The 55,000-nt window shown below is 42.6% G+C and overlaps 3 protein-coding genes across 5 annotated transcripts in view; all 3 read right to left on the reverse strand.

Moving 5' to 3' along the window:
• Positions 1–24,870: 24,870 nt before the first annotated feature.
• On the reverse strand, positions 24,871–26,726 carry snapc3 (small nuclear RNA activating complex, polypeptide 3). The gene has a single exon (XM_063188641.1). It carries the CDS (start codon positions 26,544–26,546, stop codon positions 25,401–25,403), a length of 1,146 nt encoding a protein of 381 aa, XP_063044711.1. The 5' UTR covers positions 26,547–26,726; the 3' UTR covers positions 24,871–25,400.
• A 3,255-nt stretch (positions 26,727–29,981) lies between these two features.
• On the reverse strand, positions 29,982–41,661 carry LOC134439196 (ras and EF-hand domain-containing protein-like). Of its 2 annotated transcripts, XM_063189082.1 has the most exons (14): positions 41,262–41,661; positions 40,870–40,966; positions 39,412–39,506; positions 38,618–38,693; positions 37,899–37,960; positions 37,694–37,793; positions 36,240–36,301; positions 36,011–36,110; positions 35,226–35,370; positions 34,141–34,222; positions 33,364–33,478; positions 32,253–32,366; positions 31,946–32,022; positions 29,982–30,665 (listed from the first exon to the last, which is right to left on the reverse strand). In XM_063189082.1, exons 1-14 carry the CDS (start codon positions 41,411–41,413, stop codon positions 30,572–30,574), a joined length of 1,371 nt encoding a protein of 456 aa, XP_063045152.1. In that variant the 5' UTR covers positions 41,414–41,661; the 3' UTR covers positions 29,982–30,571. The 2 variants fall into 2 exon arrangements, 1 of the variants encoding a protein (XP_063045152.1); XR_010032722.1 differs by lacking the exon at positions 29,982–30,665 and having other exon boundaries at positions 35,230–35,370.
• Positions 41,662–43,865: 2,204 nt separating this feature from the next.
• Positions 43,866–55,000, reverse strand: part of LOC134439107 (semaphorin-4B-like) — a 13,772-nt gene continuing 2,637 nt past the window's right edge. For both annotated transcript variants that reach the window (XM_063188954.1, XM_063188953.1), the window contains exons 2-15: positions 52,154–52,572; positions 51,739–51,899; positions 51,546–51,608; positions 51,070–51,168; positions 50,360–50,471; positions 50,035–50,151; positions 49,389–49,525; positions 48,620–48,795; positions 47,913–48,063; positions 47,267–47,477; positions 46,662–46,777; positions 46,258–46,415; positions 45,721–45,809; positions 43,866–45,545 (exon numbers count right to left, since the gene is read on the reverse strand). In XM_063188954.1, the coding sequence (XP_063045024.1) occupies positions 44,785–45,545; positions 45,721–45,809; positions 46,258–46,415; positions 46,662–46,777; positions 47,267–47,477; positions 47,913–48,063; positions 48,620–48,795; positions 49,389–49,525; positions 50,035–50,151; positions 50,360–50,471; positions 51,070–51,168; positions 51,546–51,608; positions 51,739–51,899; positions 52,154–52,289 (2,487 nt within the window). In that variant the 5' untranslated portion in view covers positions 52,290–52,572 and the 3' untranslated portion in view covers positions 43,866–44,784. The remainder of the gene's footprint in view (positions 45,546–45,720; positions 45,810–46,257; positions 46,416–46,661; positions 46,778–47,266; positions 47,478–47,912; positions 48,064–48,619; positions 48,796–49,388; positions 49,526–50,034; positions 50,152–50,359; positions 50,472–51,069; positions 51,169–51,545; positions 51,609–51,738; positions 51,900–52,153; positions 52,573–55,000) is intronic.

Here is a 55,000-nt window from a genome sequence, read left to right on the forward strand (position 1 = left end):
TTAGCCAACTTAAAATACCATGTGTGTCATTTAGTATATCCCCAAAACGCGGAGCTACAACACTTTCAAGATGGCTGAATCAAAGATGGCTGAATTGTTTGGCCCATAACTTCTGACTAGGTGGATGGATTTTTCCAACATTTCTTTTAGCTTTGTTTTCTCAATAGTAGTTTGTTTTTAATTTAGGGATAGAGATATCAAAAATAAAACTGCTCATCTCTGCCCCAAAAGGCAAGCCCGCTTCCAGCATTTTCTGTGAGAATGCAATCTAGTTATTATTATTATTATTATATAATTATAAGGGGGGGCTCCTGACCAGTTGTACTTAGGGCCTCCAAAACCTGAGAAGCGGCCCTGTTATCACCTGCATGACAAGCGTGTAACTCAATGGTACCGCGTCCTGGTATAAGAAAGGTTAAATAAAAATAAAATGATATGAAATAAAGATATTACCCTAGTAACAGAGAGTGTTAAGAGAACGTTTGACTTTTGGTTCTCTAAAGGTTAGGTTTATAACCAAACCAAAATCTACCGCTTAGAAACGTTCCCTTTGGTTAAAGTAAAAACCAAACAGCCATTGGTTCCGGTTCGGTTCTAGGTACGTTCTGGGCACCTACATTTTTGGTTCTGTTTCTGTTCTCACTTGGTTGGCAGGGAAGTTTAATTTCTGTTCCCAGAACGGGATATGTGTGGTTCCCATTTCGTTCTCTTGCCGTTCTCTCATCGTGCCTTTATTGCTTATAATGTTTCTTTCCTCACTGTTCCCATATGGTTCCTATAACCGTGATGGTTACATTATATGTCTGATCATGTCTGGTTCCCTAGACGTACTCCTTAAGTTCCCCCAACCTGCATGCATGGCAACTATTTACTTCAGAGCTATGATGAATGTCCACCCGATTAAATCACATACCATCACATATCAATAACAGTATTTCCTCCAAATTTAATTGTGTACATTTAACATCAAACATCATTCATTAAACTTAACTTGGTTGATCTAAGGTTTGGCTGTGCACACAACATCACAATGAATGATGATGAAGTGGTGAGTGTTTGAAACATTTTGAGAAAATGTTACACCTTAGCTGCTCACAAGCAGTCCCATCATAACTAATCTGTCTATCAGCGCCTAGCCACACCTATTTAGTAAGGGCTGGTATGCAATGATGCAAATATTGCTTGCACCTGCTAAATTCCTAATCAATCTGGTCACATGGTACTCTTGAGCCTGTATATAAACCTGGACTGTCACAGTGCTTTAGTTGTTTGCCTGCCTGCCTGCCTGCCTGTTGGCTGGTTAGCATGGCACAGCATAGCACTTGCTAGTCTACTTTGCAAATATGCTTTGAGCCAGCTAATAGCACTTTAGGCTATGGCATTTATTAGCTTGTTAGCTACATCTTGTGCCTTGCTTTGTGAGCTAGCCAGTAAAAGCACTATAGCTGCTCCCAACTTTATCTAACTGGTTGATGAAAGTGCAACGCTCCGACTGATGGTTCCAAACGTTTTATTACAAGATTTTCCGTCGTACAAACGCCCAAGACCACCGTGAACACTGCAATAGAATACACGGTGGCAAATACTTATCAGTAAAACCGTCATGTTCCTATTCATGAATTGTTCAACTGAAACTTATTACATAAAATATAAATGCTCTCAAAAACAATATTCACACACATACAAACACAAGAATATTTCTCTCAATTGTCCATACCGTATGCCCCTCCAACCAGAAGGTTAGGAGTTGCTAGAAGTCCATTTCTTCATATTTCAGTCCTTTGTCTTCCTATTACCGCTTGCACACGCCGACTGAGTATGCAATGAAATCCAGAACTTTCTATCGAAGGCATCACATGACCAAGTGATGACCTAATTGCTGACGTGTCCATCTGACGTTATTAATTGAACAATATTTCCCAAAGTATGTACATATTAATCAAAAATATACAACATTTGAAACGGATATGAAAGGTAAAATATAATCATATTCACAAAATAAAATAAATTCACATAGAAAAAAATGCTTATGTCACAGCGTTCGCTACACTGCCACCAAAATTACAAAAGGTTTACTTTCACCATATACAAAGAAATAAAACTTGTAATTTTCCAATGACTTCAAACTTAACCTTTACCCATATTCTCATCAATACCTCTTATATAAGTTGACCGACTCTTTCATTTTCATGTCAATGCTGAGCTATTTTGAATAATATTCAACTAACACAACTATTTTTTGGACTGGACGCTCAAGAAATGAGGGTTGTGTTAAGCGCTCACCTTTTGGTCCTAACTTATTTTGGCCTATTTGTATTTTCACCTTTCGCACGAGACCATCATCATCTTCCTGTGCCTCAACTACTCTAGCTAGTGGCCACTCATTTCTGGGAGTGTTTTCATCCTTAACAATGACTACGTCTCCAACCTGCACGTTTCGTCTGGTTGCGTGCCACTGCTGACGAAGGTTGATGTTGGTTAAGTATTCTCGGCGCCACCTGCACCAGAACTGTTCTGAGAGATACTGCACTTTGCGCCATCTTTTTCTTGCATACAGATCTTCTTGAACAAACTTTCCTGGAGGTGGAAGGGGTGTTGTAGGCTTCATAGTAAGCAAGTGATTGGGTGTCAAGGGTTCATCACTTTTGGGATCAGTGAGGGTGTTTGTTGTCAGTGGTCGACTATTGACTATGGACATGGCCTCGTAGAAGAATGTTCTTAGTGAGGAGTCATCCAGTCTTCCTTTAGCCTGAGCTAGGACAGAGCTCATCACGCTCCTGGTCGTCCGAATCTGACGCTCCCATATGCCTCCCATGTGACTGGCTTCGGGAACATTCATGAGGAAGTCACATTCTTTTCTTGCAAGATAGGTCGCGATTCTTTCCTTGTCAAGTTCCAACAAGCACTTTCCCAACTCATTCTTTGCTCCTACGAAATTCGTACCTTGGTCCAATCTGATTTGTCTGACTGTTCCTCTTATTGCAATGAAGCATCTCAACGCATTTAGAAATGCATCGGTTGTCAGGTCCTCAAGCATCTCGATATGAATGGCTCTAGAGCTTAGGCATGTTAACAGCAGCCCATATCTTTTGTACTCTTTCCTACCCTGCTTTGTGTAGAAAGGGCCAAAACAGTCGATGCCTGTATATGAGAAAGGAGGAGATGGCTCTATTCGATCAACAGGCAAGTCAGCCATGCGCTGTTCTTCAGTTCGTCCTCGCACCCTCCTACATGTCACGCAATTCCTGATGTGCTTGGCCACAACTTTACTGGCACCCATTATCCAGTAGCCATTGGCTCTGAGATCGTTCAGTGTTTGCCCTCGGCCTTGGTGCTGTGTTCTTTTATGGCAATGGTCAAGTATCAGGTGCGTTACAATGCCTTCTTTCGGGAGTATTACGGGATGTTTGAACTCTAGCGACGCTGATGACCTTCTTAACCTGCCACCAACTCGGAGCACTCCATCCTCAAGAAATGGGTCGAGCTCATACATTTTGTGAGTTCTCCTGACTTTTTGTGATTGGCTGAGCAGTTTCAGCTCTTCTCCAAATGCTTCTTGTTGTGCCGCCTTGATCAGCACGAGAGCTGCTTTCTTTCGCTCCTCTACAGTAACAGGCCCAGATATGTCCCTATGAGCCAGCCTCTGAATGCGAGCAATGACGTTAAGGCATGTGACCCAGTCTGAAAACCTTGCCAACCTCTTCAGAAGGTCATCTTCTTGCACAACATCAGTTTTCAGGACTTTGACCTCTGGGTCACCTATGAGAAGCTCTGGGGTTGTTGGGTTAGTCACAATTTCCTGTTCCCACAGGAACTTGGGTCCTCTTAGCCAATCTGAGGCCATTAGATCTGCCACCTTGAGTCCTCTAGATGCATGATCTGCCGGGTTTTGACTAGTTTCAATGTAAAACCATTGATTGGGGTCAGTAGCGTCTCTGATTTTCTGGATCCGATTCGCAACAAAAACGTGAAAACGCCGGGCATCGTTCTTGATGTATCCCAGTACCACTTGTGAATCTGTCCAAAAGTACTCAGCATCAATTTTCAAGTCTAGCTCTTCTTTGAGGAGCTTGCTTACGGCTGCAGAGATTGTGGCAGCGGTGAGCTCTAGACGTGGGATACTGACAATCTTCATGGGTGCTACCCTAGCCTTGGCCATAACTAAAGTACAATGTACTTGTTCTTCAGCCACGATCCTGATATACGAGCACTGCCCGTAGCCATCGTTACTGGCATCCGAAAAGTGATGCAGCTCAATCTTCTGGATCGTGCCAAGATTGTTGGGAACAAAGCACCTTGGTATTTGAGTGGTTTGAAGATTGTTCAAGTCATTGAGCCATGTCTCCCACTTTGGCCTTAGTTCTGGCGGGACAGGCTCATCCCAGCCTACACCTCGCTTGCACATTTCTTGCAAGATTCTTTTCCCAGTCAAGATGTAGGGGGCCAGAAATCCTAGCGGATCATATATGCTGGCGACTGTGGATAAGATGCCTCGTCGAGTGGCTGTTCTTTCTTGTTGGACCACATTGAATGAGAAGACATCCATTTCGATGTTCCACTTCACTCCTAGCACTCTCTGAGCTGGTAGCTCTGTGTAGTTCAAGTCCACGTCCTTGACTTTTGGAGCACGCTCACTCTCTGGAATGCTCTCCAAGACAGCTTTGTTATTGCATACAAACTTGTGCAGTCGCAGCTGTCCCTTCTGACAGACTTCTCTGGCTTCATGGACAAGTTGCTTGGCCTTTTCAACGGTATCCAGACTGACAAGACCATCATCCACATAAAAGTTTCTTCGGATGAAGCTTGCTGCCATGGGGTACTCATGCTCATACTTGGTGGAGAGGTATTTCATGCCGTAATTCGCGCATCCTGGCGAAGATGCCGCTCCAAATATGTGCACCCTCATGCGGTATTCCTTGGGCTCACTCGTTGTGTTCCCATTCTCCCACCACAGGAACCTCATGAAATCCCGATCTTCTGGAGTGACATGGAAGCGGTGAAACATTTTCTCCACGTCGCAGTTGATCGCAATTGGATACTGTCGGAACCGACACAGCACTCCAGTCAAGGCATTGGTTAAATCAGGTCCCGTGAGGAGGTGGTCATTCAACGCGGTGCCTTCGTATTTGGCAGAGCAGTCGAAGACAACTCTGATCTTCTCTGGCTTTCGCGGGTGGTACACCCCATGGTGTGGTATGTACCAGGTGTCCCCGTCTTTTGGTGTTGCATGGACTTCCTCTGCATCACCATCTTTGAAAACATTGACCATGAACTGTAAATAGTCCTCCTTGTATTTGGGATGTTTGTCCATCTTCCCTTTCAGATGTTTTAGCCTCACTGTGGCTAGATGCTTGTTGTTAGGCAGCTGGGGGCGCTCTCTAAAAGGAAGAGGCATCTCCAGATGGCCGTTGTCATTGTGATGAATTCCCTCTTTCAGAATTTGTAGGAACTGAATATCTTCTTGGGAGATCATTCCATCTGTAGGATTGGTATCCTGAAAATCTCTCTCAAGAGCCTTAATTGCACATGCAGGTGTAATAGGTGGAATTTCCTTCACAGAGATGCGATAGCAGATTCCAGCATTTGTTCCTCGACCAGTAGAAGGCATTTTAGCACCAACCACGCTCCACCCGAGGTCTGTTTTCACTGCAAATGGCTCATGCTCGGCTCCGGATATGACTTCTTTCGGTTTTAGAGCTCTGACGCAATCGTAGCCTATTAGCAGTCCAGCAGGACAGTCTAGCAAGACTGGCATCTCGTCAGCTATGCTAAGCAAGTGTGTCCATCCTTTGGCTGTTTCCCGAGTTGGAATGCTGGTCTTCTCCAACGGAATATCTTCTCGAGTGTAAGCTGGTGGTAGTTCAATGCATTCTTTGGAACTGTATCCTCTGACCTTTAACCCACTGGCTCTGTGACAATTCACTATTGACCTGTCAGTCATTGTTGACAACTTGAGTTTAACTGGCTCAGTGTGCACTTCCAGTTTTTCGCACACATCTTCAGTGACAAATGTATTGCTACTTTGTGTATCTAACAGAGCATACACTAAGATCTCTGGGCTACTTTTGACAGTACTAGACAGCCACACTGGGACTATCATTGAAGTGCGGTCTGCATTGGTCATGTTCATACTACACGAAGCAGTAGAGGTACTGTCTCTCTGTTGGCTTACTTCAGGCTTTATCTCTTGAGCCGGTTCATCATGAAGCGGAGTTGGATGGCTCTTTTTACAAACATTGCATGTAGCCTTTTTCCGACAATCTTTTGCAACATGGCCAACTCTCAAGCAGGCGAAGCACATATTGTTGGTTTTCACAAACGCTTTCCTCTCTTCAAGAGTCAGAGCAGCAAATTTTTCGCATTTGTAAATGAAGTGGTTCTCTTGACAGCATATGCATTTTATTTGCTTCTTTGTTTGAGCAGCAGATGAATTAACTGTCGAGCCTACTGATTCGCCTGAATCCTTAGCTGGGTGACCTTTTCCGTGAGCAACCTTTGTTGTTGTCACTAGGGTTCTGGCTTTGATGCGTTTCACTTCCGTACCTGGTTTCTCGTCTGTCTTCTTCAAAGCATGAAGCGAGGAAACCGGGTTGCAGGCTATGCGTGCCTCCTCGGCTAAGTAGTTTGAGAACGCTTCAAAACTTGGGTATGGCTTACCATCATCTAATTCCTTGGTGACAAGTCGATTCCATCGAGCTGTTGCCCAGTCAGGCAGCTTCTGGAGTAGCTTTTGATTCTCCTCACAATCGTCGAGAACTTTAAGACCTGATATGTGAGGCATTGCATTTTTGCATGACACAAGAAAATCACTGAACTCTCTTAATTTTAGTGGCTCTTTTGGTCCTATCTTGGGCCAGCTACTAAGTTTACCTCGAAAGGCTCTTTGCACTATGAATGGGTGGCCATAGCGCTTGTTCAGTGCATCCCAGGCTTGCGTATATGCTTCTTCATCGCTTCGGTAAAAAGTTCCTTCCAGCACAGACAGCGCATCTCCACTTATGTATTTTCTGAGATAAAACAGTCTATGTGCTGGGCTTGTACAGGTACTCTCTATCAAGGCTTTAAAGCTGGTTCGCCATTCAGTGAACTTAAGCGGATCCCCACTAAACACAGATGGCTCAGGTGCCGGGAGTCTTGTCATCATAAGAGATTCTTTGAAAGCTTGCACTAGTGTCGCGTCATTCAGCTTTTGCTCTGACTGTTTTTCAGAACGAGGAGGGACTGGTGTGTCATGGAGAGTCTGAGCATATGGAGCTGTGTTATGCTGAGTTTGGAACTGACTTGGAGACAGAGTTACGTTTTTCTTTTCTGCTTGGGGCTGACTTGGAGGCAGAGTTATTTCTTGCTTTTCTCCTATTTCAGTGTTCATTTTCATTTCCTCCTCTTCATACACATCATATTCAGCTTGCATAGCTTCCAGATCTCTTTGATGTTCCAGCATTTTCAATTTCTCCTGCTGAGCAGACACTTCTTTTCTTTGTGCAGCTATTTCACTTTCTCTGTTTATTTCGGCACGTTTTGATGCTAAGCGTGCTGCTACTTCTGTTTTCTTAGCAGACACTTGACTTCCTGCTACGCTATGTGCGCCAGCTCTTGATACAGTGGACCCATATATTGATTTCGCATCATCTCTCTGAAGTAATTTAGCGAGTGATTCCTTTACTGCTGCAGCATCAAACTCTTTGTCTACCTCTGTGCAGCGCATTTTCAACAGAGCAACTACTTCATTGGTTACTGAGGTGCAGCTATCCATACGCCGTCTTATGTCTTGGCTTGGTGTGGTCAATGCACGTAAGCTTTCATACTCCTGCTTTAAGTGTGACTCATATTCTTCCAAAGTAGCTGTCATACTTTCAAGAAGCTCCTTGTCACATTCTTCTTTGAGTTTGCTCCTGACATACTGAACATCACCTTTGAAGCTTGCATACGTCAGCATAAACTTTCTCTCCTTTTTTGCACTCTCTTCTTTTGCATAGTCAAGCCACTTTTCAGTTGGTTTTCTCTCTCTTTCTGATCGCCTAGGTTGTTCAGGTTCAGAAGTTGGTTCCTGGCTCTCTACGCTTTGTGCTTGCAGACTGTTATCAATTTCAGCAATGCGTTCTGTCATTTGTTCTATTCATTTTTCATCTGTTTCAGTTTCTAAGTCTAATTTTTCTTCTTCAAGAGCCTGAATTACTCCCTCAAGTACAAGAGCACTCTCTTCGCCTTTATCCATTTTCAGAATTATTTTGAAACAACACTAATAAGTAGTAATCAAAATCCTAAACCTTAGCAGAAGTTATGCTATAAGTAATCCTCAGTATTAATTTCGAATGTCAAACATACACATGTTAAACCAAACAAAATATCCAAAGTAGGAATGTCAACTTACTTACTTAACACAGGCCAGAAATATTCACACAAATATGCACAAAATGGCCTTTCACACTTAAATTCAAATATTTACAAGATACAGTGTCCTTTTCTTATCAAATGGAAAAAACCTGAAATCCAAGGGCTGGTGTTACCACTCACGACCACGGCGCGCTGCTGCTCTCTTGTGGTGCCTTGTGGAAACGCACAGTCTCAATCCTTGTCCTCGTTGCAATCCGACGCCATGTTTTGCAAGTCACTGTAGTCGCAACGGTCCTCGCAGATTGTCGAGGCTGAAAGACGAGCGGTAGTTTTCTTCAAGCTGCAGGCGAGTTGAAGTCTTCATGCGGCCGACGAGCTGTCCTCTCGAGCTGCCGTCGAGTTGTTCTCTTCAAGCCGCGACGGTCTTTTCTCGCTCTCCCCCGTCCCTCTCGGCATGGCTGGCGAGACGTTCACAGCTTGCATTCACCGCGCAGCATCCCTCGATGTTCTCCGGCTTGGGCTGAGCTGCACACGGTGCACGTGTTCACTATAGCTGCTCCCAACTTTTTCTAACTGGTTGATGAAAGTGCAACGCTCCGACTGATGGTTCCAAACGTTTTATTACAAGATTTTCCGTCGTACAAACGCCCAAGACCACCGTGAACACTGCAATAGAATACACGGTGGCAAATACTTATCAGTAAAACCGTCATGTTCCTATTCATGAATTGTTCAACTGAAACTTATCACACAAAATATTAATGATCTCAAAAACAATATTCACACACATACAAACACAAGAATATTTCCCTAAATTGTCCATACCGTATGCCCCTCCAACCAGAAGGTTAGGAGTTGCTAGAAGTCCATTTCTTCATATTTCAGTCCTTTGTCTTCCTATTACCGCTTGCACACGCCGACTGAGTATGCAATGAAATCCAGAACTTTCTATCGAAGGCATCACGTGACCAAGTGATGACCTAATTGCTGACGTGTCCATGTGATGTTATTAATCAAACAATATTTCCCAAAGTATGTACATATTAATCAAAAAATATACAAAATATGAAACGGATATGAAAAGTAAAATATAATCATATTCACAAAATAAATAAATTCACATAGAAAAAATGCTTATGTTACAGCGTTCGCTACAAGCACTTGTTGCCTTGATTGCTCCATTGTGCACTTGATGTAGATGAGTTTCTTTAAAATCCTCATTGAAAAAGCAATTGGATATTAATCCTCACTAAAATGTATATTCACACGAGCCCAGCAGACATTATCTTTCATTGAGGTATGATACTGCACAGACCAATATATTCAAATTAAGCCTCATGTATAGAGAGCTCTAAACAGTACCTCAACAGAGCAGTATGGCAGAGTGCTGCCATGCTAAGGGTGTTTCGGTCATGGTGGAGGATAGGAGGTGGTACAGTGGTACATGATCAGTGTACCTCAATTATGGAGAAGGATAGGGGGGCAGGACCAAAGCACATTATAAACAAGGTTGGGGGAACATCGGGAGCATGTCTAGGGAACCAAATATGTAACCAACAAGGGTAAGGGAACAACATGGGAATGCCAAAGAAACAAACATGATATCAACAGGAATAAAGGGTCGGTGAGAGAACGATGAGGGAACGGAATGGGAACCACACATGTAACATTCTGGGAACCAAAATTAAACTTTCCTGCCAACCAAGTGGGAATGGAAATATAACCAAAAATGCTTTCTGGGAACATAACCAGAACTAAACCGGAACCAACGCCTTATGTTCCAGGAACCTTCTTGGAACTAAAAAATGTTAGAAGGGTATTATTATTACCTGCATGACCAGCTTGGTGGAGTAGAAGAAGAGCAGCAGTGAGGTCGTCCACAGCACGCAGAAGCGCAGAACCAACACCGCCACCACCAGCACGGAGTAGGTAACGCCCAGAAGACAACGGGGATCTAACGCAGTCAAACCCAGCCACAGCGCCAACACACACTGCTGTAGTAAACTCTCAACTATAGCACACACACACACACACACACACACACACAAGACTATTAGCTGTGTGCATTGCTGTTATCACTGGGTGTGTGTGTGTGTGTGTGTGTGTGTGTGTGTGTGTGTGTGTGTGTGTGTGTGTGTGTGTGTGTGTGTGTGTGTGTGTGTGTGTCTGCTCGTACCTGCTAATGCCTCTATGATGGTCTCGCTTGCCGCTCTCCTGTGGCCGGCTTTGGCGCGGCGTTCACTCAACACGAGCAGCAGCGTGTGGTAGAAGATGGTGAACACTCCCAACACATTCGCCAACCACCACACAGCCACACGATGCGCCATAGACAGCTCCATCACACACACAAACACACACACACACACACACACACACACACACACACACACACACACACACACACACACACACACACACTAGCACGCACACTCACACACCCAACACACTCGCCAACCACGACACACACATATCAGGCAGCTCCATCAGACACACACACACACCCAGTCACACACTCTCACAATCTCAACACATTCGCTAGCTAGCACACACACACGCACTCTCTCTCGCATACACACACACACACTCAGGGAAGGACAGAAAAGGGTGTCTCACTGGTCCCAAACTCTCCACTCCACCATCCATCAACCCTTCAAAGGCAAAAACGCATCAGTTGGCATAAGCTAGCATCTCCATAGACACACATCAGTTAGCATCTCCACAAACACAGCAGTTGGCATCTCCACAGTTAGCATCTATAATGTCTGTATGTTAATTCATCTAGAAGTCATCTACCTGTTGTTAGCATAGTTATAGCACAAGCTCGAATCTCTACAAAAGCAATTAATATGCAATTTCCCTATATCCCTAAGTAGGCCTATTATTTATGTATTTATTTTGAACACCTGGGCAATTGGAATTATGTATATTACAGTTTTTGCCTACTGCTTGCACACAATCTGCAAAATTTCGCTCATAGAGTCAAAACTCTACACACAAGCCAATTACTCTCAACACTTGGAGATAAACCCTTCACATATATGCCAGCATGAAACTCTGCTATCAAAACCTAAACATTGCCATAAAAACTCAACAACCTTTTGTCACAACCTCACTTTCATGTCAAAAGACACACATCAGCACAAAATGAGAAAACAAATTAGATCAATGTGAAAACAGTTATGTACTTTATACAAAACACAGCCGTCTTTCTTTTTTTACAGTCTTTTTAAACTCACAGAATGTACATCTTCACAAGACCCCAACATTCAATACCGTTCATTACATAACTGCACCTTACAGTACAGGGCATTCAACTGAAGCAAAATATATCTTAAACAGTACATCACTCTCAACACAACAGTGTGTAGGTGAGCTTATGGACCATTTGTTTGTGTATTGAGTATATTCACAAATTTTCAAACATCTAAATATGATATAAATATGTGGTTGACGTCAACATGCTGTAATGAAAAACATAGTCAATATACTTTGTTTGTTTGGGTATGAGGTATTCTTACTGTAACAAAGTACAATATATTTCCAGACACAATATGCAGCTGACATCTACATGACGTCATCAAAATTATATCCTGTTCAGTCAGTTTGCTCAAGTGCTTGCTTGGTTGTCTTCTGAAAATTACACTATCATGTGTATTTCTACAAACTATCATGTTCTACCTAACATGTCATGATGAAGTCAAACGGCTACTCCTGGCATCAGGCTAGGTTTTACAGAACGTAAGTCAATCAATGCCATACTCCATATTCTACTCTTTTAGTACCGTTGTGGTATTTGTTGTTTTGTTTGAGTGTAGGAAGGTGTGAATTTAGCAAAGAAGCAATCAAAGTAAAACAAATAAATGCAAAATAAAATAAGTGCAATATAATATAAAGAATGCAACTTTGTAACTGGCAGAATAGTGGTTAATTTTGATAGCATGTGTTTTATTGTTGGTGCCTAAATCTTGTCATATATCCAGTGTGCTTTGTTTTTTAACGGATGTGTTTTCCCAATGATATGATGGGTGTTCATTTTCTAATGGAGTGTCTTATGAAGGAAAAAGTGTGCAGTGACCATGAGTAAGTGTGTAGCATAAAGCAAAATGTGTGTTGCTGAATTGCTACTACAGTGTTAAGCAGAACTTTAGTTTAAGGTACGGACACACTGTGTTTAAGTTATGTTACCAACAACTTAACAATATGCTATTTTGGTCTAAGCATCAGCCTATAGTGTTCAAGCAGTAGACAAATACTGTAATGTGATCTTGTATCTCTCTTTTTCAAATTCAAACAAACTAACAAATAAAATAAATAAATAAACCAGGCCTTCGCAAGTCACAATAAAAACACAATCTGGAATATTTTTTTTGTTTCAAAACTGATCATTTTGATAAAGAGTTCTTAATTTAATACATCTAGAGAGATCATCTGGCATCTATCCATAGCATATTCATTGTCCTTTTACAAGAGCCATCCACATAGCTTATGATTCAATTTATTTCCCCAATCATCTAGAACAACCATTTGTCTGGACATCACCAAGTCTTTGAAATTTCAAATTCATAGAGAGGATTGGGGAAACCCTTTTCATGGCACAAGATGCTTCGCAGGTGAAGAACATGTACACTATATACAGAACAAACAGGGATAGACTAAGACTAAATTCACGATGCAGTGTATACGAAAACGATAGCGAGTCAAAACCACAAAATATTTTAGCAAAAGGAAAAAGTAACCACGCCCTGACGAAGGCCAGACGGCTGAAACCGGTTTGCGATTTTTTTCCTTCTGTATACCAGATAAAGGTTTTCTTAAAAAAATATAACTACAACCTTGACTTGGAGGAGAGTGCTTTATATATAGGCCTAGTCACTCAATCATTCTACGAGGACAAAATTGTCGGAAATGTCTTTCGTTAACACGGCAACCGCTCCATCAGGGTCTGAAAACACAAAAGCCTCCTTCTATTCCAGATTGGGGTTGTTTTGAAAATGAGCCGGGTTGCCTCTCCATCTAAACGGCTTCACACTTCTTAAGATGCTCAGATTGTCATTTTCACAATCATCCTTCAAAAATCAGATGACGAGACGCCAGTTTTGCCTCTTCTGCTTTGATCGTCACCATATAAACGTAGCCCAAGACTAAATCCATCGGTTTATTGAGTTCCAGAGGTCTAGAGTAACTTTTCAATGTCCAATAAACTAAAGAATTGAAATGTTCTTCAAAATGTTTTAGATTGAAATGGAAAATTAAAATAGACTCTTTGTGATGAGATATTTACCTTGATGTAAATGACAGATATGAATGCCTCCAGAAGCATCAGTGAAATCGGCAAAACAGTCTATCTGGCCATCATACTTATACCCACTTACACCTGCACAGGTGTGTGTGTGTGTGTGTGTGTGTGTGTGTGTGTGTGTGTGTGTGTGTGTGTGTGTGTGTGTGTGCGTGTGCGTGCGTGTGCGTGTGTGTCTGTGTGTGTGTCTGTGCGTGCGTGTGTGTGTGTGCGTGTGGGTGTGTGTCTGTGTGTGTGCGTGCGTGTGTGTGTGTGTGTGCGTGCGTGTTTGTGTGTGTGTGTGTGTGTGTGTGTGTGTGTGTGTGTGTGTGTGTGTGTGTGTGTGTGTGTGTGTGTGTGGATTACCACACGATGCCCAGCACAGACCCATCTGATAATCCAGTGGCCTTCCTGTGGGCGAGACACACACACATTTCCATGTGGTTTTGCAGCTAAATGAATCTGACCACAGAAGCTTCCTTCTCAGGTGTGCTGGAAGTGTGTGTGTGTGTGTGTGTGTGTGTGTGTGTGTGTGTGTGTGTGTGTGTGTGTGTGTGTGTGTGTGTGTGTGTGTGTGTGTGTGTGTGTGTGTGTGTGTGTGTGTGTGTGTGTGTGTGTGTGTGTGTGCGTGTGCACATGTGCATGCATAGCAATATGTGTGCCAGACAGTGTGTGTATGTGGGTGAGTGATTTCATAGAAGCATACTGTGTGTTCAACATGGTATCATACAAATAAAATATGGCGACTTGAACCATCTATCACTGCATTTGTGCATGACGACTGCAAGTTAACTCATGCTCCACGATGCCCAGTGACAGGTTAGGTTTAGGCATGATTTTGGGAAGGGCACTATTTCTTCATTTCCTTTGCTTATTTAGCTGTTCTTGGCAAAAGTAAAACAGCAGAAACGTTGTTTCACTGACAGGTTAGGGTTAGGCATGGTCTTGGTCAGGGTACAGCAGAGCATTTTGCGTTTAGCAACAGAACTTTGCTGACACAATATGCCCCCCATATAGCCTGCCTGCAGCCTGCCACACTGCCCTCTATATTCTTCTCCTTTCTCTTTTTCTCCTCTCATTCCCGTTTGTTGAAGAATCTCCCTCTCTCCAATTCTCCTCTTGTCAGGGGCGTTGCCATACATATTTTACAGGGGCACGTGCTTGGGTATTATTGATCTGCTGGAATTTAGATAATTTAGCAGACAGAGTAATGTACAGAATACGTACAAAAAAGCACACATGCACTACTTGCACTACTTACTACTTAGGCTACTTAAATCTCTATGCCCTGCCATAACAATGCAGTTCTGATATACTAGTGAGGCTAAGTCCTTTCAGCAAAGAGTGAATGGGCCCTGCAGGGCGCAAAGAGGCAACAACAGTAATTACTGTAAGTAAGGAAGAATTAAGCTACTTATTGAGGCAAGCTAGTGAAGATACATTGCTTAAAACCTTCATTTTCCCTATCCTACTGAAATAAAAACAATGAAAAGTTTATAGTTCACATGGTTATTCAAAGATCCAGAAAATAACCCAATCTGATTGTATATTTTGGGTATAGTTTACTTTAGTTTGTATGTAATGAATAACCACAAAACATTTTGCTTGTGCGCTTTGCACTCTCGCATTAGCTTTCGGTGCCCTACTATGCCCCTGTATAGCATTAGGTCAGCTGGCGCCCATCATTCTCTCTCTCTTGCCTCTCTATCCCTCCTGTCCTCTCCTCTCCTCTCCATCAGCTCCTAAAATCTCTCCATCCTGCTGCACTTTGGCTGCTGTGGTCTTGTGGTCTGTGAGGCCAGAACCACAATGGGGTGGTGTGCTCCTCCCACTCTCCTCTTCCCCCCCCCCACTCCCCTCCTCTTCTCCTCTCCTGTCTTCCTCTCTCCTCCTCCCCTCTCACATGCTCTCGCCTCCTCTATTCCCCTATCCTTTCCTCCGCCCTCATCTCCTCCACCCTCCTCTGTGCTCCTCCCATCTCCTCCTCTTCTCATCCTGTCCTCTCCTCATTGTGTGTGTGTGTGNGTGCGTGCGTGCGTGCGTGGTAGTAGTACTAGTAGTAGTAGTAGTAGGCCCTATATAGTATAGCGTAAAATAGTAGTATGGACTGAGCCTGTTACCTTTCAGTGACCAGACCTTCATCAGGCAGAGCGTATCACTGCCAAAGTTAAATAAACAAAAATGGTACTGGCATGAAGGTTATGTAATTGACAACATGTTAAGCAATGGTAAATTGTTTCATAACTATGTTTTTGTATTTTTCTGGCCCTTGTGTGCTGACTGACTGTTGGTGTTACACTGTATGCAGTGTCTATTGGCTGAAGAAGTGAAAAGTGAAGTGAAAGTGAAAGCCCATTGAGAAACTCCAACTCCCATTGTCATTGTGACACAGCACTCCACAGCACACAAGTGAACACTGCACACAACGAAATTGCATTTATGCCTCACCCGTGCAAGGGGGCAGCCCTCAGTGGCGCCCCATGGGGAGCAGTGCGGTGGGACGGTACCATGTTCAGGGTACCTCAGTCATGGAGGAGGATGGGGGAGAGCACTGGTTGATTACTCCCCCCACCAACCTGGCGGGTCGGGAGTCGAACCGGCAACCTCTGGGATGCAAGTCTGACGCCCTAACCGCTCACCCATGACTGCCCAGAAAGAAAGAGTAGCCGATGCTTTTTGTTACATATGCTAAATATTTTGGCACCATTACAGCCAACACACTGACCTCATTGAAATCTCCTAAGCAGGGAATGTGGTGCTTGGCGCCTCTCGCGTATTGAGTAACCCCTGACTTCCGACCACCGAGGGTTAGGCCGTTTGAAAGTGTGAAAGGTACAGTAGAACACACCGGCCAAAACTAAGCAGAAAAAGACCTCATCCGTCTCGCTCCCATTCCGTTCAGCCAGTGTGTCTAACGCCTTAAACCCACACACTCACTCACTACCCATCAAGCATTTTGATGCTATGAACAGAAAAAGAAGAACAGAAAAGTGTGAAACCACATATACACAATTCAGCAACCAATGAGTGAATGAAGATCTTTTAATGTTGTCAGGAATGGACATGCAACAAAAGCTAAATACAAAATGCAGCTGCTGTGATGGCAGCAGCCCAATGCAGGTTAGTCTTGGTGTCACCAGAGGGCGCTGTGTCTCCACAGAGAATGGGCAGAGTTTGGGAGCCACAGGACAATGTGAAACAGACTTTTTGACCAGCACGAATGACAGGATGACGAGTGACAATTGAACAAGAACTTTTGAGAATTTCAACTGTAAAATGTTGTTCATGACTTGTTAACGGATATAGTCATTCTTTCATTAAGTCATTTGTAAAAAACATTAAAGGGACACTGTGCAGGAAATGGTCAAAAAAGGTAGGCCTACTGCAACTATGCTGATCATTGAAAATGGGTTGGCTATCGCCAAATTTGATATTAACATGAAAGTAATAAACAAATATTTTCTAGTATGGTCCAAGTAGAGTCATTATTGCAGCTAAAAATGGCTATTTTTGGAAACTTCAAGATGGCCGACCATGGACAAGATCCCCCTTTTCATGAATGAAAAGTGCAATTTTTCCAGTCTTTTATGGTAGTGATAAGTATTCATGAAAAAGGTAACATTAGTGAATGGGCAGCATGAATTCTGGAAATAAACAATTAAAAACCAGTGTCCCTTTAACAAAAAAAAACATAGATATGAAAGAACTGGTGTGCACATTCAGAACATGTAACACTGATGTTTCAGTAGGGTCTGTGCATTTCTACACTCCCCTAGAACTTGAGTTGACTTATTTTTGGACACCCACCACACCTCATTTCTTCTTACAGTACAAACAGAGAGGAAACACAGAAGTCGATAGACTATAAATGTGTTTATTGTTACAGATCAGTTATAGGCCTACAGTAGGCCTATACACTTTATTTACAGTTAGTCATTCTTTCATTATGTCATTTGTAAAAAATATATATATATATTGACAAACACGTAGATATTAAAGAAGTAGTGTGCACACTTTAGAATATGCAACACTGATGTTTCAGTAGTGTCTGTACGTTTCTACACTCAGAACTTGTGTTGATTTATTTTTTGACATACCTCATTTCATGATCCACACCTAATTTCTTCTTACAGTACATACAGAGAGGAAACACAGATAGACTATTAATGTAAAAAATGATTGGCAGTTTAGTTATACAGTAGGCCTATTCATTAGGTTATATAGGCCTACAGTTTACTGTATAATGAAGACACACCCGGAAGAAGGAAGAGCTTCAAATCTGCATTTTCAGCAATTAATTGACTGTATGAGACTTGGTCACATAGCCCGATTTAATCTGAGTCTTGTTAAAATGTTTCCCTGTGACTCCTCTGGCTCGAAATGACCAAGTGTATAAAAGGGGGTTGACACAGCTATTTAGCATGTAGAGAGTCCTCACAACACCATGACCTGAATCCCAAATACTCTTAAGTTGTTTTGATATTAAGGGGTTGCTTGATCTCTGAGCAAGTCCAACAATCCTCACCAGGTTCAGCGCATGATAAGGGACCCACAATATGAAAATAGTGACAAGGATGGCAATCACCAATCTGGTCAGTTTAGGGCTGCTGAAGAGGGGGTCTCCTTGACCTTCTTGTGGAGGCAGAAGTAAAATATTACCATGATGGAGAAGGGAAGTACAAAGCCTATTAGAGTCTGAAAGAGAAGACTGCCCACGGTGTCTTCATCCGTGGTTCGTCTACAGACCTTGTTTTCACCCTTGGTGAGTTCTGCCTTTACTTTAATGGAGAAAATCAGAGCGAGTGTCCAGAGGGAGACTAGCAGAAGCTTTTCTCCTTTGCTGCCCACCTTGGCCCACAGGCTCCGGTGCAGAACCACCACATACCTCTGGACACTCATCAGTGTCACAATCAGCACGCTGGTGTACGCACTGGTGGAGCTGAGGAGATAGATGACCTTGCAAAATCCAGGACCTAATGCCCAGGCAAAGTTCATGTTGTATATCCACAGCGGTGCACAGACCAAATACAAAATGTCTGAGACCGCAAGGTTCAGCAAGAGATGAAGGGTGAAGTTGTCTTTCTTGAGTTGTCGACAGAGGAAGACCACAACAGCAACATTAGCAGAGACACCCAGCAGGAAACAAAGTGCCAACCCAGTGCCAACCTTGTCCTTCAGAGATATGCCGGAGCTGTTTGAGCTGGAATGGTTCAAATGCTCCATATTCACACTGTGTGACTTTACCTGAACTGTGAACCAGTGTTTAACACACTGAATCAAGCATTGCAAGGACTTTTTAACACAGTGGTCATCACACGTCACTGCATATCATACCATTTCCCTATTACTAAGAAACACTACAGTCATGCTGTACGGTCAACAATAAATCTCTACTTTCCAGGAATTCATTTCTCAGTATATTTTCATAATTTAATCAATCTGTACATGTACAAGTCGGTTAAATTTTCCCCACTTTACTATGGACAGTGTTTGGAGACAACCCTTGAAGTTACAGATATTAGAGACTTCAATCTTTAATTTTTTTTTTCAAGCGTTTGAGTTTCTTTGCCAACAAAGTTAAGCACCCAGAATTAAGCAAATAAGCATGCTTATTTAAAGAAAACAAAAAAGAAGTAGCCTACACAAAGACATAAAGACTTAAGACACAGAATTCAGCATTATAGAAAAGTATTTTATGTAGTATCTGATGGTAACAGGGCAAAACTCTGCTGGTATTTTTTTTCACAGAAGTAATTTGTCTTGCTGTTTTGAAGTGTTTTTGTCTTGCATAAAATTCCCCAGTAATCGTTCTTCTCATCTTTCTCTCCTACCCCTGAGAAAAGTAGTTCAATTTAGTATAATAGAAACACAACTGAAGTGTACATGTTAAAAGTGCACTCATATTTTTTGTGATAGGAAAAAATATTTAAAGTGTACTTAAAATTAGATTAATTAAGTTGCTCTCAAAGACAGTAAACTTAGCCAACCGTACTTAAAGTGGAATTGGAAGATGTTTGGCTAAAGTGTATTTAGAAGAATATAATAGTGTTCTAATAGTGAATTTACTGGAAGTCTATTTTCTGTAATAACATATTGTGATTATAGTGCACAATGATAATCCTTCACCCAAATGCCTTCAAAGTGTGCTTTTATAAATTGAGCTTTAAAGTAAATCACTTAACATATTGCCATTATACTTTTTCTATGTGCACCATAATTATACTTGACCCAAATATCTTCAAAGTGTGCTTGCACAAAGTGCATTTAACCATCACCATCATGCATGTCCCATCATGCAATGCACTTCTTGGACCTACATTTCTCAAACAGAAAATCATTTATCTCGAAGGAATATTTTGGTTTGCATGAAAAGAAACATTAGTCATTGTTAGATTCTGCGTGTATTGTAGGTTTTTTTTTCTTCCAATTTAAGATGGGACACAAAAAATTTCCACCATCAGGACGACCATCATGTATAATGTTCTGGTATATAGGCCTATGCCTATACGCATACATATCTAACAGTTTGCAATAGTGTTGTCAATTGTCATCACTTGTCACAACTTACAGCAAACTATCATGTCATACTCAGTGATTACATGAAGAGCTGCTACTCCACCCATTCCTTGACAGTGGCAGTTTGCAATCAAGGCCCATTTTGAAATGGTTTCCAGAATGCAGACGTAAATACCTGAACAATGTCAGTTTTTCTCAACAAAGTTATGTAGCAGCGTATCAACTAAAGAGAAGAGCCCTGTCCATTAACAAGTATTTTAAGAGACAAACTGTACTCTATCATAACAACTGTGTCATATAACAACTCTGCCAACTGTCACAGCTGATGTGTGACACAGTTGACGATAACACATGGCATTTCTGCCATTTTTAGAGTACTGTGCTCACTGCAGACCTCAGAGCTTTCATCATAAGACCTTCATTCGGCTTTATCTGTATGCTTATAAATATAATTTCTAAATCGGGTTCTTAGGAATATGTTGAAAACAGTTGAGGGTCACTTCTCCCTCTCAAAGACCATCAATGGATCAAAATAAATACCAAAAGTTCTTCACATTACCATCCAGAGAGGTACCCTAATGACATTTTATGATGTTGTTATAATCCGTTGTTGACTTATGGAGGGGATTCAGTTTGTGATAGGGTTAACACAGTTTTCTGGGACGCACACATAATACCCAGTATAATATGGAAAATAATGGATGTTAAAAGTTAATGGAATTGACAAATAAAGTCCATGGACTTAAAATGTTACTCTAATTATAGAATGAACCACACACACACACAGCATAAGAGGCAGAAACGTGCGTGCGCGCGCGCACACACACACACACACACACACACACACACACACACACACACACACACACACACACACACTTGAAAGATGTCTGTAGGCCTACGTGAACAGACGCATGCAAGAGTGATTGTAGGTGAGAAAGAGATAAGAATATTACTGGGGAATATTACGACAGCCCATTCAAAGTAAATGTAAGCTCTCACATCATTCTAGAAATCCGTAATCCTGGAGCATAATTAAAATAGCATACAAATAACATTATTAAGCTGTGCTGTTTTCATCTTCTTTAGCATCATGGAGTTGGGCATGCTTGCGATGAGGTTATGGGGGCGTTGGTATGCTTATGATGAGGTCATTTCTAAGGCATTTCTCAAGCATTTCTAAAAAAAAAAAAAGTTGAGAACCACTTAATTAGAACATAGGCTACTGAAAAAAGTTTGCTCATTTTTTTCTGTGATTGTAGTGAAGAGTAGAGAACTCAACACAGTCTGACCCGCACTGCACTGAAGGTAGTGGGGGTGAGGGACTACCCCACCCTCCAAGCAATATATGAAGAGTCTGTAGTTAGGCATGCTAGAAAAATAACTGAGGATCCATCACATGTTCTGTACCCAGAATATGAGCTGCTACCCTCTGGCAGGCGATTCAGAGTACCAGTTAAAAACAAGAAAAGGTTTATGAATAGGTACAGGTTTTCTTTTGTCCTTGTTTCTGTTAACCTACTGAACGCAGGTCATTAACAACTACCATCCTGTAATGCCATGTATGTATGCGGGTGGTGGGCTGTCGGGGAAAAGCACTTGAGTATTTCTATGTATGTGTGTGTTTATTGTTGTTTTTGTTTTTTGGCGTCATGTGTATGTTGTGTGTATGTGGCAGCTATGTATGTCCAAGACAAATTTCCTTCGGGACTATTAAAAAGAATCTTGAATCTTGAGTACGCATCAGTACACTGCTTACAGTAGCCTACTAGTATATCTAATTGAATAAGTAATAAATACAGTCATGTAATTCATTGTGTGTAACTTTCATGGAAGGGAAAGATTGTTGTGCATGAAAAGGATGTTATGTAGCCATAGAGGAGATAACATCACTGTGAGAGCCTCTATTTTTAACTCAGCTTTCAAATACTATAGTTGCATTATAGCAAAGTGTTGTGTTTTCACACACAAAATTTGTATGGGTATGTCATGAATACGAAGTAACATCTGAGGATTTAATTTTGGTTAATTTGATTTAGAACAATTGTTTTAGTGCAGTCAGAAATCGCCTCTATGGTAGAACTGATTTCCCCAACTAACTATCCAATAATCAAACCTGACCCTCTGAGTTCCACTGAAATCTATCAGTTCTTACTCAATATGCAAGCCTGTAGGTCCAGTAAGGCTCACCAGAGGGCGTCCTTCTACAACTTTACAGGTCAGACACTACTCTTGTCACAACTCCTACATGTGCAGTAATGAAACAACGAAACAGAGGCAACAGTTGGGAAGACTAGTGCTTGGGGCCAGCACAATGGTGAGAGTGCTGGTCTTTAGATCAGAGGGTTTCAGGTTAAAATCTCACCCTTACCAGCACCTTCATCCATGGCAGCAGTGCCCTTGAGCAAGGCACCAATACTGTATGCCCACATTGCTCGAGGGCCTGTAACCAATACCCTGTGCCTAAATAACTAAGTTGCTTTGGATTTTAAAAATAGTGACAGCTATGTGTAATGTATTGTAATGTAATGTCATGTAATGCTTCCATGACTTCCAGGACACGGGTCCTCATAACCATCCATAACCCATTAATATTCAAAGCCGTTCTCTTGCCCCAAGGGCAAGGGCAGTCATGGGTAAGCGGTTAGGGCATCAGACTTGTAGCCTGAAAGTTGCCGGTTCAACTCCCGACCCGCCTGGTTGGTCGGGGCACTAATTAACTCGTGCTCTCCCCCATCTTCCTCCATGACTGAGGTGCCCTGAGCATGGTACCATCCCGCCGCACTGCTCCCTTTTGGGCACATGCGATTGGTGCATCGCCCGGAACTTTTTCCCTGCCCGGAACAAATTCCCTGTGACAGCGTGGTTCCCAAACTTTTTCTACTGGGACCCCTTTTGGACCTAAGAATATTTTCGCAACCAAATTATCAGAATCAAGTGTTCTAATCACTTGGCCTGAATGTGTAAATGTGTGTAAAATAAAGCATAGCCTTGAATCCTGTTTTTACCGGTAATAAACATTTGTGAAAGAATGGGCCGCTCTCAGGAGCTCAGTGAATTCCAGCGTGGAACTGTTATAATGCCACCTGCACAGCAAATCCAATCATGAAATTTCTTCACTCCTAAATATTCCACATTCACCTGTCAACTTTATTATTAGAAAATTGAAGAGTTTGGGAACAACAGCAACTCAGCCATGAAGTGGTAGGCCATGTAAACTTATGGAGAGGGGTCGGTGGATGCTAAGGCACATAGTGCGAAGAGGTGGTCGACTTTCTGCACAGCCAATTCCCACAGGGCTCCAAACTTCATGTGACCTTCAGATTAGCCCAAGTACAGTACAGAGAGCTTCGTGGAATGGGTTTCCATGGCCAAGCAGCTGCATCCAAGCCATACATCACCAAGAGCAATGTATATTATAAGTATAAAAGTTGATAAATACTGAGTTTGATGTTCAGCATAGAATTGTGCACGTTAAAGGTGTTGGGCCTACGAAATATCATGGGGCCCCTGTGAGATGTTTGGTGATCGAAAGCCATTGGCTTTGTATGCTTCAGGTCAGGATACTTTTTGAATACTTCTGGTAGTCAAGTGTATATTTGAAAATAATGGATTTGACTATTGAATCTCCCCTCTCTCTGTGTCCCTCTGTCTGTGTGAGTGTGTATGAGAGAGAGAGAGAGAGAGAGAGAGAGAGAGAGAGAGAGAGAGAGAGAAAGAAAGAAAGAGAGAGAGAGAGAGAGAGAGAGAGAGAGAGAGAGAGAGAGAGAGAGAGAGAGAGAGAAAGAAAGAGAGAGAGAGACTTAAAGGATTCAGCAAAGAAAGTAGATATGAAATGCAAATCCATGTCCTTCTTCCCATCGCTTCCTCTGTCCTCCAACATCGTGACCCTCGCAAGGCTCAACATCATCAATAACATTCAATATATAAAACATAAATATTGAGGCAGCACCAAGGCAAAATGACAGAGAAAAAGACTGAAGGAATATTGATTCACAGTCATGACAATCCTTGGGGGCCCTTTCTATGTAGTACCTTCCAATCTCTCCTTTTGGTTGTGGCCCGAGTTGGGCCTTGTGTTCTTTCTAATATCCAAACTCCCGTCCTCCCTTGCCTGCTTGTGGCCCCGTGATGACGTCACAGACGACAGAATTGTATTTCAATATCTCACAAAAGCACAATTAATCAGGATGGTGAATGAAGAATAGTCCCCTTTAAGTTTTTTTGCGGCTAGGCTTAGCCTACAGCTTGGAAATGTTATTGTTTCCTCCACGGAAGCGTTGTGTCAACGAAGCACGAGGCCACAAGCACAGGCCAAGGACGGGAGTCTACATATTGGAAAGTAGCCCTTCTCTCCAAACACCTTCCTGAAATAAGTGCATCAAAATTGGGTGCCAAGGTCGAAGGTCACTGATATCAGAATTTTCCAGAATAAGTAAAAAATGTTTATGTGCAGTGGATGGATATATTACACCTGTCTATCACCTGTGTGTCCATCCCCTGACCATAAACATTCCTAGCTGCTGATCCAATAGCAAAGACATTCTGTAAATAGGATGAACAGCATGAGATGGTCCTCAACGCCAGTATTTGCATTACATTCATTGCTAAGTTTCAGCCATGACAAATAATCACTATTTTGTGTTTTCTCCCCCAAACGCTTTACAGGACTTTAATCCCTGACATTATTTAACTTCAGTAATCACAAATGGCAGCAACTAACACAGAACACTGACTCACTGAGATAAGGTGTTAAAAAAAACATTTTAATTGATAATATTGGTAGCTCTGCGAGTACACATGTACTCAAAATACAAAATAATACTAATGTAGAACAAATATTCATTTGTCTGACAAGAAATCTCAACAAAAAAGATAAGCCTCGGTTGAACACTGGGGTCAACATTAGACTCAACGTTGTATAAACTAGCTTACTTCTCTTGGTATCATAATGGAATATGTCATGGGTTCATAACAGGCCCTATATCCCTGGCATGTGGCTCCATAGGTGCAGTGGAGATTTTTGGTTGTAAGAGAGCATGGAGAAAGAGGTAACACTAAGTGAACTGAACTGAAGTGTGTAAAGTAGGCCTATCTCTCTTAACAACACATAGGCCTACCCATTCATGAAATAGGATATTCACAAAGAAAACGTTTGAAACAATAGGGCCTACATAACTCTTAGCAGCTCTGCAAGTAGCCTAATCATCTGACTTAATGTAAAAAATGTCAAGTTGTCATCTGACATTGAGATATCTCAACAAAAAGCAAGGCCTCAGTTGAAAACACCTGGGTCAACATACACATAGGCCTCAAAGTCATACAGCTTATTTCCCTTGGTATCATAATGGAACATGCGAAAGCATTTATCACAGAACAGGCAGGGGTCCATGGGTGCAAGGCGGTCCTTGGTGGTGATCCAGCGGCTGATGTACAGGTGACACACGCAGCACTTTCTCGTCAGGACTCTGTGCTTGTGCGTGAGGAGAGGGTACCGGCTCCTGTCTCTGCAGTCATCTGGATGGATCAACCTCATGTCCGTGAGGATCATCAAATGCTCGCAGTCTCCTTGGTGGCAGTAGTAGTACGGGTAGCCGATTCTCATTCTCAGTTGGTTGAACGTCGTGTCTTCCATCTTCTCGGTTGTGTACTCTGGGAAGCCGTGGGTCTTGGCCCAGTCACGAATGGTCTCACTGAGATCCTGACATTCTGGATACCTCATGTCATTGTAAAACACTCCCTCAAAGAAGAAGAAGGCTGATTTGAAGTGATCCTTACTGATGTGTTGAGGGGTGGCATCAGGGATGTTGCTGAACTCCCCAAACACTTGCAGGTCAGTAACACAGCAAAGGGCATCCCTTAGTTCTGTCAGCTTCTGGCTTCCAAACACTTGCAGTGTCTGATGAGCCCTCACATGCTTAAACCTTTCAAATATAACAGGGTAGATGACGTTAAAACTCAAGATGAGTTCTCCTTCTGGAATCACAGTGTCAGGGTCTTCTGGCAGCATGCCCTTGTGTGATGACTCCATTTCGTTGAAGTAGAGTTCATGTCTTCCGAGTGTGTCTCTGGATAGAGTTTCTCTGTAATCTTGCCTCCTTTTCCGAAGCCGCAGGCATGCAAGTTTAGGATCTGGAGGCACGAGATTCTGGTCAACTGTCGAGTCGTCTGGGTGGCTTTTCAGAGAATCGACACTGCACACGTGTTTCAGTTCATTCAATGTCTCCACAGGTAATTCCAGAAGCTCAGCAAGTTTAGCATCCTCGACCTCTTCGGGGTTTGTGTCATAGGAGTACAAATCAGGAGGAAGTGCCTCTAGCCACAATTTCCTGAACGACTCGATATGTATTACTTGCGAATTTAAGTTATTCGGCTCATATCTTGGGATATTTTCATCGTCGGTTGTTGTGCCCTCCGCCATGTTTCTCAAACAGCTGTAGTGTGACGGAAGCACGCAACTGGACGTGATCTCTGACAGGACTTCCGTCGTTCTGTGGTTGAAAAATAGGATAACTAGCTGGAGGCTAGGTGGGGAAGTGGTCCACGACCGTCGGTCGGCAAATATATTCGAACTTCGAGAAGTATTTGGAAACAAATATGACTAGTAAGTATTGAATATCATCGTAAAAAACATGTAAGGTACGAGTTGTGTTGGAGTTCAAATATTTTGTCAATGAGCGACAATGAACGTACGTCGGACATTATGCTAGCTGGCAGAGCGACAAAATGCTAGCGAGCAGAGCTGGCTTTCGTGTGGGCCGCATAGTTCCTACTTGTGATTAGATGGATTGCTGACCAACTTTCCATTACTTCGTAGTTATGTGAAGCAAAAAAGATGATCAAGTTCTAATTGAACTTATCTTAATATCTCCAAAATGTAAAATGTTTGATTCGGTGAGGTGAGAGACAGGCCGATCGAATTTCTTACGACATCGGCACTTAGAATTGGCTATCAACATCCTAACCTGATAGTTTACCTTTAATCTTGCTTCAGTAACTACAATGAGGCATATATGGTGCAATCCACTGTATATGTATTGCAAGAAAAAGAATGTAGTGTATTAAAGTTTGAACCGTGGGGTTTGTTATTGTCTTGGGCGTGCTCTCTGGCGCCCCCTTGCCACGTTGGCTCTTGAGTGGTAGTGTCTTGATGAGTATGCTAGGGGGCTAGAGCATGGCACGGGAGTGGGTTTTTCACTCCCGTCCCATCCCTGTCCCAGAAAAAAAAATCCCATCCCGGACTGGAGTAGGGGCCTAAAAAAATGCAATTGTTAAAAGTGGCACTTAGTGTGTGCCAATGGCAGGGTTTCTAAATATAAAAATTAAACTGAAAGTGGCAATTGTACTGTTTTGAAGCAGCACACATTTAATTTATCCATATAAGGTAACTATATAAGGTGTTCCTCTTGAGAGACTGTACTAGTATCAAATACCTAAGTCTGTCAGATTGATGGTTTTCTAATTTCTAGTGGTATTGGGTAGCCAGTTCTCATCTATCTGGACCTCTTCCCTGACGAATGCAGGTTGTCATTGGTGAGGACGTTCCTATTTTTTTCATGTACTCAAAATACAACTTTCACTGCTGTTATTTCAGGGGGAAACCAGCGTGAGCTTGCCCGTGCGAAAAACGCCAAGAAGCAGGGCGACAAGGGCAAGAAACAGGATGACGGTCTGTCTGCAGCTGCCCGCAAGCAAAGGTATGCACACAGTAGAGTTGGTTCTAGCCTAATGGAATTTAACCAGTAAAATGTAATGTGCAGCAAAGGATCCAAGATCAGGTGAAGCAAGAACATAAAGTACATTTAATGATGACATGAATCATTTTATTTATTATTAATGAAATTGTTTGTATTCATGTTAATGATAAGTGCTTTATAAATAAATGTGATTTATTTATCACTCTTAATCAGTCTTGGAATAGAGTATGTGTCCTATCACTACACTATCACAACATTTAACATTTTCCAACTGTGTGGTTCTGTCCTCAGAGATGCTGAGATCATGCAACAGAAGCAAAAGAAGGCAGCCGAGAAACCCCCCGAAAAGAAGTAGCCATGGCAGGACAGAGCGTCCAAAAGTACTCGTTGGTGGAGAAACCTGCAGTCTGAAACTCTCGCCGTCACGATAGTAGATATGCCATCATGTTCCAGATCTATAGTAGTCAAAACCATTGTCTGATTCTGCACAAGGCTTGCCCTGTCAGCGTTTCTCCATCCCTGCGGTGGAGCAAAGGAAAACGAGTTTGTTTATTCTTTTTGTTTTGTTTTTTAGTATTTATCCGTCATCCATATCTGCCAGTGGATCCCTTGAACAATACGAAACTGGTGGCAGGCGTTTTCAAGGGAAGCAAAGATTCACAAAGCAAGTCTTTTGTATCAATATGTATTCTGTAAAATAAAATGTATGCTTTTAATTCTAATCCGACTGTTTACTTGCTTGAAATTTAGACCACTCACTATTTAGAAGTGTGTTTCTCCTATTTGGTAGGACTGCACGTACATATAACCTTTTAATAGTGCTAATAATGAATGAGAACTCAATTTTCATAAGTTAAATATGTATTACTCCTTGTAAAGGATACCCTCAAATAACAAAAAATGAACGTGTCAGTAGCAGGTGTATCCATCATTTGTCACAATGTTGTTCTGAGGTAATGCATTCCACTCTGCCACAAGTGCCACAATTCAGCCAGGGCGTGTGAGGATGGGGTATCACCCAGTCTGATTCAGCTGGTCCCAGATGTGCTCTACGGAGTCAGGGGATATTGCTGGCCATACCAAACATTTTCTAGTAGAGTTAGATACCCCAAAAACCCTGCCTACCCAATGCAAGTTAGGCATGCTCAAGTTCGGTCTCCCAAGGGGACATTGTCCCCTCCTCCTCTTTCTATGGCGTTTGGTACGGCTTGCATAATATATGTGCTACAGGAACTGCATTTATTCTCCACCTAAAGTCTACAAACGTCTCCTAATCGACTTCCTGAAGTTGAACTGAGATAACCCTGGCATGATGTGGAGCATTATCGATTAAAAAAGATTGGTAGCCTGGGAATCCCCATCCTGCCTTGTGCATTCATTCTGATCTTAAGGGCAGCATGGAAACCCTGGCTGAAATCTTTGAGTTTGGGATCCCAACCACACAACGGAAAGAGAGGAAGCTTGTAGTTTGTTTTCAGATACACCAGATTTAGCCTGGTTCACACCAGACGGTGTGTGTGTAGCTTTGGCGCCCCCTGGCGGAGCAGAACTTCACTCAATGTGTGGCTCTGCTCTGCCAGGGGGCATCAAAGCTACACACACACACCGTCTGGTGTGTGAACCAGGCTACACCAGATTGGGAAGCCTGGTTAGAACGTTTGGGTATGCTGACGGAATTGGGGGATGATGGGTTCTATGATGTCTCTGAAATAAGAATGCACAGTGACTGAGCCATCTACAATAGTGTTTTTCGACAGGGGTGTTGGAGAGCCCTAAGGTGGCGTTGCAGAATGCAGTTGAGAGGGGGGCGGTTCTTAGTTATCATTGGGTTAGTCCATTTCATTTTTTAATACTAAGGGGGGTGTTGATCAAGGGGGTGTCGGTAGGCCTATGATGAGGTCCAGGGTGTGTTTGTTCAGAACCACTGATCTACAACAACCAAATCTGCTTTGTCCCTCCCCCAGCAAAGCAAACCCTGGCTTGTCTTTCTTTGGCCCCAATACAGTATGCTATGAACCCAAAAACAATTCCCCACCCTATCCCCAAAGTCTGAGAAGTGAAAAACCCTTATGCACGACATCCACTGATTCTCACAATATCTCTGAATTATTGCGAGTAGTGTCTTTGAAACAGAATATCTAGGGATAATTTATGAAAATTACTCTGAATACTTCCTGATTTTATGAATAGAAAAATACTTTATTTGGCCACAATAAACAGTTTATCAGGTTTAAAAATAAATAAATAAAAAAATTCAACAACTCTAAATGGTGAACTCACTAAACAAGTGTCCTTTTGTGCTGTACAAGTGCTGCAACATTAGAAACGAATAGAAATGAAATGTGTTGGTGCGGAGCTAAAACAGAATAAATCACATGGTCATTATACATCAATACTAACATTACACTCAACGGGTAATTTTAAGTGACTTTGAACGTGGCATGATTGTTGATGACAGAAGGGCTGGTCTGAGTATTTCAGAAACTGCTGATTCCTGGGATCTTCACATACAATAATATCTTGGGTCTACAGAGAATGGTCCGAGAACGATCCATCCCTGTCTTGTATCACCTGCACAGGCTGGTGGTGTAATGGTGTGGGGGATATTTTCTCGGCACACTTTGGGCCCCTTAGTGCCAATTGAGCATCGTTTAAATGCCACGGCCTACCTGAGTATTATTGCTAATTGCATTAATATAAACTGTTATTTCAAAAACAAGCCAATGAGCTGGATTAGGACAGTGAACTCTCAGCAGCATTTGCTCTCAGCAGCATACTTGTCCCCCAGGCTGGACAGCTGAAGACTTGAGTCCGTCATGGCCCTTCCCGCCTTCTTCACCTCCCTACAAATACACATGCACAGAATGAAATTACGACAAACACTAATGACAAAATCATATTTCATGTACAGTATTTTCTATAGAATTTCTATATAGACTAGATTAGAACCATGCATTCTCAAACTTAGTATTTCGTCTTCCATTCATTGAATTTTCATGCATATTAAATATTAACAGAATCCAAACACATTATTTTAACATGAAAAATGTAGGGGGGCGTGGTGGCGCATTGAACCAAGACGCTGTGTCGTTGCGTCAGGAACCTGGGTTCGAATCAGACTCGAGTTACTTCCTGATCCACTCATTTCCTTTCGTGCTCTCTCACTGTCCTATCCCTAAATAAATGCATAAAAGCCCAAAATATCTGTTGAAAAGAAAAAAGTAACTTAGTGATGGTGACTAATTTCCTGGAAATCCAAGAGGGCTGGAGACATAGTGTAGGAAAATAGCCTCTTCCAACATGCTTATGGGATTTTATTTGGTTGGTTACCAGATACTCTCATAGGATTGTGAGAACGCATTTCAGGGATGGTTTGTTCATTCATACATGAGACACAGTGACTGAAGGTACTGCAGAGTGGTCGCAGGGAGAATGGAATGCCTCCATAAGCATGTACTGTATGTCTTAATTAGCCTTATTAATACGCCCCAAAAATACTTTAAAAAGAAAGAAAATATTAGGTCTAATAGGGGTCCCAGCATAAAAAGATTGGGAACCACTGGTGTAGGGTAATGTGATGGCAAACCATCTTTATAAGAGTAGACACCTATGCTATGTCTAGTTCCAGAGTGTTGGACCCATGGAGCTACTGTTGCTCAATCACAATACCCATCCTTCTGTTGGTTTATCTGGCCTCATGCCTTAACATCTCAAGGACGTCTCAATACTACACAAAAAGGTGAGAGGAGGGAGTAGGAGAGATGCCAAAGAAGCTACACATGGCACATATTTCCTCCATCCTCCCATGACTCATTCTCTTCATGGTTGCCAGATGTGACTGAGGATTTCCAGCCCAAATACTCTCAAAAATACACAGGCACTTAATCCCGCCCAATTTGAACTAAATTCTATTGATTTCTATGGCCATCAATCTACAGATAAACCAGCCCAATACCCTTTTTTAACCCGCAGAAAGTCATCCTAAACCGCCCAGTCTGGCAACACTGTCTCTGATCACTCCACGAGAGGGCCAAGGACAGACAGGAGACAACTTGAAGCTCTATATTGAGATTGCCCCTAGTGGCAGACTGTTGATTGTGCAGGTGTTATGATATGATATTACCTTGCAAGGTGCAATACGGCCTCCACGACATTAGATCCATCTTTGGCACTGGTCTCTAAGAACAGGGCCCCACATGCCTGAACGACACCGAAATAGTTCCACAGGATTGTTAAGGTTGATTCAGACACACATTACATACAGTTGATATTGCATTTTGCAGCAGACAGATGTTTGTTTTCTTTTCTCATTTGAAATGTAGAGTATTTGTAGAGTGTAGAATTGCAGAGTTAAGCTCCATCAAGATTGAAGACTGATTCATATTCTCTTCTACTTTGAGCTCAATTTCAGGTGAAAGCTGCATTCTCACCTTGGCCAAACGCATGCCACTGGCCCAACTTACACACTGCTCATCTGGAACGGTCTCTCTCAGGTCTGCCTTGTTTCCCACCAGGCACATGGGCACAGCGGTGTCTGTGCAGGCCTGATGACGACAACAGACACAGCGCCAATTTATTGCCATCTTACTCAAAGTCTGTTGTATTATTAATATTATAGCCATATGAACGGACATTACATTAATATTGGACGTAACACTTTGTATCAATCTAGGGCCCATCAATACAACACAGACAAGGTATATAAATCTACAAAAAAGTAACAATGGGCAGGGAATGCCATGGCTCAGTGGGCTAAAGAGGCACCCTATTAAGCCGATTTCCCAATCCTTCCCTGCCCGTCTCTCCCACTCACTACCAATTGTACAACTAAACACTGTCTGGGATTGACTTATTTTTCCATGTGTAAAAGAGAGACGCATTCTCACAGCGTCAAAACATTCAGTCACTAAGTACGGCTCAGCTTGGAGAGAGGGCATGCTGTTCTCCAGTTGTCTTTTTTAACTGTGTTACACTTTGGACAGATTTTCATCAAATCTGGTTTGCCAAAACTATAATAAGGCTGTTAATTTTTTACATTTTGGAGACCATGGCTTTCCAGATGGCCCACTTCCAACATGGCCAACTTTCAAGAAGGATGCGGTGGCATCAGATTAAGAATCTACTCCTTGTCAATCTATTCCTGTACCATGCTCTAACTCAGTGTTTCTCAACTGGAACAGTCTTGGGACCCACCATTTTCCACTCTCATTCGGTCGCGACCCAATTTTTTTTAGCGATACTCGAATGACTGATTGCACGCTACTATCTCGCATAAACATTCTGATTTTATCTATGACGACAGATGACACACGTTCAATCGCCTATCAAAATAAAAGTTGTAAATTGTTGCAGGAAAAGTTGGATGATTTTTTTTTTTTAATTTAGCGAATCAATGAATTACGATTTTTTTTTTACACCACGGCTCCGCGACCCACCCATGACCCCTCCGCGACCCACTTTTGGGTCGCGACCCACCAGTTGAGAAACACTGCTCTAACTGACTGCTAGTCTCAACGGTCACATTAGTAAAGGGGGAATTACCTCAATTTGCTCCAACCACTTAGTGATGTTGATGAAGCTCTTTTTATTGGAGAGGTCATAGAGAAGGAGAATGCCATGAGCCTTCTGGAAGTATGACCTGGAAATGCTCTGAAACCTAATAAAGCAGAGAATGTGCGCTCAACAGTGGCAAAGGTGCTGGACAAAACAAAATATCTTCAAGCAAATAATACATGTCTGCAACACTGTTAATGCTCCCAGTTATTCAATGCCACAACGTTCTTAATTTTTTTTCATAATTTGTAGTTTATTTGGCCTGGGACAATGCCGTACATAACCTCTAGATGTGAATACATACAGTTTATAGCCATAAGGCTAATTTGCAACCCCAGTCGCTGATCAGGATATCTTTTCTAATAAAACATCATATAATAAATATAGACATACATGTGATCCTAGAACATGCTTTTTATAGCATTAAAACATGACGTATTTCGGATCTTAGTCCTTCATCAAGTGCAACAACCACACTTGATGACTGACTAAGGTCCAAAATGTCATGGCATTCACATTGGCATTAACAGTGTAACGGAAATGTATTACTTAAATGCTCTGAAACCTGCCAAAAAAACACAACGAACGAGCTCATGCAGAAGAAAGTAAAGTAAATACATCCAGGCTGTGCAAAGAAGTACTGACACTGAAGACGACATACAACACATAGACATAGACAGGCTTTGCTTTATTTTTGTAAGTGAACACTTTTTAACCATCCATACAAGTTTGACCTCCTTATTTCCTTGACTAGTATGGACATACCGTTCTTGTCCGGCCGTGTCCCATATTTGTAAAGCCATCCTCTTCCCTTCCACGACCATATGCTGCACTTTGCAGTCAACCCCTACATGAAGATGGTAAGAGTAAATGTTAAGTGCTTGTTCTAAAAGGTATGAAATTTCCACACAGGTAAAGGTGCATTACAATTAGGGTTGTGCAAAAAATCGTCAGGACAATGCATCGTGGTACTTGTTTTCACGATATACTGCAAAAAGTCATGACAATATATCGCAATGCTTATTTTCATTATATACTGAATCAAGTTATAATAATAGATTATTTAATACAAATAAAATTGACCGTGCCACTGGTTCATTTCTTTCAGTACAGAAAAGGTAATAAGTCTGTTGTGATGGAAGCTCTCTCCCAGATGCTGAAATGCAATTAATATAATGAATTGACTAATGAATACTTAACAGCAACTGACAAATGTATTAATACACATTTAGAGAAGTGAAGATCGCAGTGCATCGCAATAGTACATGAATTCCAAAGCATCGTGATAGAATCGCATCGTGGTATGTGTATGTGTATTGTGATGCACATTGAACCGTGAACCCTTTGCCAATACTCATCCCTAATTACAATAAACAATTTAAATTTTGCAGTCTTGATTAAAAAGAGCAGCAGTACCTATAACCTTTCTACAGGTAAGTGGACATAGCCAATATAAAGGGCGTGCCAAAAATGTATACACACTTAAATTATTGTAAAGTCATTATATTATTGTATGTCAATTTTGTTTTATTGTTTAAATACAGTATAATAGAATTTACAGACATCATTTTATTGTTTTGCCACCACCTCTTCTCAAACCCATGCCCTTTCTCACAATGTGAATTGTTCAGAATTGTCTTAGCATTGTCACTTCTTCAATTGCTGCCATCAATACAGCGATGGTTCCAGGTAGACTTAAGTTGTCGATTTGAAAGCATGCAGGCAGGGACAAAACAATTCTATTTCTTCTTTCGTAAACAACTACTTTACCATGATTTACAGTGGGTAAACATTTTTTGGGACACATAATAAATGTGTTTGGTGACTGTATACTTGTCCATGCATCTCACCCACAGTGGAGAGCATGTCCTCTCTGAAGGTGTGGTGACTGAGTCGCAGCAGGAAGCTGGACTTCCCTGAGCCCACATCTCCTGCCAGCACCAAGCGACACATACCAGTAGGGGCGCCTTTCTCCGCTCTGCACAACAACCCCACCTTTGGCCAGAATAGACACATGCATTAGTGAAAACACACAGCTACAAATACACAGTGATGAGCCTTCTTGACAAATTTGTTCACACACTACACATTTACCTGCAGTGACGAGGGCATACATGTTATCAGTACATTCAGTAGTGCTATTAATATCCCCTCCAGAAGAAAAGCCACATGACTTGGAAACTTGTAGTTGTAGTTTCAAAATGTGATATTGTTCAAATGTGTTTTGCTGGAACTTGACAGAGTTCTAAAAACATAGCAGAGTGCTATTCTGAGACCATTGCACCACCCAAACTGCTACTACTGTACAGTATTAGTGTGCTATGTGTTCTCCCCTGTTAAGTGAGGCGTGGGTTAAGATTCACATGACAAGGTGAAACAAGAACTTCACTTGTAAACTGCAGATATAGTACAACAGCATTTCAACTATTGTCAATTCATTTCATCTTCCGCTCTGTTCATAGTGAAGGTCCCATCCCTCACCGATTCAGGGTGAGGTCTGAAGGAACTTTAAACACTTCCCCTCTCTCTCTCAAAAGTGTGGTGACACACTACACTTTCACTTCCCCATGCAGACCGCAAAAGTGAGTGTTAGGGGCAATATTTGAAGTAGTAGTAATGGGCCTTACTGACTTACCTTGCTGAGAGCAGCTACAGTCTGTGGCCCCTCCTTGTCATCGTCATCGCGCTCCTCTATGCTCAAAGGATCTAAAATGGACTCACTGTCTGACAGTCCACTGAGAGGGAGAGAGCAAAAAACAAGGGGGTCTGTCATGCACACATTGCAAACATTACAATAAAAACAGATTTGCTTGCATATGATACATTGGATTTTTTTTAGATCATGGAAACCATTAAAACATTACCTTTTAAAAAACAAGGTCCGCTTCTGAGTAGGCCTTAGAAGTCCAGGGATTTCAGAACTTGGCTGCAGGTAGGATAGTACAGCCGTGTTACATTCTCAAATGTGCAAATATTTTATCAAGTTGTTACCATTGTGCAATGTACTACCCAGGTATTGTCTGAGGTAACTTGTTGGCTCTGGCTCGGCCCAGAACAGAACTGTATCGTCTGTCTATGCACTGGGTTGCGAGCCACAAAACTTAGCAACATTCAGTTGATAACATTGCCACAAGAGGGCGTTAGCCAATCAGAATGCTAGAATAAATATCCCATAGGGGGAGAAAGGGGGGACAAATGGACCCTTTTTGAAGTTACGCCGTCACTGACTGTGCACGCTAAAACACACACACACACACACACACACACACACACACACACACACACACACACACACACACACACACACACACACACACACACACACACACACACACACACAGTGCAGACCCCGAAGAGGGAAGACATGCCACCCTGAAGTGTGTATGGATGTAAAAAAAAAAGAGATCCTAAAAATGACATGTGTTACGCAATTCCGAGGGAATAGGCTGTTCCAGAAACCTATGAGAGGTTTGTGGTTACAAGCAATTAAATGTACCGACTGGACTGAGGACATCATCAGGAATGCCCGTGTTTGTGGTGCCCACTTCATATCTCAAGTTCTCGTGACCATCCATTTTCTTATCCCCGAAAGATATACCTGGCTAGTTTCTTTACAAATGTGCGGTAAATGGTCGATTCTGCTCCAACAATGCGCATGCAGCGCGATTACGTCACATTTGTGTACAAACAGTAAAAGGGTCTATAGAACGATTGTACAAGTATGTGTAGGCAATCAGTATCCTGTCACCATTAGACTATTAGTGTGGATTCCAATATCCCTCCTCGGGCTGTTTCCTCCATCCTCTTTCCTCATACCTCAATACTCAATCTCACAAAGGATGTCTCTCTCCATACCCAAAAAGGTGAGCAGATGATGGAGGAGGAGGGATGAGAGGTGCCAGAGAACCGAGGCTGCACATAGTGCTTGATTCCTCCATCCTCCTTTGATTCCATACGGGTTTGCGTTACTTTGCAGACGCTTTTATCAAAATCATAGCATACAACACTTGAGGGTTGTACAGAAAATATACAGTACAATAAGTGGATAGGCCAAATTGTTTTGCATTTTATTTCAAGTACATTAGATCATACACACGGCACACAAGCACAGACAACTTAGTGTTTCACTCTTATTGTTTTTCCCAGGTCTGAGACAGCTCAGGCGACTCACAGTGAAACAAGACCATATTTAGAGAGAGGGGGCAAGGGCATAGACGCATAGAGTAGTCTGATGACATTGGGGTCCTGGTAAGGATATTAATGCCACAGATGTTAGTGCAGTAAATATTCAAGAAAAAGAAGGGCCTTACTGACTTACCTTGCTGAGTGCAGATGCAGTCTGCGGCCCCTCCCTGTCACTGTCATCGCGCTCCTCTATGCTCAAAGGATCTAAAATGGACTCACTGTCTGAAAATCCACTGAGAGGAAGAGAGAAAAAAATAGGTGGGTCTGTCATGCACACGTTGCAAAAAATACAAAAGATTTGCTTGCTTATTAAATCAAGCAAACCATTCAGTAATTACCTTTTAAAAAACAAGGTCCGCTTCTGAGTAGGCCTTAGAAGTCCAGGCATTTCAGAACTTGGCTGCATGTAGAAAAGTGCATCCAAGTTACATTCAATATTTTATGGTGTGCTCTTTTCAAGATTCAAGATTCAAGATTAGTTTATTACGTCTTATTATAGGTTTGAAGCCTATAAAGAGTAAAAATTGTTGTGTTTTTCTTGTGTCCTCAAAAAGATTTTAAAAAAATAAAAATACAAATAAAAAAGGGAGAGGGGGGGTGGAAAAAAAGTGCAAATAAAGTGCCTTGTTGTCTTCAGCATGAATTCAGTAATCTAACTGCTTGGTGGAAGAAACTACTTTGGAGTCTGGTAGTGTGAGACTTCAGGCTTCTATACCCTTCATATGATTCTTGGGTCTGGGTGCTCTTTAATTGAAGGTATTGTACGTCCAGAGTCAAGAATGAGAAAAAAAACTCTAAGCTTTTAGAATGTCTATCATTTAGGACAAGTCCTACTTTCTAGTTTTTTAATATGTCTATGTAGGAATTATAGGACAGTGTAGGTCCTAAATAAAAAAAGACATTTTCATTTGGATAGCCTCAGTCAGAAATGTTTTTTCTCCTTTTCCTATACAGATATTTCATGTTTTGTCATTGTGCATTATGCTGTCCACTTTCTTTTAGTTGTACTCTGTTAACAAAATTAATACAACTTCTGTGGTTTGAAAAAGGCAAATACCATTCCACAGGTTGATGGCTGATCTACAAATATACAGTCTGAAGAAGAATGATCGAAGGGTGTTGATGTAGCCATCCTATCACAGAAAGAGAGAGAAAAAATATGAATGCATTTCGCAGTTTTCAGTTATATAAATTTTGCATTGCTTTGTCCACAATTCTCTCTATTCAGCAAGGTCTCTATTCATCATAAGGTTGCCGGTTCGACTCCCGACCCGCCAGGTTGCTGGGGGAGTAATTAACCAGTGCTCTCCCCCCATCCTCCTCCATGACTGAGGTACCCAACCCTGAGCATGGTATCGTCCCACCTAACTGCTCCCTTGGGGCGCCATTGGGGGCTGCCCCCTTGGACGGGTGAGGCATAAATGCAATTCCGTTGTGTGTAGTGTGCAGTGTTCACTATGTGCTGTGGAGTGCTGTGTCAGAATGACAATGGGAGTTGGAGTTTCCCAGTTGGGCTTTCATTTAAGAAATGAGATAATTGCATACATGCAAATACAGGGTTTCCATCAGCATTTCATAGCTGAAGCAGCCACCTTGACAACAAACGGTCTGATTGGGTGCAGAACAAATTGCAGATTTTGTATTGCATACAGTACATTCTGCCCAACATAGCATTCCCAATACTGATGACAGTCACATGTGTCTGATGCCTGCTAACCCCCACCCCTCTCTTGACTAACTAATGTTACGCAGGAAGCACTGATCATTTGTGTATTATTAATTAACCAGTAAGTGTTTCCAATCAAAGTATAGGAAATGAAAGACTAAAAGACATGAAAAGCCGGCATATACTCAGTGAACTCCTGCCTGAGCTGGTCCAGCTGGCTCCGCATGCGTGCAACCTCAGCTTGTGCCTTCAACAGGCCTGTCCTCAGCTGCTCGTTCTCCTGAGAGGAGCAAGCACAGATGAGAGAAAAAAAAGAAACATGCTTCAAAATGTCTTAAAGCAGGGTCATTCCATGTAAATTCACACGCCCTCCTCAGGTGACCATCTTTGATTGCTGATTTTTCACATATAGGTAGGTACCTTTTGATGTCAATTAAAAGAATACCAAGTTTTGGCCCTACCGTGGCGGTAGGGCACTGGGTTACTATCCCGGCGACCCGGGTTCGATTCTGGCCCGGGTCATTTGCCAGTCCTTCCCTGTCTCTCTCTCCCCACTCGTTTCCTGTCCCTCTCTCACTATTCCATCACAAATAAAGGAATAAAGTATTTAAAATAATACCACGTTTTAGCATCCGACCTCTAATGATTTTGGAGAAAAGTCCCTCCAAAGTTTGGGTACCACACCCACTTTTTGTGCCTTAGGAATTGCATACAAAATTTACAAGCAGGTTTGGGCACCTCTAGTTTTAGTTTTGTAGACAGATACAAAATGGTCAGTAGGATGGTAAAACGTGGGATTCTTCAGTTTGGTATCGAAAGGTATGTGAAAAATAAGGCAAATCAGTCACCTGGGCAAATTCTAGGGAATCATGTAAATTGACATGGAATGAGCAATCTTAAAGGTGCACTGTCTGTGTAATATTTGTAGTAGTTTATTTCCAGAATTCATGCTGCCCATTCACAAGTCTTACTTTTTCATGAATACTTACCACCACCGTCAAATTCTAAGCATTCATTATGACTTGGAAAATTGCACTTTTCATACATGAAAAGAGAGATCTTCTCCATGGTCCGCCATTTTTAATTTCCAGAAATATACATTTTTAGCTGGAAAACGTACTGTGTTTTGGTCAAATTAGTCAATATTAGTTCATTATTTAGTAAATACTCACAAAAAGATCAAATTTGGCAGTAGATAGCACATTTTCACTGAGCAGCGTAATTGCAAGACCTATTCTGGCCACCATTCTACACAGTGCACCTGAGAGGATAAGCTCTACTGCCATGTCCAGCATCTTGGGTGTAACTAGAGTAAACATAACCACCACAGCCCCTCTCACCCCTCCATCACTTCCAACTGCATCCATCAGGTGGGCACTAAAATAGGCCTACCACTGGTCTAGCACCAAAAAACAGAAATTCATCCCCTCTGTTGTAGCTCACTCAACATAACAGCACAATATGAACATTGCAAACACCAACATACATCTATCTTGTTTTCTTGTTAAATTATATGTGACTGGACTGGAATCACGCGAAAGTCTGTGACTATTGTGTGGCAGACAAAGTTTTCTGTCATCTTAACACAACAGCAGCAATGGCCAACACTATGCAGTGGCATGGTGGATCCAGGCTCACCTCACCTGTCTCAGGTTGTGGACTTCGGCACGAGAGTCTGCCAATTCCTTCTCGTATTTAGCCTTGCATCGAACAAGGCAGGTCTCCAGCCGCATCTTATTCCTACAGCCAGGAACACATGCAACATGGTGTCATTCTCATTCATGATACTCAATGGCTGTTGTAGCAGCCAAAAATGATTAGGCCTAAATTTCCATGTAATAGACTTTGCTCTAAACTGAGGTTCCAATTAGGCTACATCTGATGAAATACTGTGAATTCATGGCATTTTAAGCCCTGACTTTGAAACTGTGGCCTTTTGATTACGTGGTGATCTGCATTGCAACGACTTCGAAAGCTTTCTTTCCCTCATTTGCCTTTTTTTTTGAAAATCATATTTAAAACTGTGGAGATATACCTTCCTGAAAAATCCTCATCAAAGACCACCGAATCCTCAAAATCTTTCAACTGGTAACAGTCCATCGTTGGTGTAACTACTACTTCTGCTTCGCGCTCAATATCCAAAGAGCAAGCAACTTCGTCCTCCGAGGTACGAGCTGTCTTCGTCATTTAGAAGTTCGTTGTTGTCGACAATGAATGTCAAATTCAGTGCTTACGTGGATAAACATCTATTGTGTGAGATGCTCATTGTGTTTGTGATTAATGCAGAACAAAAAAGAGTCTAAAACTTTTTATATATATTGAAATGTGATCCCTGAAACGCCGTGCGTAAAATAAAACAAACTGCCTTGCGTGACTGGCTAGGGAGGGACTGGTTCTCTGATGAAGCCGAATCGCGGGTTGGTCAACTTCCGCTCTGGCCTACCAAGCAAGTTGGTTCTACAAATGTCTGTTTCACAGCTCTGTTCCATGTGTATTGATATTGATGCTCATTACTTATTAACTGCTGGGCTATAAGAAAACGAATGTAGGCCTACTGATAATGGTAAGGTTGCTCAACATGCCACACGCAAGCTCAATGTAACATTCTTATTCCAATGGTGTTTTAATTCAGACATAATGAAGTTCAACAAAAGTACTCCACCACATTCAGTGAAACAGTAGGTTACAAACATTTTCATTTAGATATTTAAAGAAATAAAGTGCGTTACAAACTGTGAAATATAAGCAACACCACTAATGTCATGTCAGTTCTGTGCAATCTCTCTCTCTCTCTCTCTCTCTCTCTCTCTCTCTCTCTCTATCTCTCTCTCTCTCTCTCTCTCTCTCTCTCTCTCTCTCTCTCTCTCTCACACACACACACACGCACAAGAAAGCCAACAGGGGTGGCGGTAGCCTACAAAGGGGTCAGTTGTCCCGGGCCCAGGGAAAGGAGGGGCTTTTCAGATGACTGTCCCTGCCAAACTCAACCTGACACACACAACTTCAAGTATAACTGGTGGTTGTGAGTGTAGATATCTGAAAGTGTGTGGATTATGGGGATTCACAAAGCACAAGACAAGTACAAAATTAAAATTGTGGTCAAATGATGAATGCAGCTGAAAATAGTAACAGAAATTCCAAACACCACAGATAATCCTTCATTTGATATCAAATTCAAAAGGTTTACAATGACAACAATGTTATATGAAACACACAGACCATTACAGTATCTTCTGATGCAACGTTTCAAGAGACTGTGAACATTTAGTATAAAAAGCCACTTTGAAAGACATATTAATCTGGGAGCATCACATTCAGAACAAGAGCAATTACAGATTGCGACCTGGCCCCCCTGGCCAGTAGCCAACACTAGTGGTTATCTCCAGACTATATCACAAGTAAGACATAGCCCATACCCAATCATGTCAGTTGTATTCAAACAAACTACAAGCTTTCATTTGTCGAGTTTCATTTGTCAAATGCGTCATCGCCTTTCCACCCCTCCCTGCTCTCTGATTGGCTCCCTACCTAGTGCTAGCGTTTTGACGCTGGCGTCCCTGCTGTCTTTCAGATCGGAACAATTGTGCAGAGCAGCACGATTACTCAGTCTAGGGATTTATCTGGCTAGACCAACGTCAGATTCACTTTGTGTGTGTGTGTGTGTGTGTGTGTGTGTGTGTGTGTGTGTGTGTGTGTGTGTGTGTGTGTGTGTGTGTGTGTGTGTGTGTGTGTGTGTGTGTGTGTTTGTTTGTCAAAGTGTATGGGCCCATTTAAATTTCAACCCTCCCATCCTCTCCTTGTGCTTGTGGCCTCATGATGCAAGGCAGCGACATCGGTGAGATAAGCTTTATTCAACATCTCACCATAACACAATTTACAGGTAATTTTCTTATTTGCAGCTGGGATGTTGAATGGGTAAAGGTCCCCCCAAAGTTGATATTCATAGGATGACAGTGGAGAAACATTATTGTTTTCTCCAGAGAGGCGGGGGGTCAGCAAAGCACGAGGACACAAGCAAAAGGAGACGATGGGAGGTTAGATAGTAGATATGAAATGGAGCCTATGACTGTAGATAAGACAAATGTGCCAAGGGCGGACAAACAAACACACAAACACAGAGACAGGGTCATTACAATACCTCAGGGGAGAGGGGCAGGTAACAACGGCTTGGTAATACTCATCTAGCACACATACATTCACTGGTGAGTCAGATGCCTCGGGTCAGAAGACAGTGCAAGTACGTAAGTAAGTAATCACAGACTGAAATGTTGTGCTATATTTAACTCTCACGCAAGATAATACCAAGATGTTGATAATGAGAACGTAAATCACATCAGGAGATTCCATGTTTGTGCTTTGTGTTTAAGATGCACTTCTGGTGGCGTGGAAGAGGATGGGAAGGCATGTGTTGGGTTTTTGGAGGTTAGGGTGCGTACATCCACAAAGCAGTTGTCCAGGTGCCAGGCAAAAGTGGTAGGCAGTGTGATGAAGTGGTCCGCACACTGGTCATTCGCTCCACAAATATAAACTTTATTTCATTTTACAAACGGCAATGTTTTGATCCAACAGTGCGATCTTTGCCTGAGGAAGATCCTACCGTTGGATCGAAACGTTGCCGTTTGTAAAATGAATTAAAGTTTATATTTTTTTGAGCTAATGCCCAGTGTGCGGACCACTTCATCCCACAAGGCATGTGTTGAGCACATCTAAAAGGCTGAGGAAGACATGTATGGCCTCTGTAACGTCAGACCGGTCAGAAAAGAAAGATGATGGTACACTTGGGGTTGGGCACTTTACGGCAGCCATGAACAACCTGGAATCAGAAGATATAATCCAGTGATATATATATTTTCCAAATGATGTTTTTTTTAACAGTGCAATTGAGCTAGGCCTATTTATGTACGTAAATCCAGGTAATTTGCAGAGGCGATTCTAAGATAAGTTGGGACCCTAAAATTCAAAAGAATGAACATTCGCAACAAATCGCCACAACTGTAGTTTAAAGTCTTAGCTGTTATTCACCATCTAAAAACGTTGAGGGCCCCAAACGGCTGCCTACGTGGCCTGGTGACAAGATGCACGTCTGGTCATTTGGAATATGTGACCCCACCGGCTTGTACCTTCTGAATCCAGGTTGCCCGTCACTGTGTGAGGAGTGAGTGGTGTCCAGAGTGAACACTCGTCATCATGAGCGCTGTACTGTACAACGCAGGCGCCGTGATCAGGGAGTCCTTCTCACTGTAATATATCGCGAGGTAAAAATCACACAGCTTGAACATACAGTAGACAACTGATGGTGATGTTTGGAGGTGAAGGGCAGTGTTCCGCTTCTATGGGTTTTCATGTCAATTCCATTTGAATGTGTCTGGCTATCGCCTTTGCATACTGACTGTGTTAGAATGTGTTTGTATATGGAAGAGTCTGTGGGTCTGACGTGATGTGAATTGAAAGCATGTTATGGGAACATTGTTCCTCATCTGTGTGTGTGTGTGTGTGTGTGTGTGTGTGTGTGTGTGTGTGTGTGTGTGTGTGTGTGTGTGTGTGTGTGACGTGCTTTCCTACACTATGGAGTCTCTGATCTCTGAACCTAATCTGACACGAGGCCTCGGGCAGATGGGAGAGCTGTCTCCGGCAGTCTGTGTCTCTCCCGCCAGTGTGCTGTCCCGCTGCACGTGTGATGGCGGGTGTGTGGGCGACAGAGCGTGAGTGTTTGTGTGGGCGACAGCGCAGTAGTTCTCCTCCAGCGTCTGATAGCCCTTGAGTTCAGACGGGGTCGTGGGAATAGAGCTGCCGTTCAGGGGCAAGCTCTCTGTCGGTTTACCCCCAATCCTCTGCTTCTGTTGCTGTTGTTGTGGTGTGGTCGGCGTCCTCGCGCGGCCGTACACCACACACACGCCAAAGCACAGCACGCACACGCACAGGAGCACGCACACGGCTATCAACTCGGCCCGGTATGTCCTGGTTCTCCCTCCCCGCGGCGAGTGAGACCTGTCGGGCAGGACGAGTGTCTCCTCCTCCAGGGGATGTGGCGGTGCTCTCGGCTGCCCAATGGGAGCGCGTCCCTGGAGCCTCGGGTCCGCCCTCACGCAATAATTGGCCACCAGCTGGCGGAAGCCGCGCTCCTCCGCCCAGCAGGCGTAGGCCCGCTCGGCCCCCTCGATACCACCCACCACCAGTCCGCCCTCGGGGGCGGGGAACAGGAAGTGATGCGTGCTGGGGCTGTATGACCACGTCCTGTGGGCGTGGTTTGAGCGGAGCTTGCACGGGAGGACACGGAAGGTGTTGGCGGGAACGACCACCACCTGACAAATTGACGTGCCTGAAAAAGTGAATTACACATGAATGCACACTGTGTGATATCTACGTATTATTACTACTGATATTGTTACATGTGTCTTATCATGCTGCATTTTCAAGGCCTATGTCTTTATATAACAATGAGTGCGCGCACATGTTTGTGTGTATGTGTGTGTGTGTGTGTGTGTGTGTGTCACCTTGGCTCTGTGATTTCACAGACTGTAGGCTAGGAGTGGCGTTGCACATTGAGGAGGGGTCTGCATCTTCAATGTTCTGCTGCCACTGACTGAAGGCAAGACAAAAAAATACAGGTTTTGAATCACATTGCAAACAGAATTACATTTTCATAACTACTGTATGTTAACCCCTTAGCACAGAGCTTAATTTATAACCTTATTGTCATCAAAATTGTAATGGCGATGTCTTAATATTTTACTTAAGGCTCTCTGTACTGTCTAGAAAGTTGTTATGATGTACTTGAGTATTTTCAGCAAATAGTGAATAGGCCCGCCGGCAACCCCATCTGCAGTAAGAGACTGCGTATTAATAGTTTGTTTTTAGAACTATGTGAGTAAGATATGAAAGATAAGGAAACAGAGTAGAAGTGAGGGAAAGGATCGCCTGTCTTAGACTGTGTATGTCAGGTAAGTGTTGTATGTAGTGCTCCAGACCAGACCCAATATTTTCTGTGTGTGTGTGTGTGTGTGTGTGTGCGTGCGTGAGGGAGGACTCACCTCTGTGGAGTAGTGCGTGTGACGTCAGTGCAGCGCGTTGTGGCCCAGGCGCAGTAGGGGTCTCTGGCCAGCACACACTCCCCACAGGTGGCATGGGCCGAGCAGCTACTCACACCCAGCTGCACCACCCCGGAGTACGACGACACAAACAACACACCCTGCAGACACAAACACACACACACACACACTATAAATTAGTGTTGATGTAGCATAAATACATAAAATAATAATAGATCAAATAAACAAATATGTAAAATAAAATACAAACAAACATACAAGCAAACAGACCCGACAGTCCAAATAGCAAGCACGTGCGCACACACACAGGCAAACGCACAATATCCTAGAACTACAAATGCGGCTGTCACGTGTTTCAATACCACCCAGATATTCAGCATGAGTACCTTGCCTGAGTCCAGTTCAATGTGCTGTATGGGCTGTTGCCTGGGAAACAGGGCGATCTCCTCGATGATGTGGATCTTGTCAGCAGCACTCACCGCCTTATGCAGTCGCCCATCATCTGCCAGTCACAAAACACAGCCACCGTAAACTGCATGCCATAATACAGGCTAAAATATACCGTAACAATGATCAATATGCAAACACAATTACACTATTGTTCAAGGAACCTGAGGCCAGTTACATGAAATAGAGATTCAGACAGACAAGCAGAGGACATACACACAATACACTTCATTGATCTCAATGTAAATGTGTTATTTATTAAATTATACAAGGTGCTGTAATACAGTACAATGCAATGTTGACAGAGACACTAAGCACACATCTGTTCCAAAGAACATCAGATATCTCTCTCTCTCGCTCTCTCTCTCTCTCTCTCTCTCTCTCTCTCTCTCTCTCTCTCTCTCTCTCTCTCTCTCTCTCTCTCTCTCTCTCTCTCTCTCTCACACACACACACACACACACACACACACACACACACACACACACACACACACACACACACACACACATAAATCACACTTGACTAAAACTGTGAAAAACACACCTGTGCCTAGGAACATGACATCATAGACCTTGTGCAGTCCTTGGACGCGCTGCACGGCGATCTGCGTGTACCGAACGCTCTGTGTCCGCAGCAGCGGAGAGCTCCGGATCACGCCGTCCATGAGGAAATGGTCCTTCACAAAGTTCAGCACCTTGTCAGGCATGTGCAAGGACGAGTCGTACCCCATCTCTCTCACCGAGTTGCTCACACACTACAGAGTAAAGACAAGGAATGCATCAAATTGCATGAATATGAATAGCCCCGCTCTCCAAACACTATAAAAGACATTTAAATGCAATTTTATTTTTTCCCCCCAAAATCTAATTTTATGATAACACTGAGACATTGGGAGCTGAGCTAATGTTGTCTGCCTTTTACTAATGGAATTCCAACACAAGAGTGATGTTGCTGAACATTAATTGAGAGGCACAGCTCTTCCATATGCACATTGTATTCATGCTAAGTTGTAATGTTGCAATGTTAAAGCAAAGCATAAGAGTCCTGTTTGTGTGTGTGTGTGTGTATGTGTGTGTGTGTGTGTGTGTGTCTGTGTGTGTGTGTGTGTGTGTGTGTGTGTGTGTGTGTGTGTGTGTGTGTGTGTGTGTGTGTGTGTGTGTGTGCGTGTCTGTGTGCGTGTGTTCCTTACCGCTCCAGGGCGGGGTTCTGGAACAGGTTGTGTGTGTGTCGTCCAGCGCTGCGTTTCTCGATTCAGCTCTCGGTAGCGGCCATTAAACACATTGTCCACTTGCTCCATAGTGAAGACACACACAGCTGACCTACCCCATGCTCCTTTATGCCTGGGCACACACACACACACACACACACACACACACACACACACACACACACACACACACACACACACACACACACACACACACACACACAGGCGACATTTTGATTCGCTACAGTTGCAAATGTGTCATTCCTCCATTTACATCACACAGCAATTCTAAAATAGGCCTATAATATAATGTTGCATATAATGCATGTATGCCACTGTATAGTTGGATATTATCATTCTACCATTCTATAGTGTCATTCTCAGTACAGCTGAATGGGTTACCTGGCCTTCACCCCTTAGTGGTGGGTCATTTAAGTACTTTGTAGAAGGTGACTAGAGTTTGTGTGTGTGTGTGTGTGTGTGTGTGTGTGTGTGTGTGTGTGTGTGTGTGTGTGTGTGTGTGTGTGTGTGTGTGTGTGTGTGTGTGTGTGTGTGTGTGTGTGTGTGTGTGTGTGTGTGTGTGTGTGTGTGTGTACATGCATGTGCGCATGTGCGTGGATGCATGAGTGTTTGTGTAAGCATGCAAATCACGCACATACAGTACACTAAACACTGATAACAGCACACACCATTGGGAGGTGAAGACAGCATAGAGCAGTGTCTGTTCACGGGTGGGGGCCTTTAAAATGTAGACGTCCTGTAGGATGTTGTAGGGGAAGCCGTCATCAGGCAGCGAGCACTGCAGCTGGGCCTTCAGGAACGTGGTCCACTTCTTCTGAAGCACCCTCTCACCGCCCTCATCATCCTACACAACATACCAACACGCCATCATGAGAGTGCATATAAATAGCACGTCAGTTTTCATGCCAGGGCCAGGTTTTGTGTTTCACTTGGTTATTTATTTGGTTTTCATGGCAAAACTAGAGGTGGAAAAACCGTTAATCTATTTGCAGTAAGGATGTGTTTGGTCTGGGCACATTTTTGCATTCTTTCGTTTAGACACAGAATGTATAGGGAAATCATATTTGCTCGCAAGTGGTTTGTTATGTTATATGCTAAATGACACAAAAACATGAACGCCTCGCATTATACACAAAATGCATGAGCATAAAATGACACACCGTGTTGTGAGAACAGTCTGAACATACACACACAGGCACCCAGAAAAACAGACACCCAGATTAACACCATACATGAGCATGTACTGTATGAACACACTCATACACTACAAACATTAACAGGTAAGCTTACGCATAGGCACTTAAAAAGACATGTATAACATATGTATGCAGAAAATGTGTTAGAGAATTAGACCATAGTAAACATTTAAAAAAATGTTTTGTACACACAAAGAGACGGACACGCACAGACAATCATGCGTGGATGTGGGTTTTTTACCTTGCAGACACGGGCTATACGGGACACAATGGTGTTGTCAAAGAAATCAAACTCCCTCCCTGTTTCGCTGAAGAAGAAATAAATCTGATCATCTCCGTCTTTGCCTGCCATGTAAGCAGACTCCACAAACACGGGATCTGTGGAACATAAAGATACAGCAGTACAAAGAGTCTTTGTTAGGCACTTTAACATTCTTAGTTCCAAATGAGAATATCTTATTGGAAGGTATTTATCTGCTGTTCTGCCATGCTGTGGTATTATATGCTGTAACAAATGTGTGTGAGATGTAACCCCACAACTTTATTTTTAAGTTAACTTCTGTTTGGTCCAGCACCAGTGTCACTGATGCCTGCACATTCCCTGCTTTTTTACAGTGCTGAATACGTATGTAACATTAAAAGGTTTTTAAATAACTAAAATATCCTGGCTCAGAGGCCAAAGCTTTAGATATACCGATTTGAATGACAACATGCATGGCACTGCACTACTTATTGAGAACTTCTTTACAGTGTGAGCAACAGTGAGCGGTCCAAGTGCTTGTGTGTGATACAATATACACGGGTGTATTTACCTTACCTGATTGACCTTGGGTTGCATGAAAAGCACTATATTATTATTACTATTTTTACAATTATATTATTATTACCTTCCAGCCAGTTGAGGGAGTTGTCTGTTTTGAGAGACGCCCCGGTGCCCAGGCTCTTGGAGATGGTCGGCTCATTACCCTGGAAGTTACTGACCGTGCCCGTGTACAGCATCCCATCTGCAACACACAACAGCCAGGTTTGTTTGTTGCCTTGTTTGTTGCCTTGTTTATGTATGTGTGTGATTTGTCAGGTTGTGTGCATCGAGTCTGCAACACACCACATCTGTGCCCCTAAATGTGTGTGTGTGTGTGTGTGTGTGTGTGTGTGTGTGTGTGTGTGTGTGTGTGTGTGTGTGTGTGTGTGTGTGTGTGTGTGTGTGTGTACCTGCGATGACAGCAGTGTTCTGGTACTCGGGGCTGAAGGGACATCTGCTGCGGCCGTCCTCCATAAGAACCTCACCCTGCTCATCCGTCACCAGTGACAAACTAGCAGCATGCTACACACACACACACACACACACACACATGCACACACACACATACACAAACACACACACGCATTACAAACTCATACGGAGGCAGTTTATTAGCTAGAAATACGTACCTGTATACTTATATATTTAATATACGTATATATATAATATACGTATTGCAAGAATATATATTATTGTATTGAAAAAATATGTTAAGTGTATGTGTGTGTCATTGTGTGTGTGTGTGTGTGTGTGTGTGTGTGTGTGTGTGTGTGTGTGTGTGTGTGTGTGTGTGTGTGTGTGAGCGTGCGGATGTGTCCAAGTCCATAATCTCCTGCAATCCCCATGGTGATAGAAAGCGAGAGAGAGAGAGAGGGAGAGAGAGAGAGAGAGAGAGAGAGAGAGAGATGGGCCTCGTTTACATGAGACATTCAATTCAGAATTAACTCACTTTAATTCTGAATAAAGCTTAATTCCGCTTTGAAAACGCCATGTAAAGACTTCACAATTCGGAATTAAATTAAAGGTCAAAGTAAAGTCGACAGAACTATTTAATTCTGAAGTATTAATTCGCAATTACAAACGTCATGTAAACGTAGCCATGCTCTAATTTCACACTCACAACATAGGTGCAGGCTGGGCTGAAGGCATAGGTTCCACACACATAGAGGTGCGTGTCGTTCAGATGGAGCAAAAGCTTGATGTAGTTGAAACAGTCTTTCTGCAAAACAAACACAAGCACAATCGTCTTGGCACCATGTTCCTTTTTTTTTTTAACAATGTTGTGTATGTTACTAGTAGCAACCACAAGGGGCCAGTGCACTGCCTTTGTCATTGGTGGACAGGTTACTAGGCCATAGGAAATTAAAATTTGACTGAAAAAAAAATATGACAAACACAAGTAAAAAAAAAACAATGAACAAAAAAGTAGTTTATTCACTGGTACCAACACAGTCTAATTCAACATGGGCAGCTGCTTTCAGTATGGCTCAATGGCAGGGTGAACTTGACCGAGGTGGTTGCTTGCTATGCAAATGCATGTTTGTGATGCTGGTCATTACAATGGAGACTGTTAACGCTCTCTCTCTCTCCACTCACTTGCAGGTCTTTCCCTTTAAAGCCGCACTCCTTTCTCTTCTTCTCCGGCGTTTCCCATGACAACTGAAAATTAAGAGTTACAAATGGTCAACATAATTAGTGTCACCACTGGACAAACAATTGCCAGCAAGAAAGCAAGAACACACACACACCAATCTACACCACCACCATCACCACCACCACGCATGCATACCATCTTTTGTTGTGTGTGCGATGTGATGTCACTGACGTCAAGGGCAAACAGAGTGTCTCTGGCCCCCACATAAAGCGTGTCTTGTGATTGGCTGAGTAGCAGTGAGGTATAGTTGAACACTCCATCTGGTGAGAACTGCCTGACAACACGCTCCTTGGAGTCTGTCAAACAACAAGAACTTTATAAGCACGGACCGCAGCGCAACACAAACAACTCAGATCTGTCCGAAACAATCCGTCATTCCCCCTTACACAGAAATACTTGTTCACCAATGTTTAATGAGATGTAGCAGTCGAAAGAAAACAGCAGCATTTTACCTGAGCATGCTTCGAATTGTTGTGTGTGAATTGTTAATATATACTACATATACGAACACTTTCACACATAAATACACATAAACAATAATGACACTCACTGTAGGGGAAGATGATGCGTGGTATGACATCCTCATCGCTGGCTTCCACAGCTATGGTCACCAGAACAGACATCACCACCCACGGAACAACGAGCAGCGCCATGGTTACCACCTGACTGGCACTTATGGTTGACATGGCAACTCCTCCCAGCTAGCGCACAGTGTTTGGGTAGACCAGCGCCTTAAGAGAGTCATCAGGCAAATGTATATGCTGTGTGTGTGTGTGTGTGTGTGTGTGTGTGTGTGTTTCAGATTGTGCTGTCAGCCATCTTGATGTATCCGATCATTCTCCAGCCTCAGGACAGCCTGTGAGCTTCGGCACTTTCATTGCACTGGTCACAATCATCTGGACACCATACTGATGCGGCCTGCAAAACAGCCGGGCCTGACAGCATGACCCAACCTCCGCTATGATCTCTCTGGAAAAGAACAAATAAACAATGCTCTGTGTATTGCAGGTCGTAACATTGGCTTTCAACCATATGCTTTCAGTCATTTCTGGAGAAATGGGATGAATGAAAGTCATTGACTCCTACACGCACAATCACTCAGAAGACTTGCATACACAACCACACACACACACGCACACGCACGCGCACACACACACACACACACACACACACTGGAATGTTTTATATGATATCCTGCCGAGGAAGGGGTTTTAAAAAGTTTGATGAACTGCAGTTTGTTTTAATCACACAGATTTTTTGCACATATTCATAGACAAGAGTTCAAACAGAGGTCAACAGACTGATGCAAGCAGCCTGCCAAAGGCATGGAAGAGGTCACTCAGGTTACAGCAAATGACGTGCAAGTAAGCGCACACACACACACACGCAGGCACACACACACAGACACACACACAGACACACACGCACGCACGCACACACGCGCACACGCGCACACACACACACACACACACACACTAAGTTGCTGAGACTTTAAACCATTATAGTAAAAACAGAAGATCTGTTTCAGTAATCTGAATCAGTCCACTTATTCCTTCTGCCTGGGAAGAAGAGAGATACGTTTTCCTTGACATGACCCTTGCTTGGCCTTTCTAGTATTAAGCAATGACATACTGTTTACTTTATTCAACTGCGCATTTCTTCAGCCCTGATATATCAACAAAGTCAATAATTGTTTTTGCACAACAAAAGGTCATCATGGATAGCTCTGCACTGAGTGGCATGGGTACAATGAGGACAGTGAGTCTACTGTGGAAGTATGAGGTTCTTATAAACACAGCTAACGTCATATATGGTAACTCTGCTCACAACGTTCTGCTCATTAAAGCTCCTGTGTGCTACATTTTTAGGTGCTCATTATAAAAATTTGTGCTGCCTGTTTGAAATCTTGTACAGTACCACTATACACAGTAGTAGACCACCATCAAGGCTTCACATTTGACATTTTTGTATGCAATATGTACTACATGAACAGGATCCAACCTCCAAATTAACCCCTTAGCGCAGAGCCTATGTTATAACCTTACTGTCACAGAAATCGTAAAGGCTATGTCTTAATCTGTTACGTTAGCAAATAGTGAATAGGCGGCCGGTGACCCCATCTGCAGTAAGAGGCTACTGCACTACAGTATATTGAGCTACACGGCCAAGTCAGGGAAATTGTTTGAGGGCAAGATAAACTCACAACAGCTATGCTATCACATCGTCACTTATCACCCCAGACAGGTCTGAAGAAGGTCAATCTTACACATTAAATGTGGCTTCAATGTGTGAGTAAGATATTTAACTTCCCTACTATATGGACATTAATAAAGTAAAGCATTTACAGGCAAAAAGTTAAGCAAAACAATGAACAAAGTCAATAATTAACTAGCATTGCACTTGCATGTTTCAGAGACAATTACAGTCCACAGTTTTTCATGAGGTCCATTATTGGGGAAAATCCAACATGCCTTTTTAGATTCAATATCTTTGATTCTACAATGAAAAGACCCATCTGTAACAGTTACATAACCAAGCAATTTCAGGGGGAAATAAAATGGACATCGGAACAAGAATTGTATACAGCCTGAGTAACACTAGGTAGGCAAATAACTCCACACTTTGACTGCCATAAAGCCATAACGATGCTGCACAGGGAGCTGTGTGAGTTCAACTGTGAGTCTGTGGAGCACTTCTTTAGTACAATTGTTTAGCCAACTTACCACCATCCCCCACCACTGTATGCACTCCAGTATGAAGAGCCTGGATCTCACCCAGACTATAATACTGTCTGCCATGTCTTCCAGTTACACACAAATGTTTCAAACATTGTGTTGGTTGGAAACAACACGGCCATAATTCAGTGTGGTCAGAAGTGCAATTTCTCTGGCCGACATGGACAAGCTACTGGGAGGAAATACTTAGACTTCCTGTTCACAAGCCGCCTGGCCAGGGGTCTTGACCAGCAATAAAATATGACTGACATTTGGGGCCTCACCTGCAATGGTGCTTAAGCTCCGTGTTAACAACTGTCTTGAAGAAGCATGTCAATCGCTGTGGAAAACTGGCCCAAATTTGCTATCTACCCAACAGCTGGATGAGAAGATCTTACTTTGAGTATGCAATAATTCTCACTGGCATTCCAAGGCTTAGCCTAGCTTGGCAAAATGTATTGGAATGACCTGGCTAATAGCTGTTGCCACAGAAGCCAAAAGGATTAAAATGAACATGATAAATTAAAAGGAAACATAGACCTGCACGTTGGGAGTTCCTTGAATTTATGTGCTCCAACAATAATAATAATACATTAGGCCCTACTGTGGCTAAATGGTGGGGCACTCGTCCACTGTGCGGCTGACTCGGGTTCGATTCCGGCGCGGGTCCTTTGCCAACCCTT

This window comes from Engraulis encrasicolus, chromosome 22, assembly GCF_034702125.1.
Source record: "Engraulis encrasicolus isolate BLACKSEA-1 chromosome 22, IST_EnEncr_1.0, whole genome shotgun sequence".
Classification (NCBI taxonomy): Eukaryota; Metazoa; Chordata; class Actinopteri; order Clupeiformes; family Engraulidae; genus Engraulis; species Engraulis encrasicolus.

Coding starts and splice junctions, on each gene's coding strand:
- snapc3 (XM_063188641.1), bottom strand. CDS start 26,546: ATGGCGGAGGGCACAACAACCGACGATGAAAATATCCCAAGATATGAG.
- LOC134439196 (XM_063189082.1), bottom strand. CDS start 41,413: ATGACGAAGACAGCTCGTACCTCGGAGGACGAAGTTGCTTGCTCTTTG. Junction 37,961..38,617: donor AGCCATCAACCTGTGGAATG/GTATTTGCCTTT, acceptor TTCTACATGCAG/CCAAGTTCTGAAATGCCTGG. Junction 32,023..32,252: donor GTGGCATGCGTTTGGCCAAG/GTGAGAATGCAG, acceptor GGTGTCGTTCAG/GCATGTGGGGCCCTGTTCTT.